At 40.7% G+C, this 71,873-nt stretch overlaps 2 protein-coding genes and 1 long non-coding RNA gene across 3 annotated transcripts; 2 read left to right on the plus strand and 1 right to left on the minus strand.

Annotated features, from left to right (window-relative positions):
• The first annotated feature begins 18,700 nt into the window (after positions 1 to 18,700).
• LOC114017492 (uncharacterized) lies at positions 18,701 to 31,231 on the plus strand. Its single transcript, XR_003562574.1, has 3 exons — positions 18,701 to 18,925; positions 19,382 to 19,428; positions 31,147 to 31,231. It is a non-coding gene; the product is annotated as an uncharacterized LOC114017492 (long non-coding RNA).
• On the minus strand, positions 19,435 to 32,682 carry LOC102046853 (1,25-dihydroxyvitamin D(3) 24-hydroxylase, mitochondrial). The gene is made up of 11 exons (XM_027813695.2): positions 32,113 to 32,682; positions 31,818 to 32,008; positions 31,195 to 31,288; positions 30,398 to 30,494; positions 29,087 to 29,178; positions 28,184 to 28,295; positions 26,653 to 26,798; positions 26,182 to 26,348; positions 25,919 to 25,997; positions 25,300 to 25,494; positions 19,435 to 25,191 (listed from the first exon to the last, which is right to left on the minus strand). Exons 1-11 carry the CDS (start codon positions 32,332 to 32,334, stop codon positions 25,036 to 25,038), a joined length of 1,551 nt encoding a protein of 516 aa, XP_027669496.2. The 5' UTR covers positions 32,335 to 32,682; the 3' UTR covers positions 19,435 to 25,035.
• Positions 32,683 to 43,822: 11,140 nt separating this feature from the next.
• Positions 43,823 to 46,704, plus strand: PFDN4 (prefoldin subunit 4). Its single transcript, XM_005444917.4, has 4 exons — positions 43,823 to 44,035; positions 45,029 to 45,136; positions 45,841 to 45,984; positions 46,308 to 46,704. The coding sequence occupies exons 1-4, from the start codon at positions 44,012 to 44,014 to the stop codon at positions 46,437 to 46,439; spliced, it is 408 nt and encodes a 135-aa protein (XP_005444974.1). The 5' UTR covers positions 43,823 to 44,011; the 3' UTR covers positions 46,440 to 46,704.
• Positions 46,705 to 71,873: the final 25,169 nt, after the last annotated feature.

A 71,873-nucleotide genomic window follows, 5' to 3' on the forward strand; every position in this document is an offset into this window, starting at 1 on the left:
TGTAACTGCATGGAAGCGACTAAGGAAACCACACAACATCATAGGGTACGTTGTCAGAGAAATCCAGCACAATAGGAAGCACACGAAGGCAGGGGTTAGTGTGGTCAAAACACAGCGATCCCCAGCTTTCAAGTGCCTGTTCCTCTCTCATTTCTTACCCACAGAGCTGCGCAGCTTTTACTGCAGCTACTCCCAGTGGGGCTGTTTGCAGAGCTGGCCCTGCCTCTGGTTGTGACTAAACTGGGTGGCACCGTGCTGCGTCCCACTGGAGGTCCTTCGGTGGCTCCAGGTAGCCTCAGTGCCTGTGCTTCTGTCCCACAGAGTGGGGAATGTGTCCCTGGATGTGGCACTGGGAGCCATCCTGCACCACATGCTCTTTCAGGGCAGCCAAAAATCCTTCCAAAAGTTTGCTGGCATTTTCCCCATTTTAGAGTAGAAAAAGGCAGTCCAGCTTTAAAATATTCAGTTAAGAGTATTTCCTTACATATCTTAAAACTTTGAAATATGGAGTGCAAATATTTGACTCATCTACCAGTTTTTTTCTCCCAATCTGCCACTTGTAGGAGTAGCTTAAGGGCAAGAGATGTGTAAGAGATTGTTTTGTTGACGCCTTTCTCTTACAGCTTCTAATAAAGAATCAAGAATATATCTTTTCACTCCATGGTTTATTTTAATCTAATCATCCTCTGATAACCACAAACCACCCAACCTTTCCTCTGATGTTTAAACATGAGGAGTTCTTTTAATATTTCTTTTTCTGCCAAGCTCTGGTTCGAGTGTTATTCTTGGGCCTCTCTCTGATTTCCCAGTTTGGAAATGATACACATAGACTAAAGGCATAAATGTCACCTAAATTCCAAAGGAGACTACCAGAAGGTTAACTTGTTTTTATGAATGCAGCCTGAGATGTATTTAAAAGCCTTTTATGTATCTACACTATAAATCAAATGGTGAATTTGGTATTCTTTGCTACTTGTGCCTCTTCATACTGATTGTATCCTGCTTTTCTTCTTCCTCATTGAAGCTTTGAAGCATGGAGTTTTTGTCATGGTTTGGTCTGTTTTGTTTTTTTCTAGTGTGCATGATTCTTTATAGTCTAAACCACTTCTTCATAGGCTCTTTAGAGCAGTGCAAGAACTGGTGCCTGCTCTCCACACCAATTTTTTCCTGCTAATTCAATAAAATGAAAGTTTACCTTGAACAAGATGAGTCACTGTCAGGTGAGTCAGGGCTAGTGAGAAATCACGTGCATCAAACAAAACTAACACATTAAAGCCAGGCTTTCTATAGCTCTATTGTGACAAACAGGAAAAAAGCTTTTTGTGCGTCCAGGCTCTCTAGTTCTTGTCTCCTGAGTATTAACAAGCTCAGGCAGCCCTCTGGAAGAGAGCCAAGGTCTCACCTAGGATTTCTGCTGAGAAATAGACAAGAAGAAATTAATTCTTTACTAACTAATACCTCTTCCACTGCAGAGGTGTAAGAACCTCCCTGTTAATAAGCTCCTCCAGCTGTTAGTAAGCATATTTACTTATGGAAGTTGATAACCTGTGCACCTATTCTCACAATTATAAGAAACCTGCTGCCTGTTTCACACCCTTCATTCCTCCCAGCTCAGTTCTCCCATTGCCTCTAGTCCCACCTTAAGATGGAACGGGATAGGAAACAACACAGCTGGTCTTACTTCCTACATGGTGTTTACATGGCACAAAGTACAGGGGAATGCAAGCCCAGAAATGTAGTTTGAAGGTACTACAACGTTAAAAATTGTAACTTCTCCTCGCAGCAGTTTTTAGAGACACCGGGATTTTTTGTTCGGTTGGTTTTGGTTTGGTTTGGTTTGGTCTTTTTACAAAGATTAAGAGCACAGGTCAGGCTGTTGCTGTTACTGGTGTAATTAATTCACTTACAGAAGCTAATTTACACTATAGATTTTATTTGGAAACTAGCATTAAAGTATAGGGTTACCCATACTACTTTTGTAGTGGTGCAGTTTGTTGGGGTTTTTTTAATTACAAATCAGGGAGATGATGGCAATTATAATGCCTGAGACAAAGCAACAATTATAAAAACCCCTACAATTTCCATACTGCAACAAGTCTGAAATGTAAAGAGGGGGTTGAATTCACCCTGCTGGAAGCTTTTCCCCCATTCTGAGGGGGACGGCAGGGAGCAGGGCCCAGGGAGCAGGGATGCTGCGGCCGGCCGGGCGGTGGGACGGCAGAGGGCAGCCGTAAATCGCCTTCGCCGGGGAGTCTCGCAGGGGGCTCCGCGCTCCAGACCCAACGAGGCAGCAATGAAACAGCCTCCGGGATTTGAAAGGCAACATCCTCTTGAGAGGTTTTAGACTTTGAAATCTGCTTTGGAGTTGAACCTCGCTGCTGTCTAACTGCCCCAACCCTCCCAAACAGGTAAAATCCCTGGGGACTGGTGCTTTGGGTCACAGATGCTCATTTCTGCATCCTACTTTTCAACCTACTCAGAGCTATTGTGAATGGCCAGAGATGCTCCAAGACAAAATGCCTTCAGATAGTAAAGTTTTCACTTTGTGGAATTAAACTAAAAGATGGGAACGCCTTTTTCTTTTTCTGCATAATTCTGTAATGCAGTCACAGGTCACAGGTCACCTGCAAAACATCTAACAATGAGCATTGCAATTCAATGAGTGAAAAAATTATTCATTGTTGACTCAAAATGAAAATATTACTCAAAAAAAGTGAAAAACAAATCCTTAAATGAGCTAGGTCATCTGGAAGTTTTCATTTGATCAGAAACTATGCATGACGTAACATGTTCTAATTCATCTAAAAAACCACAGATGTCAAGAATTTAAATAATGAAAGCAAAACTTCTGAATTTACTGGAATACTTTTCCCTACTTTTTTTTTTTCCCCTGCAAAAATTGTTCACAAGATTTAATCCACATCTAAGAACAATTTCACTCCCACTTTTTTTGCCAATGTAAGCTGTACCTGCTGAAAATAATTTGCCTTAATCCTTATTAAATACAGGATGATTTTTGCTATTTATCCCTGTGTAACCTTACCTGAATGACTTTGTATTTATCTATTTGCAAACTGGCTGAGCCCACGTCTTGCAGTGCAAGACCTAAACAATTCAGCCAGACAAAAGGTCATTCTCTGTTACCGCCGCTGTGATGACAGATATGTAACTCTTGCACTTGTTCGTAGTTACAGCAAGAATGCCCAAAGTCAATGGGAGCCTGTTGTCTGGTATTAATTGCCACTACTGCAAATTCTGCAAACAGATTTGGGAAAATATGTGCCTCACTAGTTACAAGTGAACAATGTAGGCAGCTTGGAAGGACCACAGTCTCTCTGAATTACAAATGAGGATTCTCGGAGGCCAGACTCTTGCTCGAGTCGCATGCTGGCATGTCTCAGTTGCTCCGAAAGCTGGTGAGAGCTGCAGGCAGCTGACTGACAGGAGGGAGCTGTTCAGAGGAATACAGTCAACAGCATAAGAAAGGGAGATTTGTGAAGGGTGATGTTAAGGAACCAATACCCAGGGAAGGAGTGGAAAATTTGGCAATCAGTATTTCTCACTGATGTTGCCTGCTGCAGCAGTGACTCACTGGGGAGTGCCTGGAACGCTGTGTCTGGTTTGCATTTCACTTTCCCCATCAATCTGCTTAGGAAGGTCAGCTTACACGTGTCAGGGGTTGAGCCATCACTAGTAGCATTTCTTATGAACTGGGTGGTTTTTGGATTTAATCGTTAGAGCACTATTTCAGATACACATAGCTGTGTCATCATTTGGCTCCTTTATATCCCTGATAAGCTGTCGCATTTATCAGTTTGGTGAATGCTGTTCTTCCCGTCACACCTGTCTCCTTCATGACGTCACACCTCACACTTTTAGGCTTGGCATCTTCTTTTTTCAAATACTGGTGTGTTGGTGAACACAGTGATTGTTACAATCTCTTACTGGAGATTGAGACACTCCTAATCAGGACCAACATGTTTGGTACCTAGCTAAAAACATCTTTCTCCTGCCTTGCTTTGAAGGTCTTGGAACACTCCTGGGGACATTGATCAGCAGGATCATTGACTAACCAAAGGTCTCACCTGGAATAGTAATTCCAATGGTTCAATGGTCTGTTCAATAATTTAGATAGCATTTAGGTAACTACAGTAAAGGAGAACATTCCTAGTAACCAGCCGTTTTCTTTCATGTTATTTCCACCAAATGAGACTGTCATATCCACCAAAAAGTTCCATTCTTCCAGCAGCCTTCAGTTTTGTCTGTTATTTGGTATATTCTTCCAGTCCAGGTTCAAGCTCACAGAGGATGTTTCAGTGATTGCAATGGGAGCGTGTGGACTTCTGGCCTTTTCAAGTCATCCTGCAGGTATGTCTTTGGAATTCTGTCTTTCCAAACCTGTTTGGTCTGGTTCGTAGCTGTCCACTGTGTTTATCTTTGAGTAACTGTTTTGCAGTTAGTTTATGAATTCTGGGTTAGAAAGAACTCAATGACTCAAGTGAAGTCCTGTTAAACCCACTGAATTTTTTCCAACCAGTACGATTTGCATAACTGCCCCAACAGAAACCACCTTTCAGCCATGTGCTGCCCTGGACACCAAGCTAAAGGCCATCTGAAATGTCAGACCTAGGATTATTTGGAACACAGATTTGGACTGTCTGGCAATTTAGCAGAAGTTGCCTTGCCGTGGGATCTTGACTCGTTTGGCAACTGTTAGAGGCTAGTCTGCAATGAGTTTGCCTAATTTGTCCTCAGATATGAGTGTCAGCAAGGGGCTGAGGTTCAGGACATACTTTATAGAACTGTGTCTGGCATCCGTGTCCTGCAACATCCCTTGCCAGAAAACAAGTCAACCCCTGCCTTGCCTTTTCCTCACCGTTAGCAGGTGTCACGAGGTAATCAGCCTCACTTTTAAGTTTCTGAACATTTCTGTGACTCAGAAGGGGTATTCTCATGCAGCCTCATGCCTTGTAACTCTTCATGGGTACATCCAGCCACCTCTTCCCTCCTGCAAAGGAATAGTCCATGTGTTCTCTTTTGCCTCCAACCGAGGACAAACTTGTCTGATTAATTACATGTGTACATGCATGTTTGTAGGTTGGTAGGTAGGGACGAGTGTGTGTGTCATTTCTATCATTTGATCCCCAACCCTGAAAAAGACTCATCTTTTTAAGCACTGGGTTGTTTTTTTTTTTTTTCACGCTGCTACAATGCACACTGTTTCCCTTGTGTCATTAAAATAGACAAACTGTGGTGACTGCGGTGACTGAATAGTGAATTTGGCTGCACAAGAGCTGTTCTTGTCATACATATTCATGGACAGGTCTGTTTTTAGCATCTGTAGTAAAACTATAAGTCACAGCTGTGAAAATAATATGTAGGTATCATTAGGTCAAGAACATACTCATACATCCTTAAAAAAAATAGGTATTCCCTCATTTTCATTGCATTTTAAATAAAGAAACAAAAGCAAAACCCCAAAGAAGCTAAGATTTTTCTTTGGCACTTGGCTAATTAAGAGTAACAATATTTAACGGACTATCAAATTTCTATTTTTAGCATAGACTGGACAGGACATGATGCTGCTATGATCAACTCCTTGGGCAGCCAAACAATTTCCTATTCCAGCTTCATTCCTTTGTTCCCATTTTGAACAAAAATTTAGGCACGAGAAACCTGAAGGTGCATCTGCCTCCCCCTCTCATCCAGCCACGGCCCCACTGGGAGCAGCCCATGACATGACTCCGGCTCTCTCAAGCCACACCACTGGCTATGTTTGGTCTGAACTAGTCTCATCTAAAGTTAGCTTTTTTCAGATCAAGTTTTTTGTGTTGTTAAATTTGTTCCCTGGGGTCATAGAGTCCATGCTGATATTTTCAGGTGGGGTTAATGATTTAATGTGACTCATATGTCAGTGCTAACCTACTCAGGTCTCACAACAAATCCAACTGATGACTCAGGAAGCCTTTTTATTGTTGTATTCAGATGATGTGTGCTTACAGTGCCAAAGATTTCTAAAAGAAAGAGAAGTAATATATATTTGGCAGGTTTGGATTTTTTTTTTTCTTTGTGTGTCCCTACTATCTCTTTTCAGCTTTGTGAAGTGATTAGATAACCCTTATCAGGAACAGACCACATCTCCCAGAAAACACCAGGTTATGGCCTCCCTGCTTCTGATAGTGAGTTGGGTTTAAAGAGGACATAGTGGTTAATGTTTTTGCAGCCAGCATGTGACTTCACCCAGAGGGGACACACAAGAAGAGAAAGGGGACCCGCATATCATGTGGCACCGTCAGGGTTGCCGAGTGCAAGAGGCAGAATCATTTCAGGCCTCGTCTAAGCATGTTCAGATCCGATAGAACGGAACCCACTAATTTCAGTAAGCTTTGGAAACCACCTCTGACGTGCATGAAGTTTAATAACAAGAGTATTACAGAAATACCGCTGTGATGGTGTGCACAACCTTGGCACTCAGGTTTGTGCTGACAGAGAAGACGAATAGCCCCCAGCTTAGATTGATGGGTACATCCCAGGTCCTTGGCAGGATGAGACGTTTACAACCCTTTTCACCCTGCTCCTGATTCCCCTGGGGTAAGGTACAAAAAAGAGCCACAGCATGTTCCAGGTAAATGTAGTCACCACCTACCCTGCAGTTTAGATGTAGCCAACAAGAACTCCTAGCCCACTGGAGAAACATTTATTCAGGAGAATACCTTCAAGTATATTTCCTCCTTAATTTCTGAAAATGAATTATAATAGCTTTTTTCTGGACATCGCCAAAGGCTATTGAATGCTGCAACTAGACACTGAAAGCTTTCTTAGCGCTTTTTTTTTTTTTTTTTTTTTTACAACTACAAAGTAAGAACTTGGAATGAATCATTAAATTGAATTAATTTTTGAAATGGCACTGAGCAGGGATTACAGTAGAGATGATTACCATATGTCACTGTCCCTGCTGATTTGCCAGAGGCAGAGATACTTTAAATAGAAGCTGAGTTTTTGGTCAAAAGTAAAGAATGAGTTTGAAAAGTTGAGTTATAATAAATACCACATAGGAAGAGTATGGGCACAGAGCTGAGCCCTGGGGGTGGCACATAAAATGAGACTTCTTAGCAAGTATTAGCAATAGCTTAAATATTGTTACATAAATGTATTCGTTACGCTGGTAAGAGATAAGGACTACTTTTTTTCTGGGAAAAATTTGGTTGGCAATTCTAAAAGCATCTTTATTGTATTTGTGGATCCTGCAATTTCATATTAAAACACTTTTGAAGAGTGATCTTGATATTTACCTAACTCCGGATATTTAAGAGTTATAAATAACTGGTAGGAAGTACTACACGTACCACTAGTTTGTATAATATTTAAACGAGGTCAGTGTGCAATGAACTCTTCAGGTAACGGAGTCCAGTAGACAATTATTGCCTGACACTTCAGTTTTCTATTTGGATAATTTGACCTTTTAATTGAGCACTTAACCTGAAAGTTTACACAGTTCGGGGCCACTTTCAGGGAAAAAAACCCTCTACTATATATCTTCTTCTCCAAATTTCCAATCAAAAGGAAAAAAAAAAATATTGAGAAATGTAAAAATTTTCAATTAGCTGATGACTGGTGTTAAAGCTGATGGGAAAAATCCCGGGGTGTTTTTTACCTCAAGCAGTAGTGCCCGTATTTTCCGGCAGGGCAGAGTGGGTCACGTAGTCATGTCAGCGTTGGGACAGGCTGCACTCTTTGGCCTTTCCCTTATCGTGTAAGGGATTCGTGCTGTATATTTGTTCTGCACGCACATAGTAGACCCAGTGTGAGCTAGGTTTACTGTGCACACACAACATGACTACATATCATGTTTTCCCAAGACTCAGTGCTTTCCTGGAAGCACTGGATTCGCCGTGCATGTGCAGTTAATTCGCTCAGCAAATTCCTAAGGACATGTTGGGAAAAGGCTTGAGAAGGCAGCGGCCAGGACTGGGCTGCTCCTGCTTCCCATAGGATCAAGCCTGCCTGCAACCTTCTCCCTGTGCATTCCCAAACTGTCTCCAAGAAAAGGCGTTTCCAAGACTGGTCCGAGTACTTTTTTAATTGTCTTGATGGTCTAGATACTGCCTGCAAGTTGTAGGCTGAGTTGCATACCTGAAGGTTGAGGCTAGTTATAAAAGAGAATTCAGCTGAAAACATTGTTTGTTTAGAAAAGCCACACCCTGACGAAAAAAATATAATTCTTTGTGTACTTTCTGCATCAGCTAGTTAATTTTACAGCTCTTACGGGCTGCCCAGCTGGTAGAATGGGTTGTAACATTACCAAGGAACTAGCATGGGGTTTCTGAGGCCTCAAATTCCAGTGGTTTTTTTCCACCCTTAATAGTGTCCAATAAAAGATAAAGGCTGAGAAGCAAACTGTTTTCTTTTAGATCAACGATTGCTGAAAGCAAGGGCAGTGCTCTTACTCATAAGCAAGCTTGATAATCCCAGTAAACTCACTCATCTGTTCTCCGAGATGAATATATTCCAGTTCAGATCATGCAGTTCATTGCTGGTAGGAAGGAGGGACAAACTTTTGCAATAAGTTCATATGAGCTGATCATCATTTTCTACTAGCTTCTTTTCCAACAGGTTGGCCAAGAAAATGAAAGAAAGCCACAACTAGACTTTTGCACACCACTGACTCCCCAGTGCTTTTGTTGGCTGCAGCAAACCTGGACTTGGGAGACTTTGTGCAACATGTAGATGGAATGGGTGGTGGGGAGAATAGCTGAAAACGCAGAACCAAATTCAGGGGTTAGGACGTGGGATTTTGGATGCTTCTGCTTTGGGTGAGAGAGGGAGTGAAAGAGAAAGACATCTGACAGAACAAGTTCTAGTGGAAAATTCTCAGTGAAATTGTAAGGAATTTAGGAAAAATGATTGTGGGAGATAATGTTCATAAAAATTCTCAAAACATTGATGTGGCCCAGGAAAAGCAGTGGCTATAAAGACTTCCATGTCTTTGTTGTCAGTTAGATGCTGAGCGTTTTCATATCCTCTGTGCAATAAGAAAGTGGTCTTGAATCAAGCCTCACTGGACAAGATGTCCACAACCATCCTTACTGGCAGTTGTAGCTGAAAAAACAAGCAATTAACATGCAAAATTAATGACCACAAGATAACCTCTCTGTTAGAACAAGACCCCTGAGGTAAAGGCTAATGGGTCTTTAACAATGCCTATCTTGAAAATGGAAACGGTCATTTCCAGCACACATCAAAACAAGGAAAGTAATGTTGTGAATCTGGGATATTGTGTGTGGTTATAAAATGGAAATATATAATTAATGGAGACACAAGCTTGAAATCAAAGTATATCTAAAGAACCTTGTGGAGCAAATATAGTAACTTGAACCTTCTCCCGATGGGGCTAGTGACAATGACCACATGCATTTCCTTACACTTGCTCGGTCCTTTTTAATAATAAACCATCAACTAAACCATAAGTAGAAAACAGAGAAAATGGCTGAAAACCACTTTTCAAAGAACAGCACGTAGCTGCATTCCTTTTTTTCACACACCACTAATAAATAACTTGCACCAACTTTCCCTCTGAGAGTCAGGGTCCTCTGGGCTGGCTCAGAGCAGGCAGGGGCTGTCCATCAGTACTCTGGGTGAGGGCTAAATCGGCTCCTGCTTAATTGATCGGAGCTGGAGGAGCTCGTATGAGCTAGCAAAGGAAAGTTTTAATCTACAGGTATTTATTTTACCATTGGCCAACTCATTCTAGCTCCAGCCTAGCCCTGAAACACAACAACCCCAAACCTTGTGCTCCCACTATTCTGGCTGTAAGAGCCTGCCCATTTTTACCCAAGGGATGGTATCTGTGTGCTCTGAACTGATAAGAGCTGGTGGAAATCTCATTCTGAGAGTGCCTGTGAGAAGAAATATTTAACTTGTAAATGCAGGGAAGAGCAACCAGTTATTCTGCATGTTTGTATTGTGTCTTAATCCTGTCCAGTTTGGAAATTATTTTTTTTTAAAAAAAAAGGATACTGTATTTTGTATTGAACATAAATATGGATTAATCTCTCTAACCTTACAGGAAAACTAGGGGTGTTGAGAGATCAACAGGAGGGGAAATCCGCATGGACCTAGAAAAATATTAACAGTTTTTACAAATAAACATAATATGTAGCCGGATGATCAAAGTTACTGGATTAGTTCAAATATTATTCTTGGAACAGAGAAGCAAACATTCCATTTCTGTTTCTCACTTAACCTTTCAAGTAAAAATACCATTAGACATGAGTGTGTCATATATTGCTCTGAAATAAATGCAGCTTTCCTGGCCTGATTTTCCTACTGCTTTTCCTCCTTTCTTCCAAGGTCAGCCGGCTACGATGTGCTGGTTGCCCACACACCTACACCGACTCCCACCCGCCGCACCATAACCCGTGTCAGCATTTTTGGTTTACACACATGACCCACGTTATCTTTGTGCAACAAGGCATCTTCAAATGATCTGGATCTTCTATATCCTCTTAAAGCATGACTCTTCCCTGCTTTTCAGACTCTCCTAACACGCTCGTACTAGGGAGGCTGGGGAAAACATGCAGCTGAGAGTCGTGCGGCTGCATCTGCTGCCTGCCCCTGCTTCCCCGGTCACTGGGGGACACCCCCCTGACAGCCCCGTGCGACTCCTCTCTGACATCAACAGGCAGGCGGAGGTGGGAGGCTTGTGGCAATGTGGCCACCGTTCCGCACGCTCAGGCTGTGGCTGCTGGGTCCCCAGCCGGGGCAAGCTTGGCACCCCAGCCCGGGCTGCCTCCCAGCATGGCATGGGGCTGAGGCACCGCGGTGCCGCCGGCAGCACCGCCGGCACCTGCTCCTTCTTGCCCGGGCATCCTGGCAAGGCCCTCTATTGTTGTTTAAGTGGGTATCAAGTCATAAAGTTCACAGAAGCAGATTGCAAAGAAGTGGGAAGTGTGAGACTAATTACTTATTAAACCCTTTTTCTATTAATAGTAAAACACCATCAAGAGGTTAGGAGTGCAAGTTCAGACAGTGCATTTTTCAGCTGAAGGATGCCAAAAATAGACACACAAAAGTCCAACCCTGATAAAACTTTAATTTTTTGAAGTAAAAAACACATACTATACTAACTCTGTGAACCCTGGAGGCACTGATCCCTGATACTCACTTACTAGTTTGCCGGAAACTATAGAACAAACATTGTGTTAAAAAAAGCAGGTGAGCATCATTTACTTTATTTGTAATGTCTCTTTTGGTAGTATTTCCAAATTAATATATATTGAAGTTTTTTTCTGCTTTTCAACTTAAAAGTTAAAATGAAGTTCAAGGATTTTTTAATGTATTTTATTAACTATCATCAAGATAAATTCAAAGCAACTCTTAGGTCAATTCTAAGCCAAAGTAAGCATTAGATTTCAGTTTCAGTATGAAGCTGCCAGTATTAATCCTGTGACTGCAGTGATCCCTAGTTTGGCACGTGCTGATGTAGCTGAGAACCTACCCATTCCAGAAGATATGCCGCTCAGACTCAGACCTGCATTTCTTGGAGACTTCCCAACTTACAAAAAAGTTGACAAATATTTTCAGCATTCAAGAAAGACAGGATTGAATGTTGTGGTGTGTGAAGACTCATCAAAAAGTTGTCCTTCATGTCTGAAGGACTGTTCACAGTAAGCACCGCAGAAACTACAGCAGTTAAATGAAAGAGACGTTGCAGTAAAACTCTCAACCCAATTAGCAAAGCACAACCAAGTAGCAAATTGTTGACATGAGGGAAATTCTTCCTCCAGCTGGAGCTCAAAGCAGTTGCAGCAAATGTTGTAGACATGGCATTGCTAGACATCTTCCTCCAGGTTTTCCTTCACAGTTGACTCTGAGGCTGACTCACTCAGTAAAAGAGTTTTGAAATAAGTCTCTTAGGACAAAAGAATTCAACAAGTGATGGCTTAGTGTCAACAGGTTATTTTAGGAAAGCATTTAGCACAAATCAAACCAGTTTAGTTAAGATGACCTAACAGATGTGGGGTTTGCTGCTGAAGAGGAAATGTACACCACCCCAGCTCATTAACTTAGTCTCATCATATGGGATTTATAACGGAGCTACCACCTGTATCACTAGCAACATCATGATAAGCTCAAAATTAAAAATACAATGAAAACACAGTACGAAGTCTCATGACTTTTCCATGCACTGAGATGCACAAGGCATTGTCTGGCTTTCCAGTTAGCAGCCCTTATCTCCTGTAGAAAAGAATCTGTGATATTTAGACTTTCACCCAAGAGTTTATGCCACTACAGCACCTTCTGTGTTTATTCACTTGTGGGCCATCCAAAGGTATTTCATCTCGATGATGAAACTTATATGTAGAGTCATGCCTCTGTTCTCTTAAAATTCAGTCAACCACAGGACACATTTAATGAGGAACAAGCTACGTTAGTTCTCGTGAGCTGATGCATTATTATCTGAACTTTCAGGGATTAACAGTGAAGTAGTTAAATCTCCTGTTTCTGGGATATGCTGAATGGCACAGGTATGTGACATAAGATCTGCTCCAGATCCTTCCAAACACAATCCTGACTAATTTTTCTCCATGCCCTTCCACAGGAAGAAACAGTGACAAAACCAAAAAGCAGCAAGGGTCTAGAAGCAAGGAGTCGGTCGCACTGGCTATACCCTGGCTCCCCCCAGCAGCTGCAAGATGTTGCAGAGAGTATGAATCATCATTTTGTCTAGACACATTCTTTAAATTTTTCCTCTCCCTGAGGAAGATCAAAAGAGATGCTATGTAGCACATTCTCTTTTTTTTTTTCATCTCAGCTACTGGATGTCATTCATCAGTGGCAACAGTTTCATATGCTTTTGCAGTCACTCTCTACATAGGCTTGCTAGGGCAATAACTGTGCTAAAACAAACATCCCGGCCACAATTTTATAGTCCAGACATGGGCATGGGCAGAATGTGTTATCTGCATTGCCCTGCCTGGTTTTCCTCAGCTTGTCTCAAGGAAGATACGGTGCAAGCTGAGAAAACAGCCTGGGAAAAGCCAGAAAGTGGTAGTTAGGTGAAACACGCACGTGGGGATTATCCAGGACGAAGGAAGAAAGGCATCTGACAGGCTGAGATAAGCACTGAGGGTGAGAATGGATGGATCCTTCATTTCTATCCAGTGGCACTAGATAAATCTGGAAATGACGGTACCTGAGGGGAAGCGTCTGCCTGCTTTTAAGCAAGTACAGAGTTAATTTTGAGTCAAACACTGTTACCTGGGCTTTTAAAATGTCTACCTGCTTTAAGTCACTAATACTATAATACTTACAATTTCTGTGCAAGCTAGGAATATTGTTGTGCGCAGGCTGTTGGAGGTGGTTCAGAGGACAGCTTTCCCCGTGAGTGATGCTGCCAAGCTGCAGCGTGGTCCTCCACGCCAGGTGTCATATAAGCAAAACTCCAGCTCTGGACTAGCAACTGAAAATAAACCAGCGGGTTCTGTGTGCACATGCTAAGACAAGAGCGTGTCGGAAAGGGAGTAACAGTTGCACATTTCTAAAGACTTAAGTGTTACCCACATACCATAAAAAGGTGCAACCTTTGACAAAAGTCCAGTGCAGAGTTTTCTCATGAATACCCTTACTCAGGTCAATGGATATTTTTTTTCTGCTAACTCAAACAGGGTTTGTGTGAAGACTTGCGTGTGTCTGACAAGCATGGCTAATAAACTTTTCCGCATCTGATCACAGACTGTGTCTCTCTAGGGTCTTTTTGGCTGTATGAACAGAGAAAAGCTTCGCGGGGCAGGGTGTCTATCCAGTCAATCAGAATTTTGGTGCAGAAGGAATTAAGTATACCAAGAGCATATCTGTGGAGGTGTATAGTGTACCTTATTTTTTCACACACACAGAGTATCAATAATTTAATCAGCATCTGCAAAATTTCAGATGGCTATCATTCATGCTGCAATCATTAATCAAGGAGTAAATGAGCATTTACCATATAGCAGAGATATAAAAGTCTTTTGTGGAAAGGATGTGTTTTAAAAGCAGGCTCAAGGGTTTCTTGGATACCTTCTGCTCAGAGTGACTTTGTCCCAGGTTTTTTCACAATTTAGTGTTAATTGGGCCTGATGATGCTGTGCCTGAAGATGGTTGGAGGGAGCTACTTTCTTAAAATCAAAACATGCCGTGAGATTAAGGCAGTTTTCATGAAATGGCCTTTCAAGATGAAAATGAAGAGTTGTTGACATAATAATGTTGAAACCCACCAGTTAGGAGCTTGACTGAGAGAAGAATCTTTGTGCCTGCATAATTTCTTCTAACAGCACTATTACTTCTTAAAAAGAATTCCAAGTCTTTTAGAAGATTTCTTTCCATAATATTTGCATTCACCCCATGTATTTTCTCTCTCCTGAACTTGATTTTGTTAAAAAGGTCTTCCTTTTCATTTCATTTCATTTCATTTCATTCAAATTTCCAAACACAAAATAATTGTAAGTTTCAAGATGGTCCAAAAATGTAGCAAACCTCAGTCCCATCCTCCTTCAGCAGCAATGAAAGACACTGGCCCTGTGCAAGGTGTGAGGGCAGCGGGCTCTCAGCTCCGGCACACAGTGCACAGAAGTGCAATGCCCCTCCAGAAAGCAGAGCACCAAGTGGAGGAGGTTGAGCGTGGTCGGCGTTAGGCACGTGGCTTCACAGGGCGGCACAGTCACCTCACTGTCCTGTTTTGAGCATCCTGTGAGGGAAGACAGCAGATGTTTGTGCTTTGACTAGCACATTACGGCTGTGGGAGCACGTTTTTTGGCAGTTTAACTGTCCCTGTGTGCCTGTGCCATGCAGGTCCTGCGCCACCTGCCTTGCCAGGGCGTCCTGCCCCCAGCCAGGCGATGGGAGCTGTGGGAGCTCCCAGCCCCGCTCACCGAGGGTGCCCAGGCTCCCGCGCTCGGGCTGCTGGCTGGGGCAGGCAAGCACAACATCCGTCTCCTTTCATGATCCCCAGCATTTTTGTGCTGGATCTCTGTTGAGACAGGCATGTTAGCGATTGCTGTGTGATCTGTCTGAACACCCTCTGCTTTAACTTCCCTTATGAGCATGTTATTTCCATCACACAGAATTCACAGCTTTATTTACGCAGGAGCTCTGATTTTCCCCAGGACTGCCAGTTGCTCCTTCTATTGTTTTCCCTTGGATCCCATTGACTTCTGTATATAACACAATACTCTTAATGTCCTCAAAAATCTGTTGCCTTTTCCAGTGAAGTACACTGGGTGCCAATGACAGCCCAAGAGGGGCTTGGAGGAAGCAGTGAACTCCTGAGGGGCTACTGAATATGCAGAAGAATGCGTGCTCTATTTTTCTAAGGGCACCTGCCAGAACCCTGTTGTTGGATGAAAGCACAGATCACATATTTGGCATCAGCCATACCCCTCCCCAAACATCTCCACTGCAGGTAGTATAATATGTTATTTTAAAATATTTATTCCGTTCATTTGTATCTACGCATAAATAGAACTTTCCCCCCATGCAGTGAACGGTGAATATCCGCACGCCGTTGGCTCATGGCTCTCTTTGATTCCCCAAGGAATGAGCTGATCTAGTTTCTTTTTTAATTCTGCCTTTGGGCAAGAAAAACTTTGCAAGAGTTATGAATCAACTGTATTTGAAGCTACCCTCCTTTCTGGAAAATGTCCTCAAGCACATGTTCCCATGCATCAGCTGCCAGACTTCCCTCTGAGTGTGACCCTTTGCTGGAAGTTTGTTTTGCTGTGGCTCAGCAACAAGGACATATTTTGCAATTCGTTCTTCTTTTCTGATTTGTTCAAAACAGAAGGAAACTTCTTCCTGCGAGGTTCTTCCAAAAATTCTTCTGGATTTAGATGGCTTAATTTCACCTAAATATTTAAGAACCTGTGGGTCTGCATCTCAAATTAAATGATTCTGCACCCGTATTTCTCCTAAGAGTGATCTTGGGAATCACTCCCTAGGTTGATCTGTGCAACAACAGCTACAGTTCCGTGGTTCCCTTGACTGGAGCTCAGAAAGAGGGGTCTTGCCCTTTCCAGCTCCATGGTGCCATCCCCCAGATTCCTGCCTGTGCCATTTTCCTGCTGTTGACTCTAGCAATTTTGTAGCCAAGAGCTGAGTCAGAGCAGCTCTCTGATCCTACTAAAACCAACTCAGAAAAAAAGGGTTTTGTCTGGATCAAAGTCTCACGGTTGAGAGAGAGCAGGAGACATGGTCATGAGAGGGGTGGAGGACAACAGCCCATAATTAGTCTGTGAACCCACAAAGTTCCCTTGGGGCACAATCTCCATGGGGCTTTTATTGCAGGTTAGCTAACCACACCTAAAAAAATTTCACACAACTGCCCTATCTATTTTTTTGAGCTGGGGTGAATGGCTTCTAGGGACAAGTCTTTCCATTTTCAGAAGAGTCTGCAGAGCTTAACTCTCATTGACAGCTGGTTAATGTAATTGAAGCCCTAAGTGTCTAAATCAATGATCAAAGCATCATCATTTATAAAGAGGCCCCAAAAAGTAAAATAACCTTACAATTATGTAAATTGTTCTTCTTCTAACTCTACTGCACTTTTCCCCCCTGAAAAGTCTTTTCCAACCTGCATGTCAGTAGGTATTTAACAGACAGGTAGGTTGAGCAGAAGCCTCCACAAAGATGCAGCACTGCTTCTGGACTTAATAAAGCTGATAAAGCAGCATTTACTTCGCTGCAAATGTTTCCTACGCTCTGCACTTTTCATCAGTCCTTTCTAGAGAAAGCACCTAGATGCAAACTTTGAAATATTAAATTTCCTTAGGGAAAGTAAATGCCTGATACCTTATGAGCCAAATTCCCATCACACGTCTTGAGTAACACCTTTCAATTTCTCTCTTTACTGCGAGTTGCTGAGAAAAAATTAATCTAGTTATTCTTAGTCTAATTAACTTTTTTTTTTCTTTTATTCAAGCTTTGGAATGGATAAATCATGTTTATTGAACATTTGTATGGAGTACTGTTTTGAATTGAGTTGGTTTCCATTAATACCAAAGTGTACTTGGATCCTTGTTCCTTAGAATGGTAACATCTTTTCACTAAATAAATCGTTCATGGCCAGAAATGATCTTTTCTTTTGAAAATGTTTATTCTCAGGCTTATCTTGAGGGAGGTATAGTTTTGACCTCTACCAAAATTTACTTTTCAATACCTTCTTTGATGACAACCCAGCAATATTTTGCATTCTCTAACAAATTTCTGTTTCTCCTATGATTTGTCTATGTTCTTCAAAGCTAAATGTCAGACGCTGCTGTACACTTCCCCCACTAAAAACAATGACCTTCAAAATTCCTTTTCATCTCACAAGTAATCTCTTCCTTATTTACTGGTAAATAATTTGTATTAAAATGTAAAAGTGAAAATTTTTAGCAGAAATTCCATTTCATAAAAAAAATTATTTGGACACTAGCCTTGCTTAGAAATATCCTGAGTTTTTACCAAGTATTTTTAGAGATGTTATCCATGCTTCATTATAGACCTTCAAATTTTTCATACACGCACACAAACACACACGTTTCATTGACTGTGATTTTCAAAAAACATCATCAGTGAAGCACTGTTATGAGACAATATGTCTGCTTCATCCTGTAAAAATATTAAACAGAGCATTGGTTTCAATTTAATTTTAAAGTAGAAAAACTATTTTTTCAAAGCTAGAAATTAGAGTTAGCACTCAGAATTAGTATGCTGTTTAATGTAGTAAATGTATATTGCTGTGGATCAGTCATCATTAGCAATTCAATACATGAAGTATCTTTTTTTTTTTAAAAGGAGCAGTTAATTTTGTCCTCTTTGAAGTTATTTAAAGATTTCACAATTCCACAAGCTGCACAACCTTTCTCCATCCAGTAGAAAATCCAAGATGGTCCAGGGTTTAGCCTTTAATGATTAAAACCACCTTTCTATGGCATTCCAACCTCTTTCACACTCACTAAAAGGAAGAAGCTACTGTGGAAGTTCCCAGTAAGAATTTAATAATATTTCCAGGGTGTCCAACTACTTGAGAAATATATCTCAGTGTGTTTAGTGAATGCAAGCCAGATGTCTCTGGCTTTTGTTGTCTTGTTTGTTTGTTTTTAGTGGAGTGTGCTTTGAAGATTTTAATTTGCATTGAAATGAGATACTCTTTGTCACAAGGAGCAATGCAGAGTTAAAGCTTTTCTTTCCTGTTGCTCTGACTTTCAAACATAGCCAGAGGGAAGACAGGATCGTTCTGGAGTACCAAAGCTTGGCATCTCCTGAACAGAGTGAAAGATGTGTATGAACCCAGCTACCTTCAGGTCATCCTGCCAAAAATCTTGCTCCCAAAGTCTTGTCTTCCTTATTCTACTTATGCTCTGCAGGTCCCATTTAAAATTACTAAAATTTAGATCTTAGCTAAGGCTTTCTCCTGTGCTTTATGGTAGGACAGCCAGTTTAATCCTATCAACTTGCAACCTCAACATAATGACTGTGTTGACAAAGTGCAGTTGGGTATCTGCAGCCTGTGGTTGAATGTTCCTGCAAAGCCACCAAAGCAGGTCCCAGATTTAGGACTGAGGATGGCCTTTGACCATGGATCGAGCTGGCTCTTGGCTGACCCCCGATCAGATATGCGGGTACCTTTGCCCTGAACCAGGTGGGACTGAGCTTGATTCAGGTATTGACCTCATCTGCAAATCTGTTTGTGATCCCCATTGGTCTAACTGAGATAACAACAGGGGCTTTTTTGTGGGAACTTGAAAGTCTAGATAAGTGCAACCCGTACTGCCTGAGGTATGAGTTTTTCAAAGACTTCCTTCCATTATTTCCATTAAATTTAGAAGAAGTTTTTCCTTTCTTCACCTTCAGCCAACTCCATGCTGCTGGAAGTCCATCTGGCAGTGAGGAAACCCTTTATTTCAAGGTAAGCAAGGCCTGCACCATTCTCCTGCTTCTCTCCTATCTCCTGCTTTTATGTGGAACACAGTTCAATGGCAGAATGAATCAGATGTGATTTGTTTGATTTACTATCAAGCTTCTAGGCACCTCAGTTGATAGCGGAGGGTAAAGTATCATAAACGTGCATACCAATTTGGGAAGACCAAGGGGTAACTCTCGTACTCAGAGTTCCCCTTTATTGCCTTGTTGCGCTCCCTGCCAGCAGCTGCCCCTTCCCTTCTCCTCCGACACGCGGTGCCTGGAGTTCATTCAACACACTTAACAATAAGAGGCAAAGAGTTCAAACTTGTCGAGAGGAACATGCCCAAGAAAGCAAAGTATAATTTACCCTGATTATAAAATGCATTCCATTCCACACTTGTTTTGACATTGTCCCTTGGAGAAAAATATTTTTAAGTCTCATCGTTGCTTTCCTTGTCAGGAGGAGGGTTGCTCCATAAGTGTTCAGCTCCATCCAAACCCCACAAGGTAAAAATGTCTAAATCTCCTTCTGGATCCAAACATTACAGCTTAACTTTAGCTTTTTATGTTGTTCCAAAGCCACAGGCTACTGATCTTACAGCTGAGGCAAAAACTATCGACAAGAGCTGAAAGTCAATGTAGTCCTTCCTCTGCTAGCAAAGAAGGATATAGGAATATAGGTGAGGTCCAGATAGGTATTGTATGCGGTGTCAATGCACTTCTGTATAAACAGACAAGAAAGAAGTGAACAGTAATATCCACACAAAGAGTTGGGCTGTCTTGGAAAAAAAGTACACTGTAACGCTGAACCAGATCCAAGCGTGGTCTCCAGCCATACCCCTTACACTTCCCTGCCCAAAGCATTGGACCGATTCTGTAGTGGCTGATACCAGTTTCATGTTAGGTTATATTTCTCACTGTCAACAAATGTATTCCTGATTTTTTTTTAATACCTCACTGTACAAAAGGGTTTAAGGCAGTGGGGCTGCAGCCCTGAGCTGCAGTAAGAGAGAGCGGAGAGTCAGCAGTATTGGCAGGATGGTCAGGACTCGTGCTGTTTCTGTGACAAACCAATTCAGCATCTCCTTCTTTTTCACTCCCTTGAAAGCTGATACTCAGAAATACCCAAGGATAAATGTAAGTGAATAAACACAATTCTCAGTTTCGTAATATAATATTCATACTTTTTCCCAAGCCATGCCTGGAAGGACACATTAAAAAAATATTTGAATGCATCCACCCACACTATGGTACATCAATCCACAAGTTATCAGCACAACACACACATCCAGGGTAAGAGATTAATGAGACTGTTTGTAGTTTCCACCTCAATGGTCCCTTTGTTTCAATTAGCTGAAGTAAAAAGGCAGCTTTTTCTTCTAAAGCTACAAACCTTACAGGAATTTTGAATATGTGTGCCACAAGTGACATGCTGCAAATTGTTAAACTTTCTCCTTTTATAAAATGTGATAATGCATTAAGAAACTCACACATACACATGCAGTCCCACTGAGGTCAATACAAAGTTTCACATATTTAAAATTAAGCACATGCTGAGTTGTTCTCCTGAAAGTTGTTCTGAAATGATCTTTAGCTATGAACGTTTTGCAGGATTCATTTTGTGGAGCTTGGGTTATTTTGCCCCATCAGTTAAAGTCAGCATTGACACAGAAATGAATTCTCCTGGTTGAGAACAAAGATCCTTCTCAGTATGGAAGAAGACAAACTAGAACAAATTATCTGTCATCTAATCACAGCACCAAAAGGTGTATGCAGAGACTGACTCAGAGCTTACTGTATAACAACCAGCTTATAATGAACAGAACATATATGAAAAATGCCAGATTGTCAGTCCTGAAAACTGGCATTCTTTATTCATAAAAAAAAGCACAGATTAGTTGGCTCCAACTTTGTCTATATCATTCCCACTGACATGCCTAAAGCCTGAACAGAATTAACTTCCCATTGGGTAGGTAAACCTTGTTCACTTCCTTATTGAGAAAGTTAACGTGGAGGCCAATTAATTCCATTCATTTTACGATCCAACCATCTTCCTCTGAGGAGTAACTGTAGGAAACGATAACAGGGAAGAAGTGTTGTCTTTTCTTTCCAATAAGTAATTCTGAATGAGCAAATCATTTCAAAGCAGCGAAGAACTGAGGTTATCCAGCTGACCACAGGCAAAAGAGTTCATAGAGATTTATTAATCTCAGAAGCATCGTGCTGGCTTTTGTACTTCTGAATGAAATACCAGAAAAAAAAAGCCATACGGGTTTCTTAATGTGAAAGTCTGGCTTGGTCATTCATTATCTGTGTAGTTTGATAACTGCTTTGGACATTTACTTTGGGGTAGCAGATTAACGAAGTTCTTTGAAAACTTCAGGACTTGACAATCTACAAAGCTTCCGGAACAAAATTTTCCAGGTCAGTGGTTATTGTACTTTTAGAAATCCAGAAGGCAGCACACAGTTGTACCTCAGCTTGTACAGAGTTGGTCCAAACCTTAGTTAGAGCAACATCTTTGAGTCCACTGAATTTAAATAGCGAAAATAAGCAGCCCAGTAAGCATGAGTCCACTGAATTTAAATAGCAAAAATAAGCAGCCCAGTAAGCATGAACCTGTGATTTACTATACAGAAGCAATAAAAGATTTCGAAACAGCTGATAACTAGGCTGTCAAGGTCAGTTCAGCTACATAGCACCTCTTCTCTTTGGTTGTCTTTAAAAGATAAACTGTCAGAACATTTGTGAGCAATGTGATACACGTGGAGTTGGACAATAGTCCTGACTTTCTATTAGAGCTTGCTTCATGTTGGCACAACTTCATTGTCTCTGATGGAGTAATATTAGTTTATTAGACTATAAGGAGAGACTTAGGGTGTATTATTGTTGTAGCAGCTTGAGTAGATCTCCCCACAGTCTTGCACTTTAGCACAAACGGCCCAAGCTCCCCAGATATTGGGTGAGCTCCGAGGGTCTCCCAGCCCACCCGCCCTGGGCTCTGGGACCCAGCGCTCCCAGCTGTCAGATTAGTTTCAGCAGCACAAGCTACAGTCGCTCTGAAGTGCACGTTACAATATGATTTTCAGAAAAGTGACATTCTCACACAGCGCTGTACGATTTTTCTTACACCATCGTTCTCTCAGCCGGAGGCAGCCTTCACTTGGCAAGGACAGCATGGTTTTGATAACTGTCAGATTTGCTCTTTGCGCAACCATCAGGCTGTCAGTCACAGTGCTGGGTGGATGGCATTCTTTTTATATACAGCATTTCTTTTGATCCTGCAAAGGCTCAGACTATTTTCATCCCTCCTCAAAACTTTATATTGATTTTTATCTTGTCATAATGGCAGAGCAATGTAACAATCCCATCCCTGGGGACCTCAGTACTGTGCATGCCGGGGAGAAACACGTTCAGACTGCATTATGGATGCAGAAAGTCTCCTAACATTAGTATTCACTGAAGTCTCATAGGATTATACAGAGGGAAAGTAGGGCTGTAGGCACGGATTTAACACATTCCTGAATACTAGGCTAGCCTGGATTGAAGGAATGGCAAGATTAATGGCACAAAAGGAGTTTGGCATCAAAGCCCTGTGCTGCAGGGTTTAACTCCCCTGGACTTGCTAACCTGGGATCTGCCTGGCCGCAGCAGCGCCCACCGTACCCTCCCACCAGGAGCTGGGCTTTGCGAACTAGTGTGTCATTACAGCACAACCAAGCATTTTGGGGGTAGCATAAAGCAGAAGGTTTTCACTGTTGAATTAAAGTAACTTGATTTTGTAGAATTTCAAGTTCCAGCCCGTTGAGGCTATTAAGCAAAGGGATGGGAGTATCACAGCAACACTTTGCAAGAAGTTACAATGAATGACAAGATTTTTGTAATGCTACAGAGACTTTATAATAAACTATGAAAAACTGTTTATAGAAAAAAAATAGAAATCTTTATTTTATTACAAAATTGACTATTATCAAACTGACTAGAAAGACGCAGATAATGCACAAATTGCTTTACACATTGTAATATGGCTACATTTACATGTCTTGAGTATAACAAAGGAAAACAAACAAAAAAACCTGCAGGAAACAGACCAAGAAATGCTAAGAACTTGTATCATTTCAGAATGTAAAAAATTAAAAGTAACCATTCATGATTATATATTTAAACCTGTACTTGAAACTGCATTATGGGGAAAATACACTAGTGACCATAACAGCTAACATACAGTATTACATGCAGGGTAGTGACAACTTTAGACACAGAAACTGAAATCTCCACAAGAAATAGACCTATTTGAAATGTTTAGGATCCTTATTTCCTGTGGTTCTTTGAAACATACATTCTGTATTTCTCATCTGATGAAGTAACTATCCTGTTAGGATAATCATCATTTAATAGTGACAGAACCCATAGGATTCCAGTGATTCCATTTATGGATAAGGCCTTTCATGCAATAAAAGACCACTAAGGTTTTACAATAAAGGTGCGATAAAATGGCTTGTGTAGGAGTTGGAGGCATGAGACGCTGGGTATGAGCAGAGTATGTGGCAGGCACAGCACTGCAACATTTCAAACTGAAGCACTGTGCAAGCATAAGGAATAAATCCTGATGTATACATACCTTTTCCCTTATTTCCCTTTTGTTAAGGAAGTGAATAACATTAGGGAAAGTAAACTTTTTAAATTATCCTAATTTTTAAGCCCTGTTGCTAGCCTTATTACAGGCTGCTATCTTACTTCTCGGTTTAATTCATGATGTTGATTATTTGTTAAGTGAGTTTCTTTTCCCTGAAGTGACTTCTCAAAGCTCTTCAACTCTGAGCTAACATGGCCAGTTCAGTTGTGACAGTTGTTCCCCCAGGTGTCCTATATGACACCCACAAACTGGAAACCAGCTCTTTCCAAGCTAGCCTGTTGAACAGCTTGAGGCTATAATAATTTCAGTGTACACCAACAAGAACTGTATGTACATAACACGCCACAGCTCATTATCAAGCTCTATCCTGTACAGTCCCCCAGCTGCATTAAATCAGTGTATTTGCATAGGTATATGAACGTGAATGGTATTTTTCTATCCCTTTAACATTGCTAAGTCCAGCTGAACTAACTAACCACATTTTCCCAATAAAACAGTATGGAAGATTTCCTTGGTACTTTTTCTGGCTCAGCAATTGTTCAAGGGACAGGTGTTGCCATTTATCCGCTGGTTACCATAGGCTTTGACTTTCCCAGTCGATGTATATTTTTTCCGAGGAGGCAGCAGCAGGTTTGTCATTTATTTTCTGCAAGGTGGATTAAAGAGAAAAAGAATCCATATAATGATGATTATTTAAAAGCAAATAGCACTGACTAAATTTCAGTTAAAGGAGTTACTACCCTTACTCAGATTATATTGGGTGATTTTTTTACTGTGATGTTGGCCAGCAAAAAAATATCTCCCACTGTATTTAAATGTCACTTGACTTCTAACTTGAGGACTTAGTTCTAGGTCAAATAACCAGTTTTCCAATTTAGATTCTTATACAAATAAGCTTTTTTTGTTAGCTTATTTTTATAAACCTGGGAGCAAAGAAAATCTTACATTCTTTTTTATGAACCAAAAATGTATAGTAAGTTGCAGCATTGCATGAGTATTTACAAATAGATAGTTCTTTTCTTTGTCCTTCTGCCTAAAACTGAGTTTTCTTATCTAAACTCTGTAGTGCTGGTGTACTGGTGCAAACTGGTGTAATGGTCCTTCACTAGGGCATTTTCTTTTTAATCTGTACAGTGATGCTCAAAATCAAATGCTATCTTTCAGGAAATATCTTCTAGAAATGCAGTGGAGAACTTATAATAAAATAATGGCTACTATTTTCTGCAACAGTATATACATTTTGATTTCCCCATTTCTGGTCCGCATCATACCCAGAAGACACCTCTCGGAGTTTAAAACTAGACAGCTAACTTCATAGCCATAAGCTGCACAAAACTTGTCTTCTTAGTACATGGAGTCTTTCTGTTAAAAGTAATCAAACATGATGGCACTTAATATATCTCACATTGTGAGAATAAAGCTTAGAAAAGCACCTGTTCCTTTACACTCACAGTTTTATGAAAATTTCTAAATGAGGTTCAAAGAAAAATCTCATGTACTCGGGAGAACCTTCTGCACGTACCTTGTCGTCTGTGAAATGCAATGGGAAGCTCCCGACTAGGAATCAGTATTCCCGAATGGAGTGTTTCTACTGGTTTGTTGTCAGTTGCTACAATTTGGTATTTGCGAATGAGCTGAAACACAAACATTTCAGTCAGCATCCTTTAGCTTCTAGATCTTCCGATTAGGTTACATGGTGAACAACCAGGCACTGTGTACAGAATGCCTTTTAGAGTATTTACCCAGCAAAGGGCCAAGTGAAGCTGCAGCTCTGCTATGCGGCGTCCGATGCACATCCTCTTCCCAATGCCAAAAGGAACGTGAGAAAATGGATTTATTAAGTCCTTCTGAAACCAGCGCTCTGGTTTAAACTGAGTCCAGCCATTAAAGTACTCTTCATTGCAACCCAGGGCATGGCTATTTATCATTAGTACAGTCTATAATCAAAGCAAGAGAGAGAGTCTCATTACAAATTGGCTTAGAGCTACCAAGCGAATCAGCTTGGTAATGGAAAAAAATAATGCAACCATAAAGGCGAGGCAGTTTCCTCAGAAGATGTCATGTAATTCTCTGAAGATTAATTCAATTACAGAAAAGGTCATCGTTGCCTCCAAAAATCATGGGAAAGTTTGAAAAACATTTTTGAAATAGCACACCAAAATATTTTTGTCTAAAACCAACAGCAGTGCAGGCAGGTATGGTTTTCAGTTTACGGGAATTCTTGGCGTGAATTCCTCATTCCTTATCCTGGGACTAGTCGTTTGGCAGTCATTTTGAGACTAAAATATGACCAGCTTCAGTGGTTTACAGGACAGTTAATCAATGACAAAATATTGTGGTAAGCTAAATTAATTGACTTACCCCTTTGGGCAATACGTAATCTCCCAGAACCATTTCTGTGTGGATGGTGCGAGTGGTAAATGGCACTGATGGTGTTAATCTACAGTGAAAGAAACAAAATGGGTTAAATTTCCAGCGTTTTTTCTTCCTGCATCTATCATAGTTCACTTTAAACACCAAGGTGAATAAAATATATACTAGAAAATTCTTTCTCCCTAGTACATCTACCTGGTAAAAAAACTTTTTGTTCATGTTGCTTTTTGCAAATTATTTGAGAATTTTACCTCATAGATTCTTTCAGACATGCTTTTACGTAAGGCATATTCGTCAAGTTCTCAGCACTTGGACTCTCATTAGCAGCCAAAACACTCTGTATTTCCTGGTAAAGCTTCTGCTGAACATGTGGATTGCGCGAAATGTTATACAAAGCCCACAGTAAACTGTTGGCTGTCTGAAACAAACCAAAAAGAAACACAAGACCTCCACTTGGTGACAGAAACAAGAAGTTGCCAGAAGTTCAAAGCAATATTTACAGCTGGTCCCTGCCTTATATTTTGTAAGCCTAAGGGATTATGAGCCATCCCAATTGCTCTCTAGCAGTAACAAACAAAAGAAAGAATCTAGTGATTACAGGTAAAAATCCATTTGCACTTAGGCCACTGAAGCAGCTAGAGGGTTAGCTTACTCGGGTGTGGAAGAAAGCAGGGAGCTGGAAGGATGCTAATTTTCACAAGCTCTTGGAAAGTCAGGTTTACCGTTTCAACTCCTGCAATCTGGAGCTCTGCGATGGCAGCGTACAGCTCCTTCCTGGAAAGTTGTCCTCCAGCATAGATGTCACACAGGAAATCCTCCTGAGGGTTTGCAGAGTGTTTTTCCAGCCGACAGTCAATTGAGTGCTTGGCTGAGGAGGGAGGAGCAAGAGGTAATTAATGGTTGGACTTGATGATCTCAAAGGTCTTTTCCAACCTAAATGATTCTATGAAAAATGCTATAAAAAAAGCAAAAGTATGTCTCACATGCAGGATTTTGAAAGAAGATACCAAACTGTGCTCTTTTTTCAAGCAATGAGAATGATACTGAATAAATAATAGTATTTTTACTTAGACAAAAAAACTCAGTCACAGAAATCACTTCTGAACAGAAGGAGCTCCTGCAAACCATTAGGAATCTGCTTTCTTAAATTAGGAAAGGAAATCAGTGATGTGTTGAGTGAAATATTTAGCAAACAGAAATACAAGTGTATAAAATCTATTAGCTTGGCTTTTCAAAGGGGATCAAAGTGCTAAAAAAATCAAAGAAACTTAGCACCCAGACTCCCTGAGGGGAAATTTAAGCCTTTGATTTACTGGGAGAAGGCAAAAATAGATGCCAAATTTCTACATGCTGTTTTTTTGTATATATGTATATTTAATAAAGAGGACTAGATTTTGCCCACCCTTTCTCATGAATATCCCAATTGTCAAGACCAGTTCCTAGTAAGGAGCTATTCATGTCACGTGAAGGTGTCAAACTGGCTTTTCTGAACAAAACTGTTTTAAAACATCTTTCCTAAAACCTGTAACTTAAGCAGCAATAAAATAAATGCACATGTGGCTGGCATAACCAAAAGTCCTGAAGTATCAAGTACTCAAATGCCTAAGAGAAATATATCGTTCAGCACTACAATTATCCAAGTGCCAAAACCTTTCTCAGTCTTTAGCTAGTCCTGTCACTGTCTAGCAAGGCACTGAAAAATATAAACTTAACTTCATACCTGGAGTTAGTTTTTGTAACCTTGAAGGCCAATTCATCTTAAATAGACAGAAAATGTTGTCAAAAAGCCAAACTGTACCTTATGATTTAAATTGCTTCTGTTTTTAAGACTTACGACTATATTCCAGGTTATTCAGAAAACCTATAATTTCTTTTTTATTCTTGTTTCTCAAGAAAACAACTCCGAGGTCCCTTTTCTCACTTGTATACCCTGCCTTTAAAGAGATTACACACTTTCTGGCTATTTACTTTTATGACAGGTTAAAGTGGACTCATGACATTGCTGGGTCCAAAATTCCTACGGCTTCCCTGGGGGTTGGGTACGGCCCCACAACCAGACCTAAGTGTTAGCCACAAGGAAACAGAGCTCCCGTGCTTGGAATAGGTTTGTGGTTAGCTGCAGCAAAGGGCTCTCAATCTGTGCTGAAGGCAGCAATTAACAGCAGTGTAGGGCAGTAGCAAGTATGAAGAAAGTTAATTCCATGAAGTAGGAAACAGAGACAAAGAGAAAGGAATCGTGTTTAAAACAATAACCTGTTTTAAATATGTCATCCCATGCTTTAGTATGAGCTTGCCAGACTTTTGTGTTCAGACCCTTGTGAAGTTCCACAGGGGTCACCATCATCATTCCAAAAGTAGACATCATCTGTGGTGGAGAAAGAGCTTTTGAAACCTTTCTTTAATCTTATCTACTTAACAATCTCTGAAAAAAATTAGACTGTAAAGTAGGAGGCAATTTTCAGGAAGTCAAGATTTTGGCAGATGTTTCATCCTGGGCAGAAAGTATGGGTCTCAACCTACTTCGACCACATCCAGCTAAAAATTAGGGGCATCCAGTGGAGAATAAGAGGCTTCTCCAGTGGGTGATTCATCCTATCTATTTTAGGCACTTGTTTTAGAATGGGACAAGACACCTTTTGGCAGTGCCTCTCTCTCTCTCCCTTGACAACAGATGGAGCTAAACTGGGCTAGGCTAGATGCCCATCTTTTAGGTGGCTAAAATTAGGCAGATATGTATCACCAGAGTCCAAGTTGCAGCAAAATGCACAGGAGGTGTGCCTGCAGGAATGACTAACCTAAAATCCGGCATATTTGCATAATCCCACACAACTCCAGGAGTCCCACCCAACAAACAGCACTGTTGCACAACAGGTGTCTCAGAGGGAAAGTTAACCAACCAACCTGACAACTCTTATTTCCAGGATTACCCAAATGTCTATAGAGCTTTTTTCCCCTACAGATTTAGGCATTTCATAAATGAGACAGTCAGATGTTCAGTACGAGCTCTGCACAGTTAAGTGTCACTTTGAATGTGCAAGGCTGCCAATACACATGTAGTACAGAAGCTTAAGTTTCTTTTTTTAGGTGACCCATTCCCCCTCTCATTAGCAGTAGGGGTATAAGATCCCTACAGCCCCAATAAAGACTCTTCCATACCATTTTTACAGCTTTGATGAAGTTCAAACTTTCTTCTTCAACATCCTGCTGTAGGAGACCAAACCTCTTTCCATACAGCACCAGGCAGATACCTGTTGTTAAGCAGTATTGTCATTAAATGATATAAACAAAAGGGTGCATGGTGTCCACCATTTATTGTCAAGGAATGGCTTGGATTATCCTTCTGAAAAACATTCTATGATACACACTGGTGAGAGCAGCACTTCAAAACACCTTCTGCATGTTTGCCTCCGACCCACATAGCTGTATATCTATCTAAGGTGCCCTTTGGTAGCAATTTCTTCAAAAATAAGAATCATTGCTGATCCCTTCAGAAGCAGCGGGACCATTCTGCCAAGCAGGGCTGGCATATTAGCTAAATAAGCTGTTAGATAAAGCTATCGAACAGAACTGAGTCACAGGAAAAATGGGCCTGAAAGAGGCCATCTATTCCAGCATCTCCTAGCCCCTTCCACAGCCAGAAACCACTTGCAAACAAACACTGGCAGCAGCATCCCACACTCCACCAGCTTCCACCTCTTTCCACTTGCCTTTTTATTTTTTTTTTAAGCTGTCACTTCCTATTTCTCCCTTTCCAAAAGCAGCCATCGTCACTGACAGTGGAAAGAAAAACCACTTTCAGGAACTCACTGCACAGGTTGTTGAGATGAGCCAGCCAAGAGCAGACAGGTCTGGCAGAGCTCGTTCAGTTAGGCAGTTACACACTATACCCAGCTACGCCTCCCCTTCAGGAAATCACTGGTGCAGTTTCTTCTGCCCTAAGTCATTCCTGGCAGATGGCTCTTCAGTGTACTCTGAAAGGTTTCTAGAGATGGAGGCTTCTGTTTTGGTAACTCATTCCAGTGTTTCTCAATCCTAATGTAACATTTTAAATGTGATTTTCCAACCCTTATCTAAAATGACTACTCCACTGTTATTGGGTTGTTGCATTGATCTTGTGCTGCTGATAATTAACAAATATTGGATGGACAAAACTGGTCATGTACTATCTGATCCCACTCTAGATAAATGCACTTTGATTCCCCCAAGTTTTGAATTTAAAAGTCACTATCATGTTTTAATTTTTTTTAGAAGCCATACAGATAGCCAGAGCCAGACAGAAGCATTTCTATAGCTGCTGATGAATTTTGCACTTGTACTGATAGTCCCCTGGCTTTTCTGCAAGCCACTTTCCATGATAGGTGGTAGTCTGGAAATACTCAGTCTACACTTTCAACCCTGATTGTACTTTAACTGAACTGCCATGGCAGGTACAAAATGCATACTGTTCCCAGGCAGAAACCAACTTACTTTCAAAGGACCATTTGTTGAATTCTGAATAGACGTCTTCCATTTGCCCATTGTGATTACAAACATCATCTATTCTGTGCATGAAGTCCTCCAGGACCTAAGTGGTAGAGAGGGAAAAGAAGAGAATAAAATCACATTAGCTAATAAAAAACTCAAGTAATTTAGCATTTCAACTATCTTTTAAATAGATAACAACCTCACATAAGAGAGGAATACTTATGTTGCCTGTTCTTTGAAAAGTTTCTATTTCCCCCTGTGTTAAATTATGTTTGGGTTTTACACGACTCGTATGCTATTACTGCTTATGGTTCAATGAACTGAGCTTTCCTCCACAGGGACGAAATGCTTCAGTCTGATGCTGGGATAATACTGGGTTTTCGCAATAAAGAGGATTAAGCTGTTTATTGCAGATGCTCCTCAAAATCAATGAGGAACACAGAGGTTAAAGAAGGATGTGTTCCCTGACAGAAGGAACCTAAGAATGAAGGGGTAAAGGCAAAGAAAACCTGAACGCCAGAAAAGTAAGCAAAAACTCTGTTTGCAGGAGCCCGTATAATTGTGAAATAATCTTATTCTGTGGAGACAATCTAAACTACAGGTTCCTGTGTGGTCTCACATTTGGTCAGACTCTGATAATCAGTTTGTACTTATTATTCTATGAATGATTTCAGGGTATGAACTCATGGTTGTATCACTGGTGAGCAAATCAACAGGTAAACTGGACCATCTGATCTGCTTTTGTTTCCCAGGTTTCCAGTGGACTGGAGATGGATAAGGAGTTTCCCAAAGCGCAGTACCTCATTGATGGTGGTATCCAGTTTCACAACTTCCCGGGGTTTCATTAGTTTCTTTTGAAAGGCACTTCTCACCCTCTGCCAGTCCTTTCCTTCCCTACATTGAATGAAAACCAGTGAGGCTGAAAACAGAGAGGCTAAAAGAAGGAAGAGGGGCGACCCCCCGACCTCGCAGCATGTGAGACGAGGTACGTCGGGCAGCGCCGGGCTCCGGTGCCCCTCTACCGCCCCGACGGGCGCAACGGTGCCGCCGCAGCCGCTGCTGGGCGCAGCGGGGATAACGGGACCGCCGCCCCGCCGGAGCAGAGCCCCGCGGCATCCCCGCAGCATCCCCGGCCGCCCTCCCGCAGCTTCCCCGCAGCATCCCCGGCCGCCCTCCCGCGGCATCCCCGCAGCATCCCCGGCCGCCCTCCCGCGGCATCCCCGCAGCATCCCCGGCCGCCCTCCCGCGGCATCCCCGCAGCATCCCCGGCCGCCCTCCCGCGGCATCCCCGCAGCATCCCCGGCCGCCCTCCCGCGGCATCCCCGCAGCATCCCCGGCCGCCTCGGAAACAGCCCTCGCCCACCCACCACAGGCTGCAACCGCCCCCTCCCCGCAACCCCCGCGTCCTGCGGGTGCCACTCACAGGATCAGCAGCCCGTAGCCCTCGTTGCGATAGTCCCGATAGGCTTTCCAGGGCTTGATCTCCAGGCGCTGAGGGCAGGCGCTCTCCCGGCGGTACAGGGCTTCCAGGAGGCAGGGGGCTGCGATGTGCACCGAGTCGAAAGCCCCCAGCTTCATGCGGAATATCTTGCCAAACCTCCTGTGGTACTCAGCCTGGGGGTGCAGAAGAGACACACACACGCCCCCCCTCCGCGGTCAGCGCGCGGCGCTCCCCGGCCCCCCCCGCCGCAGCATCCCCATCCCTCCGCCCGCCTCACCAGCGTCTCGTGCTGCCGCTTGAGCCCCCCCTTCCAGAGCACGTCGGGCAGGCTGCCCATCAGCGGCCAGCGCGGGGGGCCGGGCAGCGCGGCCAGGGGGTGCCCGCGGCTCCGCAGGGCGCGGAGGGAGGAGGCGAGGCGCTGCGCGGGGGCGGCGGGGCCCATGGCGGCGCGGCCGCAGGTGCGGGCGGGGTGCCGGAGGCAGATGCCGCCGCCTGCCATAGCGCCGCGGCGGGCCCCGCCGCACGGATGCACGTTTATAGCAGCCGGGAGCCTCGCTGGACTTTCATCGGGGCCAATGGGAGCCCTGGGTGGGGTGAGGTGGGGCCGGCGGCACGGCACGGCCCTGCCCGGGGAAGCCAAGCGCTTCGCCCGACGGTTCGGCCCGGCGCCCCCCCGCGGGGCTGCCCGGGGGCCCGGCGCCCAGCGCGGCAGGTAGCGGCGCCCTGCGCAGGCTGCGGAAAGCCGCTGCTCCCCTCTGCCTTTCTTTCTGTGCTAAATTCGGCTTTTTAGAGGGGTGAGGTGGCCAGGGTGCACCCGCACGGAGTGGGGAGGCAGCGGGGCTGGGGGGGGGGGGGGAAATGTGGTGTTGACACCACAACGTACAGGTGGCTGAGGCTTCCCTCACTATTTGCACTTTGAAGTGATGGAATAAAAAATGCAGGGAGCTGAGGAATAACACGTTTTGGCGGGCGGAGCACTTGTACCCTCTCTGGCTGACTAACCACCTATTTATGAAAAGGGCATGCGAGTGCAGCACCTGAGAAGGCAAAATTCCCTTCACTGTTAGTGTTGGCAGCCGTGAAATTTAACAAAAATCAGTTATTGCTATGAGTCTTTTAATCTGGAACTGTGCAATAACCGGCAGAGAGAGCCAAAGGTTTTCAGGCTAAGCGGAGGCCGAAGAGGTGCTACACAGATAAAGCAGCTCAGGTCACCTGGGTGCTGGGTACTGGGTGCTCTGCGGGAGCCTCTCCTTGCAGGGAGAAGTCAGAGAGGCTACAGGTCTTGCTGCAAGACAAAAGCTACCCATAAACCAGAGGATTTCCAGGAAAGACAGGTATGCTACAACAAGGACTTGATTTTCTCCCATCCCACATTAGCTTTTTTCATCTTTCCCAAGTTGCGTTTTGTGACTAAGCTCTTAATTCCCTCTAAGCCTCTGACAGTGAGAGGCTAGGTGTGTGAGATAAGGGACAAGCAAAGGGAAAATCAGGAGATGGGTTTGACGCGGAACCTGAGACGCATAAAGGCACGTGTCTCAAAGTCAAATAAATTAATAACAATAAAAAGACCAAGGTAGCAGTGATCAATACACAGAAAAATGTACAAAAGCATGACATCTCACTGCAGACTTTGTCTGTGATTTTTGTACATCCTTCCCAATCTTGCCCCTCTATTTCAGTGATTTTCTTCTATGGGCTCATGCTCATGCTATGTGGGCCACAAGATCAGAGCACTTTCTGGACAGGCTTTAAAATTGAAGTGGTTCAAAGATTTGCAAACTTTTTTTAGGGAAACACCATAAGAAGTTGATATTCTTGTGATATGTTTTCTTTGAACCAGTCCTACTGAAAACACATCTTGCTGTCCTTGTAGGGCGAGTGCACTTCGGGCTTCGTTCAATGATAAATTCTTCTGGGAAACTAGACAAGAAGAGACAATTTGTGTGCTCTGTGGACACCTGTCTATTTAAGGAATCGAAACGAACTCATTTAAAGGGTCACAGCTTAGTGCCTGTGAAATGATCTCTTTGGAAGAGTCAGGAATAAGCAAGTCAAGACTAAACTGGGCTCAGGTCATATTTTCCATGTTCGTTGCTGCTATGGGGAAGAAACCACCCTTTTAATACGAAATGTTCTCTATTAAGCTGTTTTTAAATTACAGAATGGAAAAGGTTTTAGTTAACTTCCGTGGTCGTGATGTAAGTCTCTGGCAGGGAAGCTAGTATATTTGTAGCTCAGCTAGGCCTGGAGCTGGGAAAGCTAATGATTGCCTCAATTTCTGGTAAAGTGCAGTTCTAAGGGCACTTTCAGCCTTCACTTCTTCCTTCCCTCCCTTTTAAGACATCTCAAAAACAAGCCTTTAATTTTCAGCAAGATCTTTTCTTGTGACCTTTAGAATGTATCAAGGGTTATCTTAAGAGTAAAGCGACACTAGTTACAGGGTTCCTGAACTGAGTATCGGGGCATATCCTCACAGGAGTATCGCTCCACCGAGGTACCTGTAACAGTGAAGATGTCACCATTGTCCCCCAGATGTCTATCCACAAGACTTCCCAATATTTTCTAATAATTGTAACAGCTAATTGCAACTGTGAGCAAAAAGCCCTCTTCACTTCTATACAATGGCAAGGAGTATTTTTAGGTCAAAGACCAGGAAATACCTAAAAATCAAAACTAAATAGCTTCTGGTACATATTCTTCTATGCTTCTCTTTTGCTACTGGAAAAAAAAAAAAAAAAAAAAAAAGGTTTTGATTTCTGCAGTCTCAGATGTCAGGAGAGAACGTTGCTTGAAAAATAATCTGCCAGCATGATGCTTCTGCAGAAGACCTGATGGGGACTGATGTAGAGTTACAGAAAGGCTGGATCACAGCATATCTTTTTCATCCCTAAAATATTTAATCAGTACCTGAAATGCAAGTTTTAGAGCTGCTTCCCAAGCAGAAGTAATTGCTAGTTCTACCTCTTGGGAAACAATAGTAACATATTCTTTAGATAAAGCTTGGAAATCCCATCAAGCTAAGAACTCCTCACCAGGATTTAAGAGACCGAGGTGTGCTTGGAAATCTCGTTGAAACACAGTGACTGCACTTCCAGTAAACGTATCAAAAGCATTGAGCTCAGGCAAAGGGAACTGAGTGTTTTTCACACAGTGCATTTCAAATACACTAAATATTACCAAAATAATTCCTCAGTGGGAAAGAGCTTTGGATTGATAGTTAATTTTCTTTCTTAATATCTGTAATTCCAGGAGGTTTGTTTTGTGACATATTACACAATTCCTGTCTCCTGACCTCTATTCTATCTCCTTGTCAGAAAAAGCTCCTTGTTATTTTTGCCCTAAAATGCTGTGAAGTCTCCTGCATGTTCTAAAATGTTGCCATGTAAAAGTGCCATAGGGGAATGTGTAGACTACACAGGGAGTATCTCTGTCACAGGCAAGGTATTTCACAATACTGAGGAAGACAAAATGCAATTAATAAAGTCCAGTGTCAAAACACAAAGTTGTTATTCCAGGTTTTTGCTTGTGTTTGTTTATACACTTCAAGTTCTATGTCTCTTTCCAGCTGAGGATCTTAGGGTTTTGTAAATATTGATGAATTTATCCTCAGCTTAGGAAATGGGAAAGTACAGTGATTCCCATTCTACAGAAGAGAAACTGAAACGTATTAAAAAATTGAGATCTCAAAGTTGTTACGTAGACACGCACTGTAAAATGAAATAAAAAGAAATCTTTATTATGTTTTTACTCAAAGGGTTGGTTTTTAACACCAAACTCTTCCTATCTCACTGCAGACTAGATGATTATACTCCTACAAGATGGCAGTAGCAGTGCAGACATAAAGGTCTGCTGAGCAAACTGACACCAAGGTAATCCTTGGAGAGTGATCTAGAAAAACAGAAAGCTGGATGAACAGCTCAAACTCCACCAGCCAAGGAATCTTATACCTGGCCATGACCTGTTTGAGGTATCTACCTCTGCAATAAACATTGCGACATTCAACTACTGAAGGAGTGTCTAAATAAGTAAGTATATGATTCAAGAAAATTAAGACATTTATTGACTTAAATTAAGCACAAGTAATGTTTACTTAAAAAAAAGGTGGAACCATCTTTTCTGTGAATAAATATTTATTATCTGCTTTACATGCAAAAGGCAATGTTCCATGCATACCTTATTCTTGAGAGAGGTAAAGTTTATAGGGGGATAAGTCAGGGAGAAAGTGGTGAGCACAGACCAAGAAACTGAGGTCCACTACAAGATGTTCTGACAGCTTGGAAATACTCAGGACTTGACTGGCTCTTCCCTTTTCTTCTGATAACTAGAACCACCCTCTGGGCTTTTCAGTTTCTTGTCTCTTCTAGCAATCTTGTCCTCCTTGAGCAGGGAAGGAAGTTGTAGCAAAGGGCTTGTGCATTAGGATGCTGCAAGAATGAGTTTCTGTCCCAGGCTGAATTTTCCTCCTTGGAGAGAACTGACGGAAGTCTAGAAGCTTTCTTCACCTTCCACACAACACTAGTGAAAGAGAGATTAATTTTAAAAAGCAGTAGCATTTAGGAATCTGTCAGAACACTTCATTTTTCAAAGCATATGGTTCAGGTTCAGGAGGTAGGAATTTCACTAGTGGATATTGTATATGCTTCCATGGATATTGTGCCGTGAAGGCGATAACTGGAAGTCCTGGTTTCTCTTTACTGGTCTTCAACACTTCCAGGGGAAAATTGAGGGAATTCGGAGTGAACTAAATTCCTCAAGATGGCTCAGAATCTGGAATCATGATTTATGACTGAGCAACAATTGTGGGTGGATACCTTATACTAAGCTAGTACAGGACATGCTCTGTTGCTTCTCTCAGTCTTGTTTCTCCTAGATTTCCATAACCCATCTTTTTCCAGTTGACACCCATCTTATTCTTCTCTGTTCTGCAACTAGTAACAGGCTTAATGTACAATCTAACTAATTTTACATTTGTCTCAATGAGTAGGGATGTAATTTGGTTATATACTTGCAAAAGAATTATGTACGTTTATGACAGTGTAAAAAAAAGTGTCAATTTATTGCTGATGTTATCAGCACAACATGATGTGATGCAAAGTAAATCTTAGAGGATACAGAAAGGTATAATGTAAATAGTATTTTCCTCACCACTTGAACAGAGTGACTCTTTTATGCTGACTAATGATCCATGACATGTAAGCACTGTGCCTTTAGATCTAGTCTTCACTGAAACATTTATAGTTTAGCAGTATCAGCAAAAGTCTATAATTATATAGATTCCATAAATTGTCATTAAACTCCTTTATTTTTTGTGGTGAGTGTTGGTAACTTCAGGTGATGTATCTAAGAATAAGGCCAGCTTGCATACAATTCAGGTTAGATGTGCAAACAGTCCTGTGTAAATGCACGGTATCTAAATACCTGTATTTATTAACTGATCCTAAAGGTGTAGAGGGCAGGAGGGTCCTGGAAAGTATTAGGAGGGACTGTGAAAGATTCCATCAAAAGTCTAAAGAAGCATTTGTGTGGTCAAGTTATACCCAAGACTCAGACCAAAGAAGACAGTTTAAATTTGCTGTATCACATGGAGACATGGAATGTTAGATCTCTATACAGTTCAAAATGCAGATCTTCAGGCATCCCAGATCCAAAAGGCACCTACATTCTGTAGGTATTTATGTACTTATGTTTCTGTAAATATGTTTACAGCTATCCATGTTCTGAGACAGTAATTCTTGATGATTTTTGCCCATTGGGAAATTAATCTTCATTTTAGCTCTTGCAGAAACAGTGTACTTAAGAACAATTGTGTATATTGATTGTTATGTGCCATTATATTTAGCCTTCTGCTAAGATATTTTACATGTGCAGTTGCCTTGTTCACATACAGTTAACATGCAAAATAGCACTTGTATTATGGTTCTGAAAAATTATGAAAATATTTTCAGTTTTAGTGGCAATAATAACTCTACAATGCAGATAAGTAACCAAACCCTGTTTGCTAAAAACAAGGAAAGCTTTCAGAAGCAGGAAATGTTGAGTGTCCCTTTAGTTCAAACAAGACTTGGAATTTAAAATAAAGATCTACGAATCTGAAACTTTTAGTTGTTGTGTGACTGTCTTACTTGCCTGGAAAAATAGTTGTTATATGACTTCTTGAGAGAATTTGCTAAAGCTGGTTATACAAACACATGAATCAGACTCAAACTCATGCAATTTACTGGATTTGTTGATTAAGCCTGTAATCTGTCTGCACAGATTACTTTCGGTCTGATGGATGTGTTTCTGCTGAGGTGAAACTAACCTCATACCAAGTCTTTTGAAAGCAAACAGATGCTTGTTACTTGCTAGGATTTTGAAGGCTCTATTTCTGTGAGCTACTAGCCAGTTTGTCAAAGAAAAGACAAGACCAATATTATTCTTACACATTTTGTTTACATTTGTCTTATAATAATAAATATTTATCTTATTGTGCCTGTACTATGTTGTTATAAAATCTCATAAAGCATAATTGTGTCAATATAGTATTTCATGTTATTTTTGTATTATACTGTGTTATATTTCTAGAATAAGTTTCACAGATAATAATATTTGGTCTCTAAATTCCCCTGAAATACCAAGATAATAATTGATGCTCTCATGAGGTTAGCAGCTTGAACGCTTGCCAATATATGAGACAGATGGTTTAGGAGACTAAGTTAGTGACCAAGTAAGTGGTGTCTCCCCTCTAAGCCAGTACAGAACTCAGAGCCCCAACAAGCTCTTAGTAGCCTCTATGGCATTTGCAGCCAATTCCTTCTGAATGATATACAACACCATGGCTACAACCATTTGCAAGTGTTCAGAGAGGAAGAATGCTGGTTATTACTATTGTCATCATCTTGTCCATGAATACAGTTTGGTAATAATATCTGGTCTCAAAATTTCCTAGGAATGGGAAATAAATAGGAGATTTTAAATTTTTTTTACTATTATGGAGCCCTGCTGTTCATCGCAGGGAGGAGGTCTGTGAAACAATCCTTGTCTACGGCCTTGGAGTATTTTCTGATGAAAGGTCTAACAGATATGTAAAAGATACTATTAATCCAGCAGTACTTCTGTAAAACCACAGAGATGAGTTTGAACTTTAACTAGTGAATTGCTGTGAATTGCATGCTTTTTGCTTCTATTGTCTTCATTAGAGCCGTAAGAAAATATGAAATCTCTATCTCCCTTCACCGTTAGTCAGGCAAAAGGCACTCAGGCTATGCTTCACTGAACTCAGTACCCTCTGGGCCACATCCTGGTTACTCCTATTCATTGCTTTTGGAGGGATTAGGGCAGACTGCATCAGCAGTTCGTCTGACAAAGCCTTTGCCTGAAATCCCGATGTTTATTTCCTTTCAAATGCCTGGCCACAGACCTCCCTAGGGAAGAGTTTAGTTTCCTCAGATGTATGACTGCTGAATGCAACTGTGGCCCTTGGGAAAACATTTAATATATTTATTACTCTATTTGGTAAAGTATCAAATGAGCACATCTGATACTTCCCTGCGGAAAACTCTTCTCCCCAAACTCCAGTGTGGTTCTGCCCACACTCCCCCCCCCCCAAACAAAACAAAACAAAACAAAACAAAACAAAACAAAACAAAACAAAACAAACAAAACAAACCAAAACAAAACAAAACAAAACAAAACAAACAAATAAAAAAGACAAACTTGTGCAGGTTAAGAACCGCTGAGTAACACTACAGACTTGGCACATTACTGACAGTAAGTTTAGAACCAGCCACCAGATTCAGTGGCAAAGAAATTTGTAATGCTTTAAGATGAAAGAATCCAGCAGGGTGACGGCTGAGGAGGAAACAGGACTCTACTCGTCTTTATGTATTTTTCAAGAAATACATACCAACTGGCATGTATTGAACCTGACACTAACAGTGCTACTTTTAGAAAATAAATTATTTCTACCTGTACAGGTATAATTGAAGACCTATTTTCAGGTAGTTTGTGAGCAGTTCTTATTGAACTTAGTGTTGATACCGAGACACCAGGTAGGATGAGGAAGGGCAGGGTTGCAGAGATAGCTCTTACCTTTTATTTTAAATAAAACTAGCATGAGACAACAACTGTTCTGCTGGGCCAGGACTATGGGTGTATAAAGCACTATGCTTACAAAATAACCCATCCACAAAGGTGGAGTAAGGTCTTCTACTGGGCTTAACCAGAAAGGGATTTCCCAGCAAAAGGGAATCTCCAGGTTCCAGCTCAGGCACAAACAGCCAGCAGAAACTCCCCTTGGCTTCACGGGTCCAGCTGATGCTGCAGAACTATCTGCAAAGTTTCCTTCACAGAGGGTGAAGTTCATTGGGATGACTTGCAGAGAGGAGTTAATGCAATTTAATAATTCTAATGCTGGATATATAGGAGCGTAGGGGAAGGCTTGAATGATGAAATGTTGATGTTGCTTTTGACTAACAGGAGGGTTTTCTTTCTTTGGAAGGACAAGGTTAGAAATCTGAGAAAATCTGCCTTCCTTTCCTCAGACCACAAAAAAAGAGAAAAACTAAGGGGGATTTGTCATATAAATACTTAAGACTTGTATCATTAAGAGCTGGCATGTTTTTATGGAAAAAGAAGAGCACACCCTTAGAAGGGGATTATTTTTCTTCAACCTCCATTCCCCGTGCAATGCTGCTACAAGAAGGACAGACAGGCATTCTGGCATAAGGACCATTATACCATAATAAGTCATGTTGTGTAATATTGGAAATGCCATGCTACTGCCAGCTCTGCACCTACATGACATTGAAGCTGTACCCCTTTGGTATACTGGCACAATTAAAATAATACAACTTTGTGCAGCTTTTGCTAATAGGGATCCTCTTCATAAACACTAAATCTAGATAAACCAACCACTTCATCCCCATTAAGATTTCTCCATTTCTAATGCATCTTGTATTAACAAACACTGTTGATATGTGGTGTTTCAAGATGCTCAAAGACTGAGAAAGAACTCTGTGTAACTTCAGGGAAAAGGGCAAAGAGTTTGGTAATTCAAAACAACTCACTTAGGCAGCAGAGATCATGGGAAGGCTTTCTCACTGAGCTGTATTGCAAAAGGCTACAGCAAGTAACATGAAATGAAAATGTGAAAAAGAACCACAAAGAAGATGTAAGATGAAGGGCGTGCGGGTTATACACACCATGGAAGGGATCCCACCAAAGTGCAAGGTGAAGCTAACCACACTTGCAACAGTAACAAGGACCAGTACAAGAAAGAGCAAGTTCTTTTATGCAACTGAAAGAGAAATGATGTCACTGAGTTCAATGAGTTTATCTTACTCCACCACTAGATGTTTGCACTCGTGCACTGTTTTCACTTTTATTTACATAGGAAAGGTCTGCAGTGAGTTACTCTTGGCAACATGCTCACACCACAGATCTTGCCTGAGCATGTGGGAGAAAAAGATTTATTTTCAAAACCTTCAAGTCATCACATTCTTACGAAATCCACTCCTTTTCTCTTGAAGGAAATTACATTGGCTCGGACCTAACGTGTTATTCAGCTAACTCATCCATGGAAAGAACCATGGTTTAGGCTATATTCTTTCATACTAGAATCTTTAAGAAGAGAGAAGATAGCTGACTTAGGGAAGAGTAGGAGAATGGACAGAGACATGAAAGTTTTTTCTCTGAGAAAAAGAGAGAATTACCATTATATTTTTACATAAATTAATAATTTCTAGGAAGAAATTTTGTGATTAATTTTTTCCCTCAGTGGGAAACAAGTCAAAATTCTGCACTAAAATAAAATGTGATGGTTAGTCTGGGGGCCATTCAAAATACTTTCTTTCCTATTCTGTTTTTTCTACTAATTTGTAACAGGAATTTTGAAATGAGCAGTTATTCTGAACTGAAAAAAGCAGAACTTTTTTATTCAGTAAACATTCATTATAGAATATTTTGATAGTTCTGAAATTTTTGCCTCAACTAATTTTTAAGCTAGAAACCTGCTGCAATCTTTCACACAAGTAGTGGTGACTTTCTTACATTTAGTCAGCAAAAAGCAGGTACTGAAACAGAGCTCACAAAGCAGCTCTACTACGAAATGAAGAGCTTACCCTTGATGTAAGCTCCATCTCTGTAAGTAATAAAGCAGGAACCCAGACTTTTCATTCTAGCAGGCAGTAGGGCTGCTGTACTTTTCCATCTATGATGGACAAAGTCAAGGACGAGAGAGAATGATGTTAGAATATGTGGTAAGACTTGAATGGAGCGTGCCGTATTTCAGCTCTTCCTATTAAGGCCTGATTGCAAGAAATTAATAGGAAACTTGAAATACACACCTCTTCTTCTGTCGGGTGTTGTCTTCTTTTTTTCTTCATGGATTCCCTTTGGAATGGACTTTTATGAGCTACCATGGAACAACGACTCCTCTGCAGCTGCAGGGCTGTATTCTCCCTCAGCAACAAGAGGTTCTAACAAGCAAACACTAGCACTGTTCCATTCATTGTTCCTATATTTTCATTAAAATGGTCATTTGATAACATGCAGTTATTTATGGTTCAGGTGATAGGAGAGGGGTGAGAGATGTCAATTTGTATGCCATCAGATAGCAAGGAAGTGTACATCAGCAACCTACATTGTGAATAAGTATTTGAAGAACAAGACCATTGCATGCAAACAAGGTATTAGGTTTTTTAAAGCGTGGCTTGAGAAAGAAAGGTTATAAATTTTGCCTTCAGGAAATGGTTTTGATCTTTGGACTCCAAACTGGTGGAGGTGATTCTCGGCAGCTTTGAGGAAAGGTTCAGCAGTTTTGGCGGCTGGGACTGAATGCGCTGACCCTAGACAGCTCCTTGGTTGCAGGGCTGTTTGGTTTTCTTTCTGGAGATCCAACTCTCCCCAGACACTGCTCAGTGAGCTGCAGACTCTCACTCAGCTTTCCAAATTCCTTTCCAAAGCAAGACTCTTTAAAAGCACGCTGCCCTGGGCCCTGGGCTTTCTGCACCCAGATACTTTCTTTGGGTCTAACTCTAATGCCTTTCAAGCGCAGCTCGCAGGAAGGCAGAGTGAAAAGATGAATCACAGCAAAACACCTGAAGATGTTTTTAAACACCTTTTTCGATCTTACAGTGCAGGTTTGTTGCCATCCCCACCTGACACTGGCACAACAGTATCACTTGGAAATCTTTGTAGCTGAGGTGTATTTAAATTTTTGAAGGCTGCTGGGTGCCGAGGATGCTGATCATTCTTCAATAAGGTTTTGGCAGACACAGGCAGGAGCTGATCACAGCCTTGAGGAACCTCCGCCACCGCTGCCAACAGAAGCAGCTGAACCAGCCTTGGTCAGTGTGATACCTTCAGGAATCCTGTCAGTTTGAGCCCTCATGTCCTGAATATCCCCCGGGCCCAGGACTGCGGGCCATGGGCCTTGTACTGCTGCAGCCGAGCATCAGGGACACGCGGTGCCAGGCCTCTCCCCCGTGTCTCTGAAATGCTATGATGATCTGTTTATTTTGCCCTCATTTTTGTTTTTTTTTATTTTTGCTAAACAAACTGAAGCATGTGGAAACAATTACACAGCATAAATGCCAACGATCCCCGTGTCTGTCCAGAAGCTGTCAACCAGCCTTTGCAGAAAAACATTTATTTTTGCTTAAAAAGTCCCTCTGCAATAATTTGAACGTGAAGGCCTCTGCCATTTCAGAAAGGCGCCTGGTTTGGCTGGCGAGGGCTGGGGACAGCTCGGACGAGGCCCCGGCCCCGGCCTCAGCCCGCCCCTGCCCGGGGCCGCCCCCTCGGGTGGCGCCTCGTACCCTCCCGCGCTGCGGCCGCTGCCCCGGCCCGGCCCGGCGCGGGCCGGAAGCCGAGGCCCCATCTCGTGGCGCCCCCTGGCGGCAGCGCGGGCAGGCCGCAGCCACAGCCCCGTGTCAGCGGAGGGGCGGAGTCGGGGCTCTTCCCTTTTAAACAGGACGTACCAAGCGCTACCGGGGGGTGGTGGGGTTTGAAGATTATTGTGTGTCCTGTGGTCTCTCCGCGCAGCTCTCCCGACTAGGGGTAGATTGGGAAGGGGGAGAAGCCCCGAGCCGCTCAGGGCTGGCGCCGCTGGGCGTTTTCTTTCGTCTTGCCTCGTTCCTCCGTGCCCCCAGCTCCTCCTCTGTGGGGAGGGTGAGTAGTTCAGTCCTACCAACATGGCCGCCACCATGAAGAAAGCGGTGAGTGTGGGCGGAGGGTACCGGGCGTTGAGTCCCTTCCCGGCCGTTCTCTCCCGCCGCGGGCTCCCGCTGAGGGGGGCTCAGCTCCTTCCGGGGCGGCCGGCCGGGCCCTTCGGCCGTCGGGTGCCGTCGTCTCTCGGTGCTGGGGCGGCGCGGCCATGTCGCCTCAGCGCCGTCTCCCACCCCTCGCTCCGGCACCCCCGAGGCACCTCCCTGGCCGCCCGCCCCCCGTTGGCGCAGCCCCGGGGCGGCAGCCCTGCGCGGGCCGGCGGGGGGTCTCCTTCCCTAGGCCGCTGCCGGGCCGGGCCCGGCCCTGCCGACAATACCCCGGTCCCCTGTCGGTGCATTAAGGCCCGGGCGCTGTTATCCCGGCTCTACCGGAGCTGCTTACCGCGCCACCGAGCGTGCGAGCGCGGCGCTGGTGGCACCGGCGGTCGCGGAGGCCGTGCCGGTGCAGGGTGCGGTGCAGGGTGCTGTGCACCGGCAGAGGGGCGTCCTGGCGGCACAGGCCGCCTGTCACGGGGGGCACCCGGCCCTCCCGTAGCCCCGCCGCCGCCCCCGGAGGTCTGGCGGGCTCTGTCGGCTTCGGATCTCTTACAGGGATCTCTTACGCACGTGACAGCTAATCAATTACCGTTAATTGATGGTGCTGACAGGTCACATCGACGTGGTACACGGTACCCTGCGCTGATCTTGGAGCAGAGGTGTCCGGTGCAAGGTTCAGCTGTCAGTGCTGCCAAGGAGACGACCTTTGGCATTAGGATGCCATGGGCAGCTGATGCATTAGGTGGGTGTTACTAGCACCTCTGCCCAGCTATTTTATTTATTTATTACTGATGCCCTTGAGGAGGCGCCTTAAGGAATCAAGTGTATAAGCAGGATGTAGTGGCTATAAGACTTTTTCAGAAGCTTTGAAGGAGTAACCTTGGAGTGAGCTTCAAGTTTCGGTAGTGTAAGAAATGAAGTCTTCATTTTGACCTCTCCTCCTTGCAGGCTGCAGAAGATGTCAATGTTACTTTTGAAGACCAACAGAAAATTAACAAGTTTGCAAGAAATACTAGTAGGATCACAGAGCTGAAAGAGGAAATAGAAGTGAAAAAGGTATATTTGCTTCAAATAGCACTTATTCTTCATTACCCTGAATTAATTTTCAGCTGTAACGCAGAAAATGGGGGTTGTGGATTACTGTAAGTAATGCTTTGCTTCTAATACGGGATTTCTGATGCTTTGGAAATAGCCAGAGAACATGAAAGTGGAAAAAGTCATGAGAAATAAAGGCCAGTGGTATATTTCTGTGTGCAGTTCTTAGAACTACTTAGTTGTCATATATGAAACATTATCTACATATGTAGTGGCTGTTGATGTTCCCTTGATGGCTTAAGGTGCCGGGTGTTTGAGCAGTCCTACTTTAGCAATAAAGTAATTGATATTTGCCATCTTTACTACTTTTTTCTGTTCTCTAGCTAAATTAAAAAATTCCTGTGTAAGAGCGTATCAGGTACTAGTGAAATTTAAATCTGCTGTATTTCTCTCGCCATGGCAGTTAATTATCCTGTTAATGACAGATAATGAGCGTAGATTAGAAATTTCTACTGGTACAGCTCCATTGAATTTAATACTTATGCTAAATTACAGCTCTGGAACTGTTCTGTTAAACGTATTGATATCATGCTGGAGAGTAGGATTTTTGCCCAAAATGTGGACTCACTGAGTCCGTTATTCAGCTGATAGCATGACAATGTATCCATTGAAATAATTTACCTAATACAAAGCGATCACTGACCGCCTTATGTCTTGATAAATAGAAACAACTTCAGAATTTGGAAGATGCTTGTGATGACATCATGATGCTTGATGATGGTGATTCACTTCTGATACCCTACCAAATTGGAGATGTCTTCATTAGTCATTCCCAAGAAGAGACGCAAGAGATGCTGGAGGAGGCAAAGGTTGGTTGGGGCAAAAGGGAGGTCCTTTACTGTACTGGCCGCTGTAGTGCAGTGAGCATTGGAACGGGATAACCTGTTCATCTTTTGAACCTTTAACTTTCTAAAGTTCCGTTTGATTTAGGATTTGAGGAGGGGAATGTGCATGCACAGTCATAACTGTGATGGCAGTATACAAAGTCATGCTAGCCTTTGTTTTGCCCTGTAATAAGTCTTACAGCCTGACTTAGCACAAAGCTGGCAACGGGGTACCTCTGTATATGTTACTGACAAACATGACTCTGCTTGTTTTACGTAACTGGTTGATTTTTTTTTTTTCTTTTCAGAAAAGTTTACAAGAAGAAATTGAAGTATTAGAATCCCGAGTGGAATCAATTCAGAGGGTGTTATCTGACCTGAAAGTTCAGCTCTATGCCAAGTTTGGAAATAACATAAATCTTGAGGCTGAGGACAGTTAAAGGTGTTCTAAATATACCATACAACTTTTCCTTGTTTTATTAAATATTTTGATAATATCCTTCCAATTACGTTTTTTAAAAATCCACCACTTTATTTTCTTTTGTTTTTCACTTTCCTGTCTTGGGATCCATCTATTTAATGAGAGCTTTCTTATTTTGGTTATTGCAGTTATTTATTTGTTCAGGAAAGAATTAGCTTCATACTGTTGGTAAAGCATCAAGATTGGAATATTTGCGTTGTTTAATAAAGTAATGGTCAGGCACATGTTGTAGTTTCCTTGGTCTTGATTTCCACTGATGAAAATGCTTAAGTATAGAAACAATAGAAATGAGGAATTTTTGATTTGCACTGTAATGGCTGTTTGATAAAAGCTTCTCTGTAATATATAGGGCATTATTTAGCTGGTTTTAGCAGCCTTCCTGGAAATACTAAATCTATCCTTTGTCTTTCAGTCTTAGCTCAGATAGCATAAACACTGTTAGCTCAGTGCACAACGTGGCAACAAGTTGACAGGGGAGAAAGGAGGGCTCGCACTGGTATTGAGGAAAAGCTTTTGGAGTTACAGTCATGTTCAGTGATTTACTACTTTGTATTTGGGAATCACAAAAGATGCTGTAAGTCAGAACGGTGAGTCTTAACTTCTTCTAATTTTCCTGAACAGTCATTTTCTAAATCCACATCTATATACCAAATTAATGCCATAATTGTTCATTGATGATATTGCTATGTCAGTGTAAATCCCTGAAACTATGCCTCTGTTGCTGTGTGGAGTTGAATGTAATCTTAAAATGTCTTAATTTGCTGACTACTTAATCCTTAAAAAAATATGTACTGTCTCCTTGTAATTCTGCTTTTGGATTTTTGCCTGCTTTGATTAATGTATTGTTCCATGGAAATACCTGCTCATTATGACTTTGCTTTTAAAAATTAAATCTTAGCATACTTTTTAAGATATTTTCCAAAACAGTGTGGACAGAGAATTCAGTTGGCCCAGTATTAATCTACAGGCATTGTCTTAATATAAATAATCAGAGTGTGACATGAGTATATTTTTATAAACTGATTAATGCCTAGCTATCATGTCAATTGCATATTATCTCCAAACAGTGTGAATGTGGAGAAAAACGGCCCCTACACTTGGTTTCTCTATCGTTGAAGTAGTTTTAACAGGGTAGTGATGCTGAACTTGATCTTCAGTGCACCTGAGCAGCAGCTCACCAATGCGTTGTTATTTATGGATTACAGCATTGAAACTTACATAGTTGTTTAGGTAAGTTTATTAACACTGTATATAAGTTGTAGCAGAGCCATAACAGAAGACTCTTTGACAGTGAAGATCTAATACCTCAACACAAGCACTTAAGATACATTGGATGTAATACAACTGATGGCTGTAAATTTCCAAGGCTGGGTTAATGTTCTGTTTACCCCTGGCATTTCCCAGGGTGTGTGTGTAGGGTTTTTTTTTTTTGTATAATTCCAATGGTTTATATGCTTCTGCTGCTGGACATGTGTATAAATACCCTGGCTATAACTGTAGAGATTTTAAACCTTCTTTTCTAACTGGTTGTGATTCCAATTCAAACCTATGTCTCAGGAAAGAATTCAAGGTTTTCCTTACTTCCTGAGTGAATACTCCAGCTACTGCTGGGTAAAATGTGGATATGGGCACTGTGGCAACTCTGCTGCTCTATCTGCCAGCCAGTGCTTGTAGCAAATCGGGTGTGTTGGGCCTTCAAGGAGGTATAGGTGTTCCTTTACATAATTTCTGAACCCTCTGTACAATTAGGCAATTGTTTGGCGCCAAACTACTTACAGCAGTTCTGGGTGGACTTGGAGTTGTTATTTTAGTCACGAAAGGAAGAAGAAGGTACCCAGTTATTTGATAGCAGCTGACAGGAGTATTGCGGACTTAGGTGACTCAGCTTCATTATCTTATCCTGCTTCATTAGATACAGCTCTTAGTCCAAAGCTGTCTGAGAGCAAAGTTATGGTCTTAGGAGGTGCTGGTATCTTGAGTGGTTTTCGAAACAGCAAAACTACTCATTGGGTGTGTTAAAGTAAACCATCCGATGCACTCGCCTTTATAAACCAAACTAAATGTAAAAGACTTTTTCCGGGTGAAAGCTTGAGCTAGGGGTGGAGTTTGACCTGTAATGAGAAGCAGCCAGCAGGTGGCGTCAGAGACCTGGGGAGCCTGTTCTACAGGGCGCCCCTGCCTAGGCGGTGAGCGCCGGTGCTGGTTTTATTAAGGTGAAACTTTGGCTGCAATGATCACATTCTCATTAATTGGTTGGTAACACTTCAGAATTCACTCCTAAATGACTGTTGTGCCAGCTTTGCTGTTCTGAGCATATTCGTGGCTGTGCAGACTGCAGTTATTTAAAATTATTGTGATTTCTAGATAGGCCATAGTATGGATGTGGCTTCATTATCAAAAAGAAGGCAGCTAATAAGATCTAACTGTGATTCCAGTGGCAGCTATGAAACCAATGAGGACTTTAGTTCAGTAAAGGACCCAAAGGGAGAATGTTAGCAAAGTGTGGAGAGCTTGCAATATCCCTGCTGTTCTTTGGTATCCTAGAAGTGGAATTGTCCATGTATGTATAAAAACCATACCCTGGTGTTTATGGAGAAAAGAAGGCTGTTGGAGCATTCTTGGGAACGCCAAAGGTCTTTCCTCTCTGGTGCTGGATTTCAGTCCTTTGGTGTTGGTTTTGTAGCCCTACCCCCTTATTTTCTTTCTTTTGTGTCTGGTTATCATGGCGTTGGTGTATTTTAGGCCATTTCACTAGGGCTTCCTACGCTACTAGAGGTTAGGCTTTTATGTGTATCCTGTGTCTTTCCTGTTGGCTTAGTCCTTACTACAAATTGTATGTCCATGCAGCCTTGAAAAATCTAGGTGCCTTTTTGCACATGTAATTATAGTTTCCTTGTATGATTTGGACAATTGTGTTTGCACGTCAGGCAAGTAATTCTCCAGAAAACTTTTTCAGATTAGTCACTGGATTTTTACAGAACTGCTGTCCCAGGCTATCATTTGGTATTTTTTTATGCATAAAATAGAACATGCAGGAAATGCCTTTTTGTTCTTCAGTTGTCATTGCAGAAGTTAATTTGCAGATCGTCCATCAGTTATTTGAAGGTATCTGACAGAGTCCTAGTTCTTGCTTTTAATAACCTTTCTCATTCCTAGTGAATATATGCAATTGTTTTCCAGTTGGCATTTACTCTGTGTAGGGCCTCATTTTCTAAGTGCTTTATATTTTTGGTAGGTTGGAAATTTCTGTTATCTCTAATGCTGTTTGCCTTACAGCTGTCTTGTTCAGATAATACAAGTCCATGAGAAAACCCTGATCCTCTGTGCACCTCTGTACATGCCACAAATCATTTAGCTGCACTTGACAACATAAATTTTTTTAATGTCGTTGTCAGAATGCAAATAGTTTACTGTCATTCTCTGTATTGTCAATGAGTGATATTTGTAAAGCACTTGAAAGAGGGGATACACTGTAGAAGTGTTAAGTGTTACTTTAATCTAAAGGCTTCATTTAGAGTGTTGGGCCAGTGAACTTTTATGATCTCTTAGTGATGGAACTTGCTCTTCAGCTCCATCTTTGTATTAAATAAAAGACAGTTTCCATACTGTTTTTGTTTTGCAAGTTGTAGAGCCACCAGTGGCTGGCTTTTCACTTGATTGCAGCAATTAAAGCGGGTAAACTAGCAAAAATGCAGCCAGTGTAATACAGCTCATTTCGGTGCATGTTGTCAACGAGACTTAACTTACCAGTTTTTCAAAGTAACCTGCCAAAACGTCTGTAAAACATAGTAGAACAGAATTATTGTGCTTATGATATTTTCAGGGGCTTGGTTGTGACTCGTATCTTCTCAGTTTATATGAAAACGTTTTCCACATGATGATCTCTACGTTAACCTTCTCCAGTGGAACCTTAGTTATTGCTCATTGCTTCTGTATAGAAGATCCTCACATACCATTACACTCCCTGATACAAATGTGGTTGATAATTATTCAATAATTTTAGGAAGTGGTGTGTAGCTGAAGTACAGATAATTTTGTGGTATTAACTGTCACTTCGAAGAGCAAAAAGATTGAATTCTGAATACTAAAGCCATATTTTCTGCAGGAGCAACAGAATTAAGTAATTTGGTTTGCATGAGTCAGTGGTTCAGATAATTCATCTAATGTTATTCTAATAGTCTGATTCATGAAAGAAGAGAAAAAATGTGGATGTATATAGGCATGATAAGGCCTGACAGAAATTATTTACAACCGAGTTTGTCCTTATATTGATTGTATGAGTCATACAGAAAAACAAATTATTTTGTAATTAGATGTTAGCTGCTGATCAGACTGCACAGAATGCAGTGCACCAAACACAGGCGTAAGTGGCTGTGAAGGATTTCACTCAGCAAGAGATGAAACAGGTTTACAGTTAAAGGGGACTGCATTCAGCTTTTAGAGATGTAATAAAAGGAAAAAAAAAAAAAAAGATAAACCTGAGCAGAACATCAGCAGTTTATTGCAGATTTACAAAAACCTTTTGTTTGCTTCTGTTCTCCAAAGCTGGTTAGTACACTGTGACTTTGATCTCAATTAATAAACTGCAGGTATCGTTAAGTGGCCCTCTATACTCATGCCAGCAAACACCATGCTTGGGGGTGCTGAGTGGTGTGGTGCAGGGTTATAATGTAAGGTCACCAAAGGATTGCTTCAGGATAACCTGTGGTCAGGTCTGGCATTGTTACTGCTTGTACAGGGGAGAGGAGGGACAAGATGTACTTGATGTTGAAATACAGGCTTGGCCAGTACTACACCTCGCGATTTCCTGAAGGTGTTAGGAAAATTTCGAGTTTGCTTTCTTAACACAGCCCAGCACAAGTAAGGAAAAACATTCTTCAGTGGATTTTTAGATTCTGTCAAGTTTTACCCCTTCAAGCACGGTACAGATGTCCATCATATCGCCACGTTTTGATGATTTTCTTGCCTTGTTAATTGTAGCTAATATGATTGTGCATACCAGACTTGTAGTGCTCTGGTAAAGTTAAACCGTTTAAAAATTATGTTTACAGTTGAAATTTCTATTGGCTGTTAGGTATCTGGATAGAAGTGTGAATTAAACCACCCCCACTGGTAAGGGCTAGTAATTGAATAACAACAGCCTATAGCACACATGTATAAAACCTGACTCTTGACTACTTTTGGGTACACGATAGTGGTAAATCAACATGGATAAAAATTACTAATCTCATCACACATTGCTAAAGACTGATGGCAACTCTACACACAAGACTGTTTTTTATTAACACTTTTGGGGGAAAATAATAAAACTTTCAGTTTCATTCCTATTGTGAAAGTGCTTTCTTCCACAGTTGCTTAATGTTGCTATTAAGATTTCATCCATAAAAGCTTTAATTTGCTTTTGAAAATGTCTCCTAGCATCAATGTTAAACATGTCTATGCTCTCAAACAGCCTCTGGGGAAGCTTTTAAACTTGAGACTTGTCTCCCCTTTGTAGGGATTAGAGAAATGTTCGTATGTTTTTCATGCATGTGCTACCTAAGACAAATATGTTACGGTAATTCATGCTCTTGAAAAGGAGAGCAATGGATGTGTTTGCGGTGTTCAGGATAGCATTTATAGTGGTTGACTTTTGATGAAGGAAGCAAGGATAGTGTCAGCTGCAGATGGATATCCTGGCAACTCCTGTGCTGGTTATGTAGATAGCTGCGTTAAACCTTCTGTATAAAATATGCCCCAACCATTTTACATTTATTTTTTTTTCTTTTGAGGTATAAAGTCAAAATTGTATTAAGGATGACAGTACGTTTTCCCCCTCCTTGGCTTGTGCAGTTGCTTACATGAAAGAAACAGCAATTGGGAGGTAAGAATTGTAAACAGATACATGGTTAAGTAGGTTAATAGGTTAATACAAACATCTCCCTCAAAGTCGGTAGTTGTCATGCATAGTCCTTGCTGTATCTGTAATTATTCTGCAGATAGAATTAGAAAACTGTTAATTTCTTGTTTGTGGTCAAGATCCTTCAAGAAGGCAGGCCTCTTTAAACTCCACAGCATTTCTGCTACCTCCTTCTTCCCCCTCCAGCTGTTTTTCCTGCTGCTGTAGAGAGTAAACCTGGTAGGCTTATTGAAGCAAAGTAGGAGTACGCAAATACTTATAGACTATCTAAGCAGATGGGACCGTGCTGGTACAGTATGCACTTTGCAGAAAACTTCTCTACTGTGCAGGTGCAGACAAATACAAACCTTGGGAATTACTATTTTTGAAAAAAAGGAGCAAAATGGACTTCACTTCAGAAGAGTTTTGACCATGAATACACATTTTATTATGGTCATGATCTTTGATTTTACGAAAGTGGTAGCAAAATCAACTGTAGAATTTATATGACTAGTTAATTTGTTCTGCAGCATTTGATGGAGCTACAGTTGAGGATTCTTCTTTCCGTTCTCTTCACCTTCTAGCTTTGGACACTAGGGATATGGAATAACTTTATGATTGCTTGCAGATGTTACTGTGAGATCACCATTGCAGAGGTTTTGCAGCTATTCTCTCCCAGATTATCCTCCCTGCAGTTCATTCCTATGTGATGTAGCTGTCGAGGAGGTAGAAGTATTTATTAATAGCCAAGGAGTGCAATATAGCACTTGTGTTTACCCATACAGTCACTTCTCTGACACCTCACTATTGCAGGTACAAAGTATCAGGGGATGAAGAATTGGATATGGTACAGGTGTGTGTGGGTTGGTTGGTTGTGGGTTTCTTCTTTTTGTTTTTTGAGTTCTTGAAGAAAAAGTAACTAGAGGACATAAAGTACAGGTTTATAGTCAGATTTGCATTTGGATGCAGTAGCTGTCACACTTTAACAAAGTTCAGAAACCCAGTATTTTACCTATATGATATTGTTACTTTCTACTGTGGTAGCCACCTTTACCACAAATGAGTATGAAAGCTCCATTTCTACTTTTAAGGCTCACGAACCAGTATTTTGCATTTCAACCACATGTACTATAAGTGACACTTAGCTGGTGCTTTGCATTTTTTACATCTAGCTTGGGCTTTGTGTGCTTTCACTTTTCCAGACAACAGACTGCTAAGTAGCTGTATGTATTTATAATGCTGTTTAGTGACATCAGTGCAAGAATTTCATATCGGGTTGACTTTTATTTATTGTCATTGGCTAGAACTTCTTGACACATAATTTTATTGCCGTTATATTTGATAAGACAAACATCTAATAAAATAAAATTGCATTTCATTTTATATCAAAGCAAAGATTTATTTAATATCATCATGAAATTTCAACTGATGCTTGTTGCTATGACAACATGCAGGAACTTTGTGGTTAGCATAGGAATTATCTCAAGAATTTCCTGAGTTTGATGTCAAATATGAATAGCCTTGCAAAGCTTTCCTTATAATTAAACAGGACATGTGGGAGAAAGATCACAGGCTCTTTCCCTCAGCTCCTTAAATGCTGGTTTCAATTCCCAGTTATTTCAAAGGTGAAGTTCTTGATCTCAAAGTTGATACAAAAGTTAGGAAACTTTGCAGAGTAATTTGTCTGTAACCTCCTATTTTCATTTGTCCTTTGTACTGCAATGGCAAATACAAAGTTTGCTTTTTATTCCACAGTAGATTTGATGCATTGATAACAAGGTCTGGATCAGGCTTGGCTTTAGTTCACACACTTCCTGGCACGCTGAAAAATTTGCATTTAGGCTCTTACGCTTCTCTGCTTACATGATGACCTGTAGCTTCCTGTTGAAATGTTTATATTTCAATTAATGGAGGTATAATTAATTGATTAACACAATTCACAAATTGGAAAAGCAAAACAACAAAAAAAGTAAAATGAAAAAGTGATTAATTTGGAGCCAAAAGAAATAAGTTCCTCTTAGCTGTCATAAATTCTGGAAGGAGCAAATAAGAGAGAGTCTCTATAAATGCAACTTTTCTGAAAAATCTCAGGTATTGCCAGTGACTACCTCTTCATTATTGTGTACGTCTAAGTTTATTCTGTACTATTTTTCAAATAAGGCTACAGAGTTGGTTGTTAGCATCAATGTACCAGTTACACCTAGCTGAATTATATGAACTAGATTGTGTCACATTCTGTGCTGTTAATCATCATAATGAAAGGAGAAAGTTCTAGTTCAGCTCTGAAAATGCTGTGCTCTCGGTCTTTTGGTTGTGAAATAGAACTGAATTAATGAGCTATAGTAGTCTGCATAATTATAAAGGAATAATTTAAGGCACAAAGCAAACATGGTAATTTGCAACAACTAGAAAAATTATTTCCATTTCATAGTGAATATGGTTCATTTGGAAGCAGTGGATAAGAAAGATCTAAGAATCAACGTACAGCTTGCTGTGAAAAGGTGACACCCGCAATGTTTGAAATGTCTATACTGTCTTTATAGACTACAGAAGTGTGGTGGGGTTTTCTTTTCACAGTGCATTAATGAGTTCCATTCTAGCTTTTTCTAAAGGGGTTCTGAGCACACGTGATAAAACAAACAGTGCTTTAGAAAAACACCTGAGCTTCACTTTTACATATACTTGTGCAGATTTCCTGAATTCGTTGCTGTTGCATTTGTACAAATTTACCGTGTGTGGAATTAGGGGTTGAAACATGATGAGAAAATGTTTCATTTTTGTTTGCTGCGTTGTCTATTGGGATTTTGTATCAGTGTTAGTGCCTTCAATAAAAGTAATTGAATTTCACAGCATTTGGACTTTCTCCCACACAAAGCAAGCTGTGGCATGCCCTCTAAATTCTTTCTTTTACCTACCTAGATGTGGAATGTATAGAGTTTATAGGGAATCTTTTGATTGTAATTGGGAACAGGAAGAGTTGATATATTTGGACATCTAAGCCTTTTGTATGTCTGAAACAGTTTTGCTGATGAACTTAGCTGTTACAGGAACAGCAGTGCAGCGCAGGAAGATCCTCAACAATGTCTGCTTTTCCCATGGTTAACATTTCAGTTTTGTTGAAGAATTAGAGTTGACCCCTATCTGCTAAATCATTACTGAGTGCCCCAGACACTGGGCCAGAGGAAGGAAGTGAATTAAACATAAACTTTACTACATCTATAATGTGGTGAATATAAGACCACAGATGCAAAGATCTCCACATTAGTAGAGGCAAATGTCCTCAACTCAAAGTGTACAAAAGTTGGATGTGATTTGCATTGAGCAAACTGTTTTTCCTAGACTTTGTATTAAAGTTGACTCAAAATTAGTACCAAAGCCTGTGAGAAATACTGATATAGAGGAAAAAGCACTAATTGGTCTTATCTCTTAAGAGACAAGACAAAAGCAGAAATTGGAAAAAAGGTGACTGGCATATGTATACATTTTTTTTTATTGTCTCTGCAATGTATTTTTCAAGATTTTATTATTATTTTTCACAAATGGAAAATCTGAAAAAGCACATGTCATTACTTACCATGTTTTATTTCTTCCCTGTGGCTTAAAAAGGGGTACAATCAGTAGGCAAGGCAACATCGCTAAGAGAAGAAGGACACAGCCATTTTATAAAGAATAATGAGATGAAAAATACAGTAAAGCCTACAACTGTCCCTTCCTTGCTTATTGATATTCAGCTTTATTAGAGCATTTAAAAGCTTGGAAGGGATTACAGTGATAGTACTGGCTACCATGGAAATACCACTTCAAATGATAAACCCCTTAGAGTGACACTGGTATTTCAGAGGATATCACAAGTAATTATTCAGGTGAAGAAATGAATTTTTAGTAGCTCTTTGGAATTGATTTTTTTTTTTTATTCTCCCCTGCCCCCTTTTCTCTTGCCTTTAAAAAGTGCTAATCTTATTTCATCTCTCTTTTTGTGTGAAGCAGGTATTTGGGATGCTTATCTCGGCTTTCCAAAGCAGTATACAGTACAGTGATTGCAGCTAAAAACACACCTGTCCCTAGTGCCTGCAAAATGTTAAAACACAAAACCGTGATTGTTTCATAGTCCCTAAGGAGAGGGAAATTCTTTAACTGTTTTAACAGCATAAGTGGAACAGAGCCAGACAGTGGTGATGTCCAGTCTATCATAGCTAAAGACATAAAGTGCGTATGGTTGTCCTGGTTTCAATTAGCCATTTGTCCGGACCAAGAAAAGCTGGATTTTGAACGTGAAAGTGTATTTGGAAGAGCTGGAGATTTGGATGCCTTTTAGCCAGAGCCTACTAGGTACAGCAGTCATTGAAAGAAAGGGCAAGGTGAAGACATGCTGACATTTATAGACTAATCCTTTCAGGTTTACTTTTCAGAGGAAGTTCAAATTGTGTTATATTGTATCTAAACTAGCTCATAATGATTGAAGACAGGTAAGTATTTGGGCACACAGAGCCTATCCTTTTGAGTACTGTGCAATTTATAAGCTGAGAGAAGTTTAAGGTCCGTAATTCTGCTGGCCTTCTCTTAGAGGTTGCATCCATTATTCTCAGACAATAATAACAAGCCTGTCTCTCGCATAAGGATCCAGTCAGTGCTAGAAGCTTCACTAAACCAAAATATTTATACCCTGTGTTGCAGGGACATCACAGCAACTGTCCAAGTATTTTGTGAAGCAACATATTCACATTCTCCAAACCAAGAATTAGTCATGAAAAAGTAATTTTTAGGCCAGAATTGCAGTTAAGAATAAAGAAGCTAAATCCACTGGAGTTATCTATTTAACAGTAATGTCATCTGGTAACTTAGAATTGAAATATGTGGATTTAAATAGAAAGGATAAATCTTATCAGAGGGTCTTCCTTTCTGTTATTAAACACAGTCTGCTTGCAGATTGTGTAAGTGTGGGGCTGAGAATTCACCATTGTACAGAATTTGGTAAATTAAACTATGGAAATGAAGATCCTCATGGGAGGACTAATAATTCCTCCATTACCAATGCAATGAAACCAACACTTGAAACACAAATGAGACCTCGAGCTCCTTAAAGTCTATCTTGTGTCCTTAGCAGAGGATGAATTCCAGCCATTTAACCAGGAGCAAGGACAAGTGTGTTCTAAAACTTCAGCGGGACTTTTGCCTGACATGTACCGACACAGTTCTCTGGACAGTTTACCCACAGAGGATTCAGAAATGTTGCAGACACTCTTTTTGACACATAAAGTAGTTTTGGTGTATTCGCGTTAGCCATTTCAATAGAGACTACGTAGGATGACAGAAAACTTTAACTTCCCTCTTTAGTTATAGTAAATACAGAATTATGTGCTGTTTTAATAATGTGTCTCCTTACAATTGACACAGATGAAGAAAAACAGCCCCATGCAAAGAGTTACTAGAACTGAATAAATAATTCATAATGAACAGTTGATTCAAACACATTGTTTCCCATTCTGTTCGCAAATTGGCCACAAATAGAGTGAGTTTTTTATTTGTTCAATTATTCAAGAAATTCACTAAACAATTCTTGGTCTCCAATGCTGTTGTGTCAGCTTTATTAAAAATGGGAGAGGTTTGTGAAGCAACCTGTTTAATTGGGTACAAATCTCGTACCATAGTTCTTGTTTGAATGATGGAAGTGTTTTAGTGGTGGACTTGGCAGTGTTATGATAACAGTTGGACTCTATGATCTTAAAGTTCTTTTCCAACCTAAATAATTCTATGATAGCAACCATTAAGTCTATTAGAATCAGGGTTTTAGTTAAAATGACTTTTTTTTTTAATCTGATATTTGATTTTTGTCTAAGCAGTTCTGTAATTTGCTTTGAATTTACTTCTTTTCGTTTAGCTACCAGTATTCCTGAAAATAAACTCATTCCCGGTGGTGGCCTCCAGAGGAACACCGCCAAATTCTCTGAGATAAGAGTATTACAAGTGGAAGACAAATTCCCAGTGAGACTGCAGAGTGTGCTATCAACAGAGTCAGTCCAGCTCTTACCATTAACTTCATGTTTTAAGGCATAAGCCAACCATTACCACAGAAAAGAGAAATTTTTTCTACAGATAGGTAATTTTAGTAATTGACTAGAGATTTTTAAAAATCACAAAAATAACACCTTTGATTGAGGAAGTCAGGGCAACTGTTCTCCAGGCTGAGAGGCTATGCAAAGAAAAAGTTGCCACAGGTTAGTTTTGTTCTCATACTCACCTGTGTTATGACCACAGTGGATTGCTCTCCAAGGGGTGACATGGGCTAGAAGGATTTTTAAGCTAAGCTGCTGTGGCCTTTCTGAGACTATCATGAGCCCAGGGCATTTCAGGACAGCATTCTGACTCACTATAACCATAACTATTCATTGGATGCTATGAGAACATAAAATAAGCTTAATCTCATTTTTGAACATTTAGCTAAAATTGGTATGGTCTTGAAAATTTTTAATAAATTTCAATTTTTAAAATGAAGTTTCTGTTCAGTTCTTTTTCTCTTTGTCATATTAGCTAGATTTATTTACTTATCTGTGTCAGCTGTTGCAAGGGTGAACTAGTCAGTGTTTTCAGAGCTTTGTAAAGCATCATGTAGGTGTCAAGATTTTAAATAATCTCTCAGCATTATTACTGTATTTAATAGGCTTTCAATTAGAATGCCAATTTAAACTGATTTGTTTTAAAGAAACAGACATATTTTTAATTACAGCATGCACACTCAGACTTGTGTTTAATTGCAACAAGATTGCTGAAATGCTGTCTTTATTCGTAGATGCACAAGGACAAAGCTTTTACTCAATTCTCTGCAATTAGGCTGAAGTAGGAGCATTATCTCAGCAGGTGCGGAATAACTGAGAAGGGAACAGCTAGGAGCAGATTTTTGTGTCCCTGCTGGCTGAATGGCTGTAATATTCTAGAGATCTGCCCAAAACCAGGATCTGGTCGCTTGCATTTATTGTGCTAAAGTCCACAGACAGAGGCTCAGGAGAAGCTGGAATTGTGATAGCTAGATCTCCCTCTTCTACTGCAGGGTTCACCATCCTGTGTTGAAATTCTTCACAACCAATATGACTAATGCCTCAAGAAAGCGACACTGTTGCAGACAATCACAGCACAGATCCTTGGCTCCCCTTCAGTCTGCTCAGCGTGACTTCTGTGGGACCATAAGGGCGTGATGCTCTAAGACAAGAGAAGTATTAATTTTGTTCATCTGGGGCTAGCATCTGCTTTATGCAAAATGCTCTTGACCCTGCTGGAAGATAATGGTGAACTGGAGGAAGGGTTTAAATGAGACTGCTTGGGTTATACTATATTATGCCCCAGAGGCAAGAAGGGCAGGTTCCAGCCCCTAGGTTCTGGTCCAACAAGGGCCTGAAGGGTGCATGCAATCCCAGCCTGTAAGCAGTCCCACTGAAAACAATAGGACTATAAAATATTTCAGAAGTTTGATAACAGCAAAATGCTTTCCTAAGTCAGGTGTTTGATATGCAGTATCTGCAAACTAGAGTCCATCTTCAGTATTACTTCCTTTCCGTCATGCTCTCAGATCTCACTTTGCAAGTTCTATCTGTATTTTCTTTTCCCTTGGAACACAGTATACTGGTATTACAAGGTGGTCTGATGTTCGGTTTAGATTTTCTTGTCCATTTGTAAAGCACATCAAGTCTTAATATGTCATGTATCAGCACTGTAAATCTCATGCTTCGATATTCTGATGTCAAGGCAAACTGCAGTCTTTGAAGTTTTAATACAATAAACCCCTTACCAGTGAAAGGAAATGTTTTGATAATATCAATTTCCTTCAGTTTTTCAGTGTGTTACGACTATACATAAAAGCTGTGCTCCACTAACTGCAGTTAGAGGAAGTGCTCCTCTTACAGCTTATAGCTAAGGATTTTACACGTAGATTTGGAATATAGCATTATAGTGACACTGATCACTGGTGTGATCTGAAGTATCCTGTAAAAATAGTTAATTATCTTCTCACAAACATAGGAGCCTGAGTTTGTCTTAGTGACTTACCACTTGTCAGCCAAGCCAGGATAACTATGTGTGGCATTTTGCAACAGCAAAAATAAATCATTAGCTTAAACCACCACAGAGCTTTCACCATTGGTCATTCACATTAAAACCCATTTGACTTCAGGTTAGTCTTCTTGCTACTTGGTGTTAATATTCTCATATTCCTTTAGAAAACAGTGGTTAATCATTGAGTTCATAGGTTCTTAAAACAATGCACAGCATATTACGTATAGTAACTGTAATGGTGGTCCATCCCCACATAAGTATTTTAAGTACCTCTTTTCTGTAAGATCTGAAGTAAAAAAGCTGAAGATCGAAGTAATTTTTGAAGCAGAATGTGACAAATGTCTGGACTGTGTGCCATATGCAAAATGGAATAGAAAAAGCTTTTTAGCCACTACTATAATTAAAGTCAACAAGGCTAAAATAAATCCAGAGTAGAAAATAAACTGAGCTGAGGATATGATTACATCTAATTTTCATGGGCTTCGTTTCATTCTACATTCACAGCATAGCGTTCCCCTCTAGCACAGCTGTAAACATTTTGTTGTTGACTGGTCATTGATTCCTCTTCTCCTAAGGCACAACTTTATCCATAAGCATCAAGAAGAATATGAATGTCCAGCCCCTCTCCGTGATAAATGCCATACTTCCGCGGAAGAGCTTCATTTGAGCTTTCTCCCTGCTGCTGTAATATTCTTAGCACATACTCCAAATTTGAGCAAAAAAGACAGACCTAGTCTTATGAGTCATTTTCTTGATTGATCTAATTTACCTTGAAGGTTAATGTATTCTAAACTAATTCAGAGATTAATAACCACTTAAAGATATATGAAAGACATTTAACTGTATACCCGACAAGTGTTGTAACCTAGTTTATTATCTCTTCAATGACTTTGGGAGTTCATTTTATGAGATTTAAGAGTTGTTTGATTGTTTGATACACAGAGTGGCAGGTGCAAAGCAAAAAGGTGTTTTCAGAGCTCGCTAGGTTAATTCTGAAAACAAGGATGTAATTCTATTTGCTTATACTGCATAATTCAAATAAAACATTTATGTTCAAGGTGATAACTAAATGTTTTTTCTTACAGCGCTCATTAAAATTCTTTCAGTGATTAAATAATTGCTTGGATCAAAACAATGCTGGATCTGTCCATTCTCCAGCCTGCTTTTGACTTCTAGGACATCAGAATTGATGACGCTGCTCTTCCACTTTTTTTGCAAGACTACACCAGAATACCAATACAGACATTTGCCTTTCTCTTAAGGAACCATGTCAAGGTTAGGTGTTACCTTTTTCAAATCTAAAAAAAAATGCAATTCTGTTGCATGACTAGTGGTTTTGGATATGTCCTCTTTCTGCCGGAACAAAATTGTCCGGTAATTTTCTGAAGAATTTGTGGCTGACCTGATAGAGCTAGCAGATGGAAATGTGAGACAGTACTGTATGTGCCCAGGAGCTCTCACTGGGCTGCCGTATGTTCCAAAGTCTCAGACATTTTCCAGTGTAAGTGGAGGTGCTACTTGTTGCTTAGAGGTATTTGTGCTGAAGTTCTGCATATTAAGTCCAACTTTTGTGGGAAGCTCTGTACATCTGCACTGAACAGAAGCATTCTTGGCTGCATCGTTATTTTGATCATATATTGTGCGGATAAAAAAGAAAAATTATATGACATATATGCAATAGGTCCAACTCTGGACAGAAATATTCTACGTTGGGTCTATAACATACTGTGTTTTGGCTTGGCTGGTCTCAGCAGAAGGTCAAAGCCACTGAAGGCTGAGTTCTATAGGTCCTTCGGTAGTCCAGTTCCAGACTTCTTCCTACCTGGGGGAAGGAACATAGGCTGCTTAATCTGTGTTACATAGATAATGTGAGAGCTTTACACATGACCTTGTGGCCTAGGTACATTTCTGACTGGTGCTAAGGATCTGCTTCCAGACCAGGAACTCTGTTCTGTATAAACAGGGGAGAGAGTTGTTTGATATTTACAAATGCTGAACATCTTCCGCTGCCAGAAATTGGTGAGAGCTGCAAGTAAGGGAGTAAGCAGTAGAGAACAGATCAGGCAAATAGTGTCTGTTTACTGTAAATATCTTGTTTTATATTTACAGCCAGATAACGTACCAAAATTGTGAGCAAGCTGTTAGGCACATTAATACCTCTGAATATTGTGTGTGTGGTTACATTCACTGACTTTTAAAAATAACAAAGAAGATATACAAGATGTTTTGTTGCCAAGAGTATAGTATCCTACTGTTTATAGAGCTTGTATCATATTTTATCTGGCTTTTTATCTCAAACCATTGTTGCGTGAACAATGAATTCAGAATGAGCCCTGGCTACCTGATTTATGTCTGCGAGCTCCTGATGACTTCATGAGTGTCAGAGCAAAACTGAGCCCAGATTGATTTATGAAGGGTAATCAAAAAGAGTGGAAGAAAAGGACTGATCCAGAATTAGGGCTGTTTATGCAACATTGGGCTAGACAGGTACACAAATAAAACTGATTTCATACCTAATCTAAGCCAAGCAAACAGTTACAGAGTTAGAAAATAATTATAAATGAAGAAAACCCACCAAAAGGCTTTGTGGAGCTTCAGGTAACATGGGGATCTGTGCATTAAGTTCTATAAATATTACAAAAGCTTTTAATTTTGAGGGTCTGCTGAGCTGTCAGAGGGACCTAACAAAAAGAGACAGGTATGTTCAGAGTCAGTAAAAACCTCAACAAATACTAAGAAAGAATCAAGTGCATGAACTGATGAATAGATATACAAATTTATTAGAAAATGCAGCGTACTGGTGCCTTGCTTAAGACGTATCCTGTCAGCAATGGCTGTTAGCTGTATGTATCCCCCTACTCCCTCAAAATGGCCTATGAGGGCTTGTGGTGCCCCTTCAAACTGGAAAACATAAGAAAGGCAGGATTTCAAAAGTGCCATTTTCATTACCATTGACAATTAAAAAAAAGAAAAAAAAGGCAAGAATTATCCTGTCTTGGATAGCACACTACTGGAACGCTTTCTGGAGAATAATATAGCCAGTACATGCTGTTTGACTCAAGATATAGCTTAAAATACAGAGGAGATGCAGCCCGTGAGGTATTTGTCAGAAAATTATAGAATAGCGTATTTGTTCTGTTTCTTACCAGTGAATTTGACCAAAGCATTGGACACTATCAAGACTGGGACTTCCACAATGACCTACAAGTTAGGTTCCTCAAGAGAAAAATCCAAAACACCTGTAAAATTCCTTCAGGAGCCTTGGGGTTTTTTTTAGCATGCCCCAAGAGGGAGAGGATTGTTTCTCAAGAATGCAACCAGACACGGAATCAGATGCAAGCCAGGAAAGCATCCGCAGTGACTTGAGTAGCTGTAAACAGTATCATAAGATTGTTCTGTGACAGAAAGCCTGGCAGATGGTGTAAGCTGATCTGTGTATCATCGAGGGGCCTGCAGTGTTTCGTGAACACAGTTGAACAGACTATGAAGTTTTACAAGCACTGAATCACATCGATTTGCTGATAAATGCCCCATGGAAGTAAGCACATACAAAAAAATATCATGAAGCTGATGACGAGCTTGGTTTGAGAGGTATGAACTCATAATAAACTTGGGGAAAAAGGACATTATGCATGCCATTTTGTATCACTGTCTGTCATTAGTCATTTTAATGCACAACATATGTTGGCCATGAAGATTTTTGTTTTTGAAATACATTATCGGAGGGTGTTCTTTTGGACAAAGAACTGTCAAATATCATTAGCACAGTCTGTCCATCTTTTGTGGGTTTTTGCTTTTTGCTTTTTTTTAAGAAATAAAGCTTAGAAGCAATGGCCTATCAGTCTCTAGATTAAATTAAAGGTCTGCAAAGTAGATACTTTATCTAATTTTCTATACAAGAAGGAACAGATTTGCTGCTGATAATGCATATAGCTGAGGAGAGATTTCATCTGCTCACCATACTGTGCATTCAAGGTAGGAAGAAGTTGACTTTTAAATTATTTTAGAGCATAGCAGTCTTCTAGGGAGCTGCAACTGCGATCAGTACAGTAAACTTCACTGGGCTGGTCTTATATCTGGGATGGAAGACAACAGTTCTAGAAGGTTGCCAAGGCACATGTATTTGGTGTACTAAAAGGAAGAGTATGTCAGCAGGGCAGTCAGATGAAAATCTTCAAGGAAATACTGAAGCACAACCTCAAGCAACATGACCTTGATACCAACACAGCTGGGAATTACTGACAGCAAAGAGGGCGTGTGGTGTTGGGGTGGTGGCAGTTTGTGTTGGGATGGTTTGCTCTGACCAGCAAAACATAGCTGATGTCAGAGCAAATGGCACTGAAAACTGACACATTCGCAAGGCAGAGGTTCCAAGACTTTCTGACTTTAGTTCCACCTGCTCATGGAAAGGAATGAATGCCATTCATACACTGGCCTTGTCAGGATTTGGCGACCCAAGATGCTATAAAAGAGTGATTAAAAAGTACTTATTGCTATAATGCCATTGATTACTGCAGCGTGTCCAGATGCAGCAAAATACAATGTGATGCTTATCAGAGAGGGCCCTTCAGATGCCACCATGCACCTCTGAAGCCCGAAAGGCTTGCATCTTAAATACTTCTTTTTCAGTCTTACCATGATCCAGCGTTGCTCTGCACTTTGAGTTTCTGTGCTGAGCTTTTGTGCTGCTATCTTGAATGCTATTAGCAACAACTGTAATGATCAGATGGAGTATCAAAAGATCAGTAGTTTCTGCTTCCAATTCATGAACATACAGTTTTCGTTGTCAAAAAATCTTAATTTATCATTGTTATTTTTTCCCGGTAGTATCAGTTTGGTTTTGATGGCAGTTAAACTGGAAGCAGACAAATTTCTGAGTGTAGAATGTAGCTGGATACAAAAGCAAACCTATTCCCACTGTCAGAAACAGGATTAGATGATGTCTTTCATCCTGCCTTCGGTCAGCCTCCAGATCAGTTTCGTACTTTTAGATTCTTTATAAAAAACTGTTACAGTTTTTTTATGAACAAATCCCTTTTCAGTGAGAAAAAGGCAACTTTCTGAAAAAGTGAGATCTATTTTTGTGCAGTTCTAACAATGTGATAGTGGCTGGCAGCATAATTATGAAATCAGAGTATCATTTGTGAGGCACTATGGACCTAACAAAAAGACTTTCACTGTATAATGTCAGTAAGAAATGTGTTACAGTAACACATGTAGTAAGACTTTCTCTAATGTCTGTGGACTCCAGCTCAAAATCTTATTTTGACTTTTCTCAAAATAGTTACGCTGCATGAGATCCATGCACTGATATATAAATTGCGGTTCTGACATTTCAGCATTAACACTGAACATTCTTGACTATCTCAGCTTCCAGTTTGAGTTCATTATTTCACAAACTCTGTAACATTTTTTTCCTTAGTGGCTGTAGTCTCACAGCAAGTTCATTGATAGTCATGAAACGTTAGGTTCAGGGAGCCTGTAGATAGGATTGATTTTCTGTTTGAGGTCAAATATTTTAATTGCCACTTTAAAAATCTGTCTCTCTTCAAGTACAGAATACTTTTTTTTTGTGGGGTTATATTTTTTTTGGTGTGCAGAGCTTTAAAAAAACCCAACAAACTCCATGTACATTACTTGAATTTAATTGAGGCTAGCAAGTCTGTTCGTCACCTCCAAATTGTAAATAAACAGGCAAATTTTACATCTTTAGTTACAGTAAGCACACAACATTTAGCAGCATGAAGGTGATAGAGGAATCTCATATTTCACCATTTGTGCTGATTGGTTGAAAAACATGTTTAACATTTTCTGTAAAATAGAAAACGCCTTCTTTTCTTTGTCTTTCCTCTTTGATTTGCTTTGGTATCTATGTCCATTGCATTTTTTTCCCATCTAACTTCCCAGAATGATTCTGTAATTCTTATGATTAAATGTGCAATTAAGGCTTAAGCACTATTAGCACAAGGGATTTTGAAATTCGGATGAGAGTGTAACATTGACATCAAATTTAAATGTCAGCGCTACTGGAATAGGAAGTGTGACTTTCAGTTAAGAGCTATGTAGCTCTGCCATGCAAATTGCTAACGGGTATAAAGCACGATGAGGCGTCAGGACTCAATGTACCCAGCAGCAGTACTTAGCAGACCTATAATGGATTTACCCACGGTGATTTTTGGAATTATATGTACGCTGACAGCATACAAATGACGCAGTGCAAATTATATTATTTTAACTTGTTTATCAACTTGTCATCATAGCCCCCCCCCCCTTTTTTTTTTCTTTTTCCAGTGCAGCATTGTAAATCTGACTCATGCAGAGAAAGTCACCAAAGATGCAGTGACCTGTCTAGACTTCCAGCAATATTATTATGAGAAATGCATTAATTTGTCTGTATGGAAAGGATTTAAAGGTTGTTGCATCCATTTGTTACCAGAGACTGAGCACTTAATCACACAGACTCAGTTCAGCAAGAAAATTGTCTCTTCTTCTCAAGTCTGTTAACAGTACTTTTACAGAGTCTTGAGAAATATAAATATTGGAGGATATTAATGAAAATGACATCTATACCTGATGTATTGGTGCTCAAAAATGTGATTAAGTGCCCTGTTAATTAACTTTTTCACTATGATACTTGTAAAAGTATAGTCATTTTTTAAAGCTAACTGAACTGCTTAGAAAAAGGCCAGTGGGCTGATCTGGGTGAAATGTTTTCCCATCAATGACTGAATTTTGAATAACAACAACATATAGCGTACCCCAGATATGTCACGCTATATAAAGCAAAACACTGAAGTCAGTATTTTATTACTACAGCAGCTCCTCCATGAGCACTCCTCCTCTTAGTATTTTTCGGCCACCGAGCAGAACTTTGTGGTGGCAGTGACAGAAAAACATGTATTTTCCCTTTAAAGATTGGAATTTTAGGCATAGAAAAATGAAAGGTCACACACACACACAAAAAATAAATACAAAGACCTCCCATTAAGCAGTGATGTTTTTCCTGATATCAGGACAGTGGGATTGGAGCTGCTTTGAAGTTCTGGCCCTCAAGAGCTTAGGAAGGATGCTCAGAAGAAACATGAGATAGCCAGGGACTGACCCCGTGTCTCTTGAACGCATCTGTAGGGCCATCCATCTCAGTAGCAGTTATTTTCAGTCACTCCCCTGGCCTCAAAAGGACTTTTAATAACAAGAGGAAATCAAATAGCTCTGAAATACTGTTTTCTTTATGAGATCTGTTACTATTGAGGTTTTCAGTGAGTTAAGTGGAAGCTGAAGGACTGCAGGGTTTGCACGACCAGGTGACAAGATGCTTGTCTTGAACAGATTGCTCAGCTGGCCAAGCAGACCTGAGGTTTGAGGAAAAACCCCTCTGATGTACAGTATATTATGCAACTAATTATGCATAAATCATTCCAGTTTTTCCACAAGTTTTTCTGTCTAACCTCTATCCATGTTTGTCAAAGTTCTTTTAATGGGATAATTTCGGTGAAAAGACACAGGCAGTTTTTTCCTGTAGTACAATAGGAAAAAAAAGGGCAAGATCAGTATCTATAGAAACAGCCCTTTAATTCAAAAAAGAAGAGACACTAACGTCCTGAAATGTATCTTTTAGAATAGCAGTTAATTCCCTTACCTGTCTGGTGGCTGGGTTTGCTATTTAATAGGGAAATATTAATTCTTGTTAGCTTTCATAAATTATTTTTTTTTAGGAGCTTCTTTCACTGACAGAACCACTCTAATAACAGTTGTAAAAAATTATCACCACAGCATTGGAGCATACTTCACAACCAAAGAGACATTAAATTCACTCTGTGTCACTCCATTTGCATTCTGTGGTTATTAATGAGTTAATGATCTGCACAGTTTTAATGAATAGAACATAAATGAAGAGACAGGAAAGGATATTAGAGTGAGTGAAGTCCTGAGTGAAGGCCTTAATTACACTCCCATCTTCAGGTCATTAGCTGCATAACTACCTGTGGACAATCTGATAATTATTCTTTCATGGCACTAATAAATTTGCTTTTTGTTTGGATTGGTAAAAATGTGAATATCCTTTCTATGAACAATTAAACTTACTGACATGAGGTGTATAAAATACTGCAGGCAACATGCTGGACCATACTCTGCATGTCTTCCTTCACCCCCCATGCTGCCGCATACTAGTTTTAATTAAATTTTTTCCAGAATCACTTCTTATTAATTTTACTGCAGTTTGGATAGGAAATCTTTGTAATGCCTTGCAAAAAGATAAGCAACAAGCATTTCATTTTTCATAAAAAAGTGTTCTGGGAGAATTTATAGATACCAAAAGTGGTTACGTTATTCTTGAACTTAAAGACACCTGTTTGTTTTCTCCCATAAACGATAGGGGCATACCTGATGTCCTTTTTTTTGGAGGATATAATGTGAGGACTACTTAGAAGCAAGTTCTCTTTGACTTTGTGAATACCAATGGGTATCACTCAGCTAGCATTGCCACATGCCAAAGGGCAAACACGTTTAAACATTGGATAAAAAAGCCAACATGTTATGTGATGCAATTTCCAAATACTTCATAGATTTTTGTGGGTTTTGTTTTTTAATGATTAAATACCTTATGGAATTCCTAGGCACATAACAACTTGGCCTGAGTAAGGAAAAAAGGCCATAAAGAAAAAGCCATGTCTTCCACAAAGTGACGCCCTTATGCTTTGCCACAAAGAGCATATTTTAGTGTCGTCTGGAAAATAAACCAGCCATACTGGTCTTTTGTAAGATATTGTTCTATTAAGCAGAATACGTATTATTTTGTCACTGTTACGATAGAAAGTGAAAAGACAACATTTAGCAGGCTTATAAAATGCTTGGAGATGGTGAGTCCCAGCCCCGCCAGGTGAGAGCTGCCCCTGCATCGCTCTCGCAGGGGTCCCTGTCCCGGGGCACTGACAGCCTTAAGCCAAGGCGCAGCTGCCCTGCTGTGGACCGGTTCTCCTGTTGCAGTGCTTGGCCGACGCTTGCAAAAGGTTGAGCTCACTTGCCGCTCATAAATTAGCACCGCGTACACTGAATTCTGCATCACCTTTTTGTGCCAACTCCAAGTCATAAAGCATTTGCTGCCTTCAGAAATTACTTTTTTTTTTTCCTAAACAGACTCGGTTTGAATTCTTGAGGCTTCAGACCCTGGCAAACTAAATTCCATCAGAAACTAGAGGACTGTTACCTTGGGGTCAGTTTTGAAGACCATGAAGAATTTCAATAACCAAATTAAAGTTTTTTGAGCTTGAAAGAGAGGTGTTATCAATCAGGATGCTCAGAAAATTAAAAAATGGCTGGCAAATCCAAACCATCACCTTCCAACTGTTGCATTTATAGATGCGCTATGTTCTGCAGGCACTGAAGAAAATTTCTTAATGCTTTTTAAAATAGCTTCCATGCTATGGCAGGCCTACTTTGAACTGAAAACTGGTGTTTCATCACTCATTTAACACGCATCAGAATTAGATAGATCGTTTCACTAGCCTTTGATCTCGTGCTGGATGTGTTAATTTTAGATTAGAAAGGACAGGAAGAAGGTGTGCGACCCATCAAAGCAGGGTCACTGCAGCATTTGCAGATGACCTGGTAGTGTTGAATAACCCATAGAAAAGCATAAAACATAATGTGTGATTAAATTATTCGATACACTGACTATATAAAAATGCAGGACAGAGCCTCATGGCATTTTTGCTGTCTCATGACTTAGGTCCAGTTAATAACTGAAGCAGATTATCGCTCTTAGGAGTGATACCTGCACTGGACAAGAAAAGACAAGTGTTATTTCTACCCTAGAAATTGGCCTAGCCAAAGAGCTCTTAGTCCAAATTTAGAAGGCTTACTGACATAATTTCTGAAGCTATTTTGAATCTATTGTACAGTACACTTGTTTCTGCACTAGGGCAATTAGAACAGAGTTAAAGCAAATACCTTCCCGCCTGTCTCCATCTATTTAAGTTTAAAGTTTTTTTTTCCTTTTTAAAAAAAAACCTTTTCTGTTTAAACTGTTATTCTGCTTATTTTACTTCAGCGTTTTGTAATGGAGCTACAAGTTAATCATGCTGAGTACATCAATTTTGACTACAGTTAATAAGGCATTTGCGTAACCCCGGTGACTCAAACAAGTCCCCTTGGGAGTCCTACCGTGCCTGCCACCAAATGGTACGAAAAAGTATTCTTCAGAAAGGGAAATGGCAGTATTAGCATGAAGTTAAGCATATTAGGCTTCATTCAAAAGAACTGTAAACTTTAGCAGCTAGCTTTTGCCCAGCCACAGGGATTCTGTATCCTCAAGTTGCAGGGCTGACCTCCCGGCTTTGACACACTTCAGTCCAACGTTGGGCTGAGGAAGGGGGCAGCAGGTTACTGAACTGATGGGACATTTGTTATGTGGATACTGGAAGCTCATATCAAAATTTAATGTACACTTTCTTCCATAACAAATATGTATTCATAAATAATCATGACATAAAAGCCCACTGTGACCAAATAGCCTTTTTGTTCTTTTGAGACCGTGTTCTGTGTAGTATTTTTATGGTTATGACAAGCAACAAGCCCAGACAGCTGTCTTGTCTGACCAGTACGTTTTAAGTCTCAAGATATTTTACTGTATATTGTTTAGCTTTTCTTCCTGAAAAAATAAAGACTACCTGAGAGGTTCTGACTGCTATAAATTTCATAATGGTTCAAGTCTGTATTGATTTTCAAATTTAACAAATGCTGAAGAACACAGCCAAAACGTTGAATAGGTTATACCTTTTCTCAGGAAAATCCACAGGCAGTATTATTATGAATTTCCATAACAATTTTTTGAATCTGGATTTTGTAAACCAGAACAGAAACGAGTTCCAGAGAAAAATTTTTGAATTTATAAAAAAAATGAATATATGAAAACCAAATTAAAACAAGTGTATGTCTGTGTGGTTTGTGTATTTGATTGCTCTTGGGGTAAAGCCGGTTGTGTTGTACAGACATACGGGATGCAGCTGACTACAAAATAAAGATACAACTGCAGCATATAGAGATGTAGCTGTCTTCTGAATCTGCCTAACATAAGCTAGGCAATTTTAACCCTTTCTAACTGAAAGCATCACGAGTCACCTAGAAATGTAAAGACTTTGATCAAGAGAAGCTTAAAAACGTAAATTACCCACTGAGATGAGAATAGCTACACACTTGTGAAAACAGTTACTTAAGTGAGCTTTTAAGAAGACAGATGTTGCTCAGGCCAATATCAAGGAACATAATCTATACATTTTATATTTTTTATTGCTATAATTAACTCAGTATCATCATCACAATACCTCGTTTGTCTGAAGCAGCCAAAGCTTTTTTGAATTACTAAGCTTCTTAGTACAGCAAGGTCTGTGTAATGCATCAGTTATATTAAACAAATCAGAAGTGTTTGCTTACAAAAAAATGAAGTCAAAGTGTCATAGAATAGAAATTTAT

The sequence above is a fragment of the Falco cherrug genome, chromosome 10 (assembly GCF_023634085.1).
Source record: "Falco cherrug isolate bFalChe1 chromosome 10, bFalChe1.pri, whole genome shotgun sequence".
Classification (NCBI taxonomy): domain Eukaryota; kingdom Metazoa; phylum Chordata; class Aves; order Falconiformes; family Falconidae; genus Falco; species Falco cherrug.

Excerpts from the sequence above, each read along its gene's own strand:
- LOC102046853 (XM_027813695.2), bottom strand. The coding sequence starts at position 32,334 with ATGGCAGGCGGCGGCATCTGCCTCCGGCACCCCGCCCGCACCTGCGGC. Across the intron at positions 28,296-29,086 it reads TCATCAAAGCTGTAAAAATG|ATGATGTCTACTTTTGGAAT; the intron begins GTATGGAAGAGT and ends TCTCCACCACAG. Across the intron at positions 25,192-25,299 it reads TTCACTTGGCCCTTTGCTGG|CTCATTCGCAAATACCAAAT; the intron begins GTAAATACTCTA and ends TTTGTGTTTCAG.
- PFDN4 (XM_005444917.4), top strand. The coding sequence starts at position 44,012 with ATGGCCGCCACCATGAAGAAAGCG. Across the intron at positions 44,036-45,028 it reads CCGCCACCATGAAGAAAGCG|GCTGCAGAAGATGTCAATGT; the intron begins GTGAGTGTGGGC and ends TCCTCCTTGCAG. Across the intron at positions 45,137-45,840 it reads AGGAAATAGAAGTGAAAAAG|AAACAACTTCAGAATTTGGA; the intron begins GTATATTTGCTT and ends CTTGATAAATAG.